General features: G+C 33.8%; 4 protein-coding genes, 1 long non-coding RNA gene and 1 other non-coding gene across 10 annotated transcripts; all 6 read left to right on the top strand.

Annotated features, from left to right (window-relative positions):
* Positions 1-16,086: 16,086 nt before the first annotated feature.
* LOC107029589 (kirola-like) lies at positions 16,087-17,856 on the top strand. The gene is made up of 2 exons (XM_015231023.2): positions 16,087-16,359; positions 17,360-17,856. Exons 1-2 carry the CDS (start codon positions 16,173-16,175, stop codon positions 17,623-17,625), a joined length of 453 nt encoding a protein of 150 aa, XP_015086509.1. The 5' UTR covers positions 16,087-16,172; the 3' UTR covers positions 17,626-17,856.
* Positions 17,857-18,664: 808 nt separating this feature from the next.
* On the top strand, positions 18,665-18,736 carry TRNAM-CAU. The gene has a single exon. It is a non-coding gene; the product is annotated as a tRNA-Met (tRNA).
* Positions 18,737-20,227: 1,491 nt separating this feature from the next.
* LOC107031083 (chlorophyll a-b binding protein CP29.1, chloroplastic) lies at positions 20,228-22,237 on the top strand. The gene is made up of 2 exons (XM_015232290.2): positions 20,228-20,771; positions 21,727-22,237. Exons 1-2 carry the CDS (start codon positions 20,280-20,282, stop codon positions 22,090-22,092), a joined length of 858 nt encoding a protein of 285 aa, XP_015087776.1. The 5' UTR covers positions 20,228-20,279; the 3' UTR covers positions 22,093-22,237.
* Positions 22,238-23,302: 1,065 nt separating this feature from the next.
* On the top strand, positions 23,303-24,362 carry LOC114078584. The gene is made up of 2 exons (XR_003580201.1): positions 23,303-23,594; positions 24,075-24,362. It is a non-coding gene; the product is annotated as an uncharacterized LOC114078584 (long non-coding RNA).
* Positions 24,363-27,812: 3,450 nt separating this feature from the next.
* On the top strand, positions 27,813-42,603 carry LOC107029470 (mitochondrial inner membrane protease subunit 2). 4 transcript variants are annotated; one of them, XM_027911875.1, is made up of 6 exons: positions 27,813-27,934; positions 38,880-39,082; positions 39,703-39,892; positions 39,979-40,051; positions 41,532-41,694; positions 42,329-42,603. In XM_027911875.1, exons 3-6 carry the CDS (start codon positions 39,727-39,729, stop codon positions 42,431-42,433), a joined length of 507 nt encoding a protein of 168 aa, XP_027767676.1. In that variant the 5' UTR covers positions 27,813-27,934; positions 38,880-39,082; positions 39,703-39,726; the 3' UTR covers positions 42,434-42,603. The 4 variants fall into 4 exon arrangements, with proteins under 4 accessions (XP_027767676.1, XP_027767675.1, XP_015086374.1 ...); XM_027911874.1 differs by lacking the exon at positions 27,813-27,934 and adding an exon at positions 35,653-35,793; XM_015230888.2 differs by lacking the exon at positions 27,813-27,934 and adding an exon at positions 38,108-38,308.
* A 7,727-nt stretch (positions 42,604-50,330) lies between these two features.
* On the top strand, positions 50,331-55,075 carry LOC107029558 (protein yippee-like). 2 transcript variants are annotated; one of them, XM_015230995.2, is made up of 6 exons: positions 50,331-50,394; positions 50,509-50,618; positions 53,959-54,002; positions 54,324-54,432; positions 54,521-54,576; positions 54,745-54,988. In XM_015230995.2, the coding sequence occupies exons 2-6, from the start codon at positions 50,523-50,525 to the stop codon at positions 54,827-54,829; spliced, it is 390 nt and encodes a 129-aa protein (XP_015086481.1). In that variant the 5' UTR covers positions 50,331-50,394; positions 50,509-50,522; the 3' UTR covers positions 54,830-54,988. The 2 variants fall into 2 exon arrangements, with proteins under 2 accessions (XP_015086481.1, XP_015086480.1); XM_015230994.2 differs by having other exon boundaries at positions 50,369-50,394; positions 50,500-50,618; positions 54,745-55,075.
* Positions 55,076-58,958: the final 3,883 nt, after the last annotated feature.

Below are 58,958 nucleotides of genomic sequence, written 5' to 3'. Positions count from 1 at the left end.
CTTAATGCTACTTGCCAGACCAAGGAGGTAGACAATAGGAAAAGAATTATCAACATAGATTTAGTGTATACAATCTAATAGGCTAGTATTGATTGGTACGAGGTAATAACTTAGTCAAATATCGAATACAATGCTTAATATGAGGTAAAGGTAAGGGTTAGTAAAGCAACACACGTAGCCGAACCAAGGTGCGGAGTGAAATTTTCTAGATTCTGGACCAAGAATTTAGAAATACATAACTTATCACTTTGCATGCAAGATACTTGGAAAGAATTGTTATAGTTAGAGTTATCAAGTTAGGAACCTGTGGGGAACACTAAAACTCTAGTTACTTTGATTAATTGATTAAACTCCAAGATTTGAATCTGTTAGTTGTTACTTTAACTTAGTAGTTATTTTCATTAATTTAGAAATAAAAACCCCCCTTTATTGTCTTTTGTTTTCTAAGGAAATAATTGACTGAACAATAGTAATAATAGATTAAAGTTAAGTCTGAACTATTTTCCTCGTGGGAACGATCCCAACCTTATTAGTTGGATTCTTTACTTGATACGACCGCTTTACTTCTTATTTGCGAAGTAAGTGTGAGCATATCAAATTTTGGCGCCGCTGAGGAAAGTACATTTTAGATTAACTTAAACTTATTACTAAAGTTTAGTCAATATTTTCTTAATTTTACTTTGTTTTATTGTTTTTGATTCTTGCAGATCTATCTTCCTTGTATGACAAATACACGGAGAGGAAGAGAACCTTTGTTTCCCTACGATCACGAATTAGAGCGTACACTATGCAACATGAATCAAAACTTGGGTATTAACGATGATGATCCAAACCAGAACATCCCAACTCCGGTTGATGCTCATGGTCAGTTATTACCCGATGATCCAGGTGAAAATCAACAAAGGGGACAGAATCCCGCTCCACGCCCTCAAGAATATTACAGAGGCTATGATAACATTGCAGACTCTGATGGGCCACTTGTCTTGCCCCCTCTACCACCAGGCCACACCTTTGTGGTAACTAGTAGTCTGATGCAAATGCTCACTGTCAGAGGTTTGTTTTCAGGGATACCTTCTGAGGACCCACATGCCCATATAGCTAAGGTAAGGGCAGTGTGTAAAAGTTGTGTAGGGAGGCCTGATTTGGATTTAGATGTAATAGGGATAAGAGTCTTTCCTCTCTCACTGACGGGAGAGGTTGCTATTTGGTTCACTGAGCTCCCTTATAACTCAATTTTCACTTGGAACCAACTAAGAGACGTTTTCTTAGCACGATACTACCCGGTCTCCAAGAAACTAAACCACAAAGACAGAGTGAACAACTTTGTGGCACTACCAGGAGAGTCAGTTAGTAGTTCTTGGGATAGATTCACCTCATTTTGGAGAAGCGTTCCCAATCACCGCATAGATGATGAGTCACTGAAAGAATATTTCTATCGGGGACAGGATGATAATAATAAAGCGGTATTGGATACTATAGCGGATGGTTCTTATGGGAAGTGCCCTTATGCTGAGATTGCTGAAAAGTTAGAGAAAATCTCCCGGAATAATAAAGCTTGGAGTACTAGGAAGTCAGAGGCTGGGAGAAATACCTTCGCAGTGCAATCCACTCATAACCCAGCCACAGATGAGATTCATGAAGAGATGGCTCAGATGAGAACTGAGCTTGGGTTGGTAATAAAACATATCACTGGGGTGCAGAAAAGATAAATGCAGTTAACTACTTATCTAAACCAGCACCAAATGATGAATGCTATTATGCGAAGGAGTCCTATGCGGTAAATGAGCAGACGGAGGGTTTCTCACCGAGTGCCCAAGGCTCAAATCAGGAGAATTGGCGCCAAGGTCAAGGAAACCAAGGCCGAATCTATGGTAACTATAACCGTGAGGGTCATTAAGTCAGAGATGGGAACTACAACCGTGACAACAACTTCAACAGGGGTAACTATGATAACAAAAATGATAGGAATGGGCTCTATGTCCCTCTTCAAAATCGTGAAGTTACTCCTAGGGATGGTGGAGATAGTATGGCGCGAGTTGAGGATATGTTGCACAAAATAATGAGGAGGTTCGATGTTAGTGATAAGCACATTAAAGAGTTAAGGAAGGATTTAGCGGGTATTGGGCATAAAGTCGATACACATGCAATATCGATTAAGCAGATTGAGTTGCAAATGGCCCAATTATCTGCGACTGTGAACACACGGCAACCGGGCACTCTTCCTAGCAACACTGTCCAAAATCTGGAAAATGATGCACACTGTATGGCAATCACTACTCGGGATGGTAAGCAAACCATTGACCCACATATGCCGTCTAATGAGGAAAAGGTGAGAAAGGATAATGATAAAGTGGTAGAGGTTAGTGAAGTAGAAGATAACACGAGAAAAGATGTTGAAGCGCCTACAAAGGTAACTCTCATGCCTAGACCACCCCCCCCCCTTTCCTCAAAGATTAGTGAAAAAGACCAAGGATGGTAAATATCGACGTTTTATAACAATGTTAAAGCAGCTTTTGATCAATGTCCCTTTGGTAGAAGCTCTAGAACAAATGCCCGGTTATGCCAAGTTTATGAAAGATCTGGTTACAAAGAAAAGATCGGTCACTTTCGAGGATGATGATAGAATGCAGCATTGTAGTGCTATTGCTACAAGATCTATAGTACAAAAGAAAGAAAATTCGGGTGCGTTCACTATTCCTTGTACAGTCGGGTCATTACATTTTGCAAAAGCATTATGTGATCTGGGGGCAAGCATAAATCTCATGCCCCTCTCGACTTACAAGAAGTTGGGTTTGGGTGATCCAAAGCCCACTGCGATGCGGCTACTAATGGCCGATCGAACAGTAAAAAGGCCCATAGGGATACTCCACGATGTGCTAGTAAAAGTGGAGTCGTTCATATTTCCAGCAGATTTTGTTATTCTTGATTAAGAAGTCGATTTTGAAGTGCCTATTATTCTTGGGAGGTCATTCCTTGCTACGGGTAGAGCCTTAGTTGATATGGAAAAGGGGCAGATGTAATTTTGGCTGAACAATGAAGAAGCGACCTTCAACATTTGTAGGTCCATGAGGCAGAGTGGTGAGCTCCAATCGGTATCTGCTATATCCTACAAAGAAAATATGAAGAAGCACCATGACCTAAAAATTGAAAAACGAGAGTTTATGGTTGGGGATTTGGTGTTTTTTAACCAATTCTAGGTTGCGTTTATTTTCGGGCAAGCTCAAGTCCAAATGGACTGGCCCTTACTTGATTACCCAACTATTCCCTCATGGAGCAGTTCAGTTAGAAACCAAGGAGGGAGTGCGGTTTAAGGTGAATGGAGAACAAATAAAACTCTATTTTGGGCATACTGAATCGGCAAATTAAGTGATCGAGGCATACCATCTTGATGAAGGCTGAGTAATCAAGTGTCCTCAGTCGTGCCGCGACGTAAAATCAGGCGCTGGTTGGGAGGCAACCCAATACTTATAGTTTTTCTTCTAGTAATGGTAGCATTTTCTACTAATGGGTTTTAAATTTGCATGCACATCACCAGGAAATTCTGCAGAAAATTACTCTGCAGCAGTCACTGACGGACCCATCGACGGCCCGTCACGCACACGACGGACCATCGCATGAATTCGTCGTGCCAGGTACATCTTTCATTTTTTTCAAAACTAGGGCACACGCGACAGAACCAATGACGGACCGTCGCATTTGCGACGGACCGTCGTCGGGGACTCGTCGCGTCATTAATGAGCGTACCCGACCCGACCCGGCTAGGTACTTTTAAAATTTTCAACCTATAAATNACTTCCCATTTCCTACCTCTCTTTCAACCGATCATTTCCCCAAATTCCCCAATTCCTAAAATCTACTCTCTACTAGTCGGAGTCTGCTGCTGTGATTCTGTTCTTGCTAACCAAGTGCCTCACTTGCTTGTCTTTCTCCTGTTCTCAGGTATGTGTCTCTGATTTCTACCCATTTACATTACATTTTTGTTTTTCAATTAGTATTAGCCTAGTTCTTATTGATGGTCTTCATTCTAAGATCCAATTTTGTCTGACCTAGGTTGAGAATCCTTAAATTGCCTTGTTAAAACTCTAGAAATAGGTGCTTTAGCATTGCTAGTTTACTAGGTATTTGGGTTAGAAACATATAGGTTAACACTAAGTATTCCATGTGAGTCACAGATGATGAATGTGGCATCCTCAGTTCTGTCACTGAATGACAGAACGAGACCCCGATGACGTACCGTCGTACCCACGACGGACTGTCATAGGGTCCGTTCTAACACCCCCAACACCCCACTGTCCAATTTTCTCCAAGTGTCCACCAACGGACACATGCGACGAACCGTCCGGTCCGTCCTGCACAACCGTTCTGGTTGTCAGAGACCCTATTTCTAAGGGTCTCCAACTTTTTCTAAGTGTCCTCTTACGGACATCTACGACGGACCGTCATACCCTCGACGGTCCGTCCTGCACAACCGTTCTGGTTGTCATAGACCCTATTCCTAAGAGTCTCCAACTTTTTCTAAGTGTCCTCTTATGTACATCTACGACGGACCGTCATATCCTCGACGGTCCGTCCTGCACAACCGTTCTGGTTGTCAGAGACCCTGTTCCTAAGGGTTTCCAACTTTTTCTAAGTATCCTCTTACGGACATCTACGACGGACCGTCATACCCTCGACGGTCCGTCCAGCATAACCGTCATGACGGTCAGAGACCCCTCTCCTAAGGGTCTCCATACTTTTTCTAAGTGTCCTCTTACGGACATCTACGATGGACCGTCATACCCTCGACGGTCCGTCCTGCACAAACCGTCATGATGGTCAGAGACCCCTTTCCTAAGGGTCTCCATACTTTTTCTAAGTGCCCCACGACGGACATCGACGATGGACCATCATTATCACAATGGTCCGTCCTGCTTATCCGTCATAACTGTCAGAGACTTTCCTACAGGGGTCTCCACATACACATAGTTTTAAGTAAGACATGACGGACCCCATGGCGGTCCGTCGTACTCACGACGAGTCGTCACCTGGTCCGTCGTTTTTCACTGTTACTATATAAATGTCATTACAGCTTTGCTCTTATATTTATTTTGTGTCGTTTTTGCTTGTCTTGTTTGCTTCTTCTAGTACTAATATTGATTCCTTACAGGTACTATCTCTAATGTCACCAAAACAAGACCGAGTTTACGCACGTGGGCGTTCAAAGTCTGTCGCCCCGTCTGCCCGCCTGGTCATCGGCTCTGATGATGAGCATGATCCCGAGTACGTTCCCCCAGGCACTGCCACTCCATCACGAGCTGCACGGGCAACCAGAGCTACGCCCAAAAAGGTGGCGTCCGGCGTAGTCACTGCCTCCCAGTCTGATGAGGAGCGCACACTGACCAGCACGCCTTCTGGGTCAGCTACTCATGAAGAATGAGCGTCTGGCTCCTTAGGAGTTTCGTGGTCGGAGGAAGCCTCCGGGTCCGCAGAAATCCCTGCACCCGTCACAGCTGCACAGTCTGCCTCGTCTGATGAGGCTAACAGTTCTGATTCCACTCCTGGCTCACCGACTCGTGCTCTCACCCCGGTTGCCGACCAGCCCAACCGGTGGTGTGTCGACGGGCAATATCAAGTGTATTCAGACGCCAAGTTCCTGAATGATAAAGGCGTCATGACACGGACCCTTACACTGGAGAGGCGGGTCCTTACTGGAAGTCTAGCCACCATGCCAGAGATCTACAATCTCTTCACCCGACACCGGCTAGAGTGGATAGCTCGTGCTTTGGGCCGCTACAGTGAGGAGATGGTCCGAGAGTTCTACGCCTCTTATGTGGCTACTCTCCGATCTCAGATAGATAGACGGGCTGCCCCCGCCAAACAGGCCCCACTTGAGCATGTACGAGTTCGAGGCATATAGGTTGATATCTCACTACCAGCCATCCGCCGGTATCTATACGGCGAGGATGTTGATGCCAATAGGACCCCTCTCACCGCCGAGTTTGACTACCGTGGCAAATTGTAAAAGATTGTCAATTCTTGCGTGAGCCATCATTGAGAGAGACCACCAAGAGGTGGATGGCCCTGCACTTGTCTATTGATGGAGAGGGTGTCGACTGGGTGACGGAGCCGAAAGGAGCCATCAAGAAGGCTAACTTGACCTTCACAGCTAAGTTCTTATGGTTGATTGTCCGCCACTACCTTTCCCCCACGGCTGCTGATAATATTGTCACATGGGATCGCGGAGTTCTGTTGGCAGCGATGATAGACGGGTTTGAGGTGGACTTCGCTTGGCTTCTACAGGCGGTCATGCACGAGAGGGCTTTTAAGGTCACAACTACTTACCCTTTTCTGTGCATGATATTTTCTTTATGCAAGTCCGCCGGTGTGCCCATCTGGCACATTGATCAGCAAAAGACTCTGCTGGGCACTGTTGATATCGGCCTCATCAGGGATGAGGCCAATGAGTTGGCTCCACGCAGAGGGCCCCGTCCAGAGTTGCCTCCACTTGGTGAAAATCTGGCTAATACGGTAGCACATGCTCGAACAGCTACGCAGGCTGCTTCCGAAACCACTGACACTACCCCGGTCGAGTCCATCCCGGGTAGTAGCACTGCCCCTAGCTCCTCTCGCTCAGCCCCTATCCCCGCTCTGGTCCCGCTTGCTAGGGTCCAAAAACTTGAGGCACAGATGGCTACACTTCTGCATCACATCCAGCCTTGGATGCAGAGGTCTATTGCTGAGGCAGAGGAGCACTTGGAGCGTAAAATGGTCCAGCACACAGAGCGGAAGATCGCTGAGGTTCATCAGCGCTTGGACGCTTTTGAGTTGCGAGTGCTAGCCTGGCCAGCCCCTCAGGTGGACGTGTCGACCCTTCAGGCTGCGGTTGAGAGTCTGCGAGTGAACATTGATATGATCCTAGAGGCTAGGGTGCCAGAGTCTGAGGCCCCTTCTGCAGAGCCTGTTGATGACACAATGATGGCGGCCTTATTCGCCACTTCTAAGATATCACCACCTCCCCTTCGAGAGCATGCCAAGAGGCGCAAGGGTCGAGAGGAAGATGAGGCTAGAGCACGGAAGAAGGAGCACCGTGAGATGGAGGCTGCGAGGAGAGCCTCGCTTGCTGATGAGGAGGCGCGTCGGATCAGGGCTGTAGAGTCAGCTGCTGGGGCATCTAGCTCCAGAAATGTGGAGACCGAGAGAGGCACTGCTGATAGTGATGTTGCTGATGAGGACACTACTGAGGATGTCCAGACTACAGAGGTAGTGGGTTCCGGACCGGACCCACCAGCTTGCTGATCGTCGGCACTTTGCGCCCCAAGTTTACTTCACCTACCACTCTCATATTTCAGTTTTTTATGCATTGGGGACAATTGCACTATCTTTTTGTTGGGGGTGGGGTAAATGGAAAGTGAGTGCTAGAGTGAAGTCTGAGTAGCCCAATTCACGATCCTCTTTTGGGGTTTTCTTGCCTGTGTTCTTTTTTCCCAAGAGACTAATTATTTTTATTGTTGAACCGGCATGTCTATATCTTGTGTACATAGTTTAACTCTGAGGCATGATGGCTAAAATGATATTCTGATGTAATGAAAATGATGCATGACTAGGCATAGTAATTGATAAATGTGTGGCTCTAAGCATGACATAGAGATACACCACTGTATGACCCTAAGTCAAATTCGAACTAGGTGTCTGATAATCTGGTAGAGTAATGAGATGTTAAGAGAGTGTGAGGAAGATTTGAATAGTCCACTATTTTTACTGAGCTAGAACTTGCCTGGTTAGTCCTGCTAAAAGTAAGCTGTAACAGACAATTAGGAAAGGATCATAGGCCCTTGTTCAATATAGCCAATTTTTACCCTGAATAAAAAAACCCGAATGAAGTTAATCCCTCTTTGATCCAAATGATTTGAGCTTAAACTAGACCTTTCTTTTTCATTCCAACTGATCTTTTCTGGGAATAATGTGTTGGCCCTGGTCCCTCCTTGGACATGTGCACCTCAGCTTATGTCAAAAGCATAAGTTGAGGGTGGCTAATGCAGTAAACAACCTTTTCGTGGCCCTGACCTAATTTTGGGTATAGTGTACTTTGACTCATGTCAAAATCATAAGCTGAGGGTGGCTCTTATGAGGAATGTTCTGGAAAGTGGGGTTGAAAGAACAAAGAGAGAGAAAGAANCCTAAGAGTTGTATGGCGAACTTAAAGCAGTGAAAATAAGGGCAGGCTTATGGCAATATGTATAAATGAGTTGTGAATTTGTTCTGAGAGTGAATGTTGAAAAGTAATCCTTATACTCAAACTGAAATCATTGTGTGAAAAATGAGGATGTTGTTTGAAGTGAGGACATTAGTTGCAATACCAATAATATTACCACCTCGGTGAGAAATTGAAGAGGGTAGGTGTCAGTGCGTGGTGAGTCTGTGTCATGCTCTGATCCTACATAATTCAAGCCTAATAGTGATAACATGCATAAATATGATGAGACTGATCGGGATTGATAGCCAAATGATTGTGAAAGCTAAAACATGGATACTATTGTACAAAGATTTTGTAGTGAGTCATAGTGCGTCGCTTGAGGACAAACAAAGAATTTAAGTTGAGGGTGTTGATATACCGTGGTTTCACGGTATATTTAATGTTTTTTCCGTAAGTTTAGTGTGTGTCCAAAAGACTTTTTGTATTGATTTTTATGTAAGTTTCTCTTTATTTGCAGGAAATCTGTCTAAAGATGAACACGGAAGTTTTTGAGCAAGAAATGCAGAAAAGTTACCACCTACGGAGCTTGTGACGGTCCATCGAGCTTGTGACGGTCCGTAGGTGGCATCGTGGTGAAGCTGCTGAAGGAAGATGGGAAAGTCTGATCAAGTGTGGGATTACCAAGTTCATGACGGACCGTCATAGCCACGACGGTTCGTCCTGCTGGTTCGTCGTGCTGATCAGAGAGTAGTCCCAGTACCCAAATTTCAAGAAGTCTAAGTGTTATAGAACGAAGACCCTCTATGGACCGTCGTGCTTGGAACGGTCCGTCATACCTGTTCGTCGAGGGTAATGAAGAAAGCAGCAGAAGAAGTTGTGAAGTATAGGATGACGGAGGCCATGACGGCCTGTCGTGACCACGGCGGCCCGTCACGAGGTCCGGCGACTCGGACGCGTTTTGACAGATTTTCAGCAATTAGAGTCCTTCTTTTATTAGGTTTTTGTTTTTATGAATAGTTGAAAAAACCTCGTTTTTGGGGTTAGACTCTTGGTTATTGTTAGCATATTTGTTAGGAGACTCTTGGATATTAGACTTTTGGTTTATTGAAGAATTAATTTCAGTAATTGTTACACTTTTTCTGTAATTAATTGTTGGTGTTTTTTTGTTGATTAATCAAGTGAACTTCTGGATTTTATTCTTTCTCATCAAAGTAAGTGCATGAATTCTTATATTAAATATATGAATAATGTGATTATGATTATGGGTAACTAAACTCCATAACTAGGGTTGTGGGAACCATGGGCGAATAATGAGGTAAAACCTAACTAAAATAACAATTCTAGAATAGTGTCTTGCATGTATTGATAATTCTTTCGCTTCGAAGTCTTTTTAATGGATGGCCAACGTTAGAACTCGCCTTAATGCTACTTGCCGGACCAAGGAGGTAGACAATAGGAAAAGAATTATCAACATAGATTTAGTGTATACTATCTAATAGGCTAGTATTAATTGTTACGAGGTAATAACTTAGTCAAATATCGAATACAATGCTTAATATGAGGTAAAGGTAAGGGTTAGTAAAGCAACACACGTAGCCGGACCAAGGTGCGGAGTGAAATTTTCTAGATTCTGGACCAAGAATTTAGAAATACATAACTTATCACTTTGCATGCAAGATACTTGGAAAGAATTGTTATAGTTAGAGTTATCAAGTTAGGAACCTGTGGGGAACACTTAAACCCTAGTTACTTTGATTAATTGATTAAACTCCAAGATTTGAATCTGTTAGTTGTTACTTTAACTTAGTTAGTTATTTTCATTAATTTAGAAATAAAAATCTCCCTTTATTGTCTTTTGTTTTCTAAGGAAATAATTGACTGAACAATAGTAATAATAGATTAAAGTTAAGTCTGAACTATTTTCCTCGTGGGAACGATCCCAACCTCATTAGTTGGATTCTTTACTTGATACGACCGCTTTACTTCTTATTTGCGAAGTAAGTTTGAGCGTATCACTTCATTAGGCCTTAACTTAATTTGATAAAAAGATTTCAACAACATATTTTGCCAAAGCCTTTCTAAATTCGTTAGCATTTTCAAAAATCATTCCAAGTTCAAAAATAGTAACACTACATTCATCATCATACCTAACCTTTTTGCTCTTTCTTTTTCATAGTAGATCAACATCTCTAACAGCTTCTGCATCTAGTATATCAGTGTTATCATCACTATCACATTCTAAGCCTTCAATATACTTTCATCCCCTTCCAATCTGCCAACATAACTATCCTTCTTATTTATTCCAATATCTTCGAAGTCTCTATCCACACCAGCCTCACCTATTGATACTTCTTCAGGTATTATTTTCCTTTTCCTAAGATTAGCATTTATTTTCTTCCTACGATTATAGATTCTTTTGTTTCTCCTTTTAGCCCTAATGGATCTCAATTTTTTATCAATATCTGAATCATTTTCATCTGGAATAGCATAAACATATGTGTCACTACTAGGTAGATTCGATTTAGCTTCATTGTGATTTGTATCACCTCCAGACAGTTACATATCAACTCCATTCAAATCTGAATCATTCTCCAATGTTCCCTTAGTATTTATACCCACAGATTCATTAACGGGTCAGACCATGGTAAAAGACCAGTTGAAGCTAGAAATTCTGTCAACTCATCGACTTCATAGACCGCATACACATGAAACTCATCACCATCAACCAAGTCTTTCATAAATTCTAACAATTGAGTATCAGAAGTAACTTGAACTAATTCATTGTTATATTCACACTAAAATCTCTTTACATTTGTTTACCTAAGGTCTTTAGTGTAGGAAAGAAACTCGACAAGACTAAAAGGATCTTTATCTATGCCAACATCAAATACATCTACTTCTCGTTAGTTAGTAAGTAGGTAGGTTTCCAACAACATACCCCATGATGAAAATAAGTTAAAATATAGTTGTACATATTCCGAAAAGAAGACCCCCAATAAAAAAAATATCCAAAAAGTCAGTTACTTTATCATCACTACTTAAGTCAAAACCTAGATTAAAGATGAAATTAAAGAAAACGGAATCAACAACAAAATACACCTTTTTCAAGAAAACAAAATACACTATTACCTTCAATTTCTCCAATGTCGCACAACCCAAAACCTCGTCAATACAATCTTAAATATAAAAAATGGCAACATAAATACAACAATGGTTATTACTTAGAACGAATTGAAGGAAAAACAAAGGAATACATGTGAAGTGAAAACAGATTTGCTTAGGATTTTCATCGGAGAAGAGAGAGAATCGTATGAAGGAGTTGAAAGATCAACATTCCCTTTTTTCAGTGTTTCTTTTAGTTTGCAAAAAAAAAAGACGTGTAAAGAGGTTTAAGAGTTGGCATCATATAATTGATCCACGTAGAAGGTTGTGCTGCACGTGCCTATGTCTAGCGAAGTTTGTGCAAAAAGTATTAAAGTGACACACGGGGATCCTATGTTAGGTTCTTTAATTGTAAATTGTTCAGTTGAGGTGTCTAATTGTGAAACATTGTGCCAAGTTTAAAGGGTTATCGATGAATTAGGCCAATAATAAAAACAATTTTTGTGAAAATGTTTTAGGAATTATATCGAGTATAGTTTTTCGATAAAAAGTGATATGATGAACCACTTAGCTCTCCCCTTACATATTCCCCGGAATATCTACTAATCTCTAATTTTATACTCTCTTCGTCCAATAATTGTTGTCCGCTATACTAAAGATAGTCGTCAAATAATACTTGTACGGCTTAGAAAATCAAGAGATAATTGATCTTTTATATCTATTTTACCCTTGCTATTAAATACTATTTATCATCAAACACATTTCTCAAAGCATTAAATTTAATAAAGTGAAAGGATGATTAGTAATAGTACTCCTATTATTTATTGTTTTCTAAGAAGTGCTTAAAACTCATAGTTGACAACCATTGTTGGACATAGGAATATAAATAGACGATTTTATTAATGACAAACTAGAACTCTCAGTTAGTAATATTTTTGTATTATTTTGTCTATTATCAATATGCAAATTCAGAAAATTGTATTGAACGCTCCATGCGATATGATTTTAAGATGCTAATATGTAATTTTTACAAAATCTTAATCATTTTAAGGATCCTCGAGAGATTAAGAGTCTTCACTATTAAAAGGGCTTAAACTAGCTAGGGTTGCATATCTATCAGTTCAATTTTTAAAATTTATCGATTTGGTTTATTTGTTATTGATTTAGAGATGCTAAACCGTTATCGAACCATTAAGATATTGGCTTATCGGTTATTGATTTATCGGTTTTTATCGTTATTGGTTCAACCGTTAAGATTTGACTCAAAAAAGAACCCATCGAAAATCACTTAGAAACAAGGTGATAAATCAAATGAACCATGCGCATGAGTTCACAAGTTACCTCTTGCTCAAAAACGAACATTTTTATATTGTAGAATAACCAAGTGTATAAATGTAGGAAACCAAACTATAAGTGACGGACTTTAAATAGAAAATAGTATAAATATAAATATTTAATTTACTATCGGTTATCTGTTAACCCGTTTAAAAAAAACCTCAAACCATTAACAAAATTGATAATCCAATAAAAATAATTAAAATCGTTATTTAACTGCTAAACCAATAACTCAATACTAATAAATTAATAACTTTTTTTCATTCGTGTTATCGATTTTGAACAACCCTAGTTTAAACATTTGATCTTTGAAATAAAAGGAATGTAACTCCAACGAAATAATTAGAAGTAAGTTGAAATGTAAAAAGGCAAATGAAATTAAAATTTAAATTGATGTGAAAAGAAGAATTGCTTATGTAAAAATATTTATAGAGGTTAAAACAACAAATTATAGCGGTAAATATATATGTAGGGGGAGACAATAAATTTCTTTGTAGATTTGTCCCATAGTTTTAAATGTCAAATAGAAGCTCCCTCAAAGCTAAAGATTGTTCGCGATATTTCTTGAGATTATTCATGTATTTTCGAAAAAAGAAAAATGAATTAAATAATTTCAAAGTAAATGTATTTAAAAAATATAACAAGGAGTAAATATAATCTGATACTGTAATTATAGAGATAAATATAATTCTTTTCTGTTTGAAAAATAAATAATTAATGTTAAGAAAAAATATAAAAATATATATATATTTTACTAATATGTTGAAAATGTCAAATAAATAAATGCATTATGCCACTACGCCAGGAAGTGCATGAAACATTAAATTCATGTCCCCTTGTTAGGGTCAAGGCAACAATCCCCTCCAACTACCTGCCTCATGCAGAGCGATTTGAATTCATAATATTTATTTTGATACTATATCATTAATAATTAAAATTAATTGTTTATCATCGTATCAAATATTATAACTGATAATAAATATATAATTTTATTTTTTTAATTAAGTCTATCAAATAATTATGATGCTCAATAATGATGTAAATTCGAACCATTCAACCCCTCATACATCTAATCATATACAAGATATAGATATGACCCAACACTTTCCCTTTAACAAATATATATAGAGAGAGAGAAAAAAAATACATATCCTATTTTTTTTCCTCTTGTAATTTTCGGAGGATAAAAAAACATCACCACTTATAAATGAGACCTAGCTTCACACAACTTTATAAATCGTATCTTTTCGCCATGTTCACTCATTATATTTAATGAACACTTGAAACATCACTATATTTTATTAAAATTGCATCTAAACTATTTACTTTTTTTTAGTTTCATATCTAAACTATTGAAAGTGTGAGTTTCATATCTAACTATCACTTTTTAGTTTGAAAAACATCTCAGTGGTATATGTAATGCACTCTCTTTTATATGAAAAAACTTTGACACATGATATTCCACATAGATAAAATATTTTATCTGGATAAAAATTAAATAATAAAAAAATAATATTAATTAAAAATTAAAGATTACTATCCAAATAAAAAATTAAATTATTTTCTTATCTCACTCCACTACCTCCTCCAAGTACCCCCCCCCTCCCCCGCAACAACCCCGTCCTTTTTTAAAAAAAAAATCATTTATAGAATATTTTAAAATTTTCATATTTCATATTCCATCCTCCCCCCTCCCTCCCCCTCCTCACGATAGAAATTGATATTATTTTATTTTAAAAAATCTATCTTATCCTATTTAATTTTTCGCTCCTAATTTTTATTTTTTTTACGTTTTTCTTATTTTGTGTTAGATATGCACGTGCATATATTTTTTGAAAAAGAATTCTACTAGTGTACCGAATATAACATAAACAACTAAAAAATATAAAAAGTCTTGTGGCTGCAAATAAGACTATTTTCGATATGTATATCTAAACACTAGAGAAAAAAATTGAGAGCAGAGGGTTAAGTGGGATGGGTAAAATTATATTTATAAAAAAATAAAATAATATATAAATTAGTATTTGAGGAGGGGGAGGAGATGAAGTAAAAAATGGAATACTTTTATAAAAGAAATTTAAACAAAATAAAAAAATTTAAAAGATGGTGTGGGGTAAGAAAAATATTTTATGTTTTATTTTATTAAGAAAATATTATTTTTTTATAATAGTTTTTTAATTTTTAATTTAACTAATACTAAGAATTTTTTTATATTTTGTCAAGGTTGAATGTTTTGTCAATATGGAATGTGATGTGGAAATTCTTTAAAATAAAAGAGAGAGTGTATTACACACCCATGATGAGAGTGGTATAAAAGAGAGATGTGTGTTTTTCAAACTAAAAAGTGATAGTTTAGGTATGAGACTCAAACTTTCAATATTTTAGGTATGAAACTAAAAAAAAAGGTATAATTTAGGTGTGTTTTTGACACTTATCTCTATTTTAAGTGAAAATTTTATTTTTAGCTAATGCATAAGCCTAGATCTTATTTTGCATTATAAACATTTCTTTTTAGAAAATTATATCATCTAGAAGTGGTTGAAACAGTGTAATTGCATAGTATATATATGACACCGATGTGACACATTTTTTTGGGGGGCTTGATTAAAAAAGAATATTACTATTTTATAGTAATTAGAAATAACTTAACTTTAAAAAAAAAAATTATCCTTAATGAAAAGAATCTCAACCACATAAATATTCAAAGATTATTTTAAATCACAAATTTTAAAAATATTTTAAAAAAATATATATACCATGTCAAATCAAATAAAATAAGACGGAGAGAAAATATTATGCTGCTAATGCATGAAAAATGAAATTTATGTCACTTTTCTTAAGAAATGTAGTTGTTGAAAAAGTTAAAAGTGGTTATTGAAAAAGTTAAAAGTAGTAAGGGACATGATTAGGATGTTTATACCATTTTTGATATTTAAAAAGGATTAAAAAATGTCAAATACATAAATAAATTTTTAAATTGTTCGATTTTTTTTCTCAGGTATTTTAATTACGTTATTTTTCTATTAAATTATTGAATCACCCATAATTTGTTCCGTTTAAACAAACATTGTTGTCTGATGTGGAACCAGATTTGTGAGGGGTGTTGATAGAGGATACATATGTTGTTTCAGAACTCATTAGTCCAATTGATAGTGAAAATGTTCGAGAATAATTGTATTTTACTTAAGTCATGTGAACACGTTAGAGAATAAATGGGACTAACACGGTTTGTTTTCATTCCTTCAATCAAAATCATTACAATTCAAACACAATTGAAGGCATTTACAACAGAAAAGCCGATCAAAATCAACCAACAGTATTTTAAAGGAACAAATTATAGTTGGTTCAATGATTAAATAGGAAAATGACGTAGTTGAGTTACGTGATGAAAAAACTCAACAAGTTTAAGAATCTATTTATGTATTTGGCCATTAAAAATTCTCCCCTTTCCCCCTCTAGTCTATATATATTGTTGAATAATCATTGTGAAAGACATCAACACTTCTCCTCCACAATTTTTCTCTAGTGTCACTACATCTTTTTATTTCATATCTTTAGTAAAATGGGTCTAAAGTCTGTGTTGTGTGCTAAGATAGAAATGAAGGCTAATAAGGATGTGTTTCATGATGCATTTACAAATAAACCACACCATGTCTCTACTATGTCCCCTTTGCATGTACAAGGTTGTGAGCTTCTTGAGGGTTCCTTTGGAACCGTTGGATCTAAAATTTGTTGGACATATACCCTTGGTAAGTTGAATATTTAAAATTTCTTAACAAAAATATTTTTCATCAAAAAGGGGTTGGAAATTTCTGCTAGGGACGAAGGGAGAATATTAGCAACCGATTCGAACAAATCTAGTACCTATTGATTAGATCATGTACTTGTGTTAGAATTTTCATTAAATATGTATGAATATTTAAGTGTGAATTCAATAACTAAGACAAGGTAGTGGGTTTTGTAACATACTCAAAACACATTTACTTCAAATCTTAGCCCGATCTTTGCTTTCCACATTTACTTCAAATCTTAGCCCGACCTTTGCTTTCCATTCATGAAATCATTTCCCTCTATCTTAGTGTCATATTTACTTACCTTGCTCCAATTAACAATTAATTATTATTATTATGCTAAATTAACAAAAAAATTTGACTAGAATTTGGCTAGAAAATTAAAAAAATCTATAATATTTTTTTAATTTTAAAATAAACTAATTTTTTTTTCATTTTTAAGTTAAAATATATTAAAGTAAAAATGATGAAAATGTTGAAAAGGTAATATAGTATTAAGTAAAATGTTATTTTGGCCATATTTTCTAGCCAAAAGGATTTTTCCTATTATTATTATTATTATTATTATTATTATTATTATTATTGAGTCATAAACCTTTCCTACAAGTAAGAGGACAAGCCAAATATGAAAAGAATTTGTATTTTCCTTTTAGTAAGAACAAAAATTTTCCAATTCCAACCCCCAACCCCTGCCCTTCCCACCCTCCCTCCCTCATATCCCATCCTCATAATTGTCTTAGATATACACAAATATTTTTAAAATAAATATATTTTACTTGCATACCATATACAAGAAAATAAATACAAACCACTGACTTTTCTAAAAATAAAACATTTTTCCTTTTGTACCAACATTGCAACTCTATTTGGTTACTCATTTCCAACTTCTTCTGTTCTGAAGAACTCTTGTGATTACACATGATGAAATGTGGGAATAACTCTTGTTTTTGTAAGACAGAAGGGGCAAAGAAGATCTCCAAGCAAATAATTGAAGCTGTAGATCATGAAAAAAAGGTGATCACATTCAAAGAATTTGAAGGAGATCTAGTGAATAAATATGATAATTTTAAGGCAACTCTTCATATCGAAACAAAAGACGAAATCGATTTAGTAAGTTGGACAATAGAGTATGAAAGGCCAAATGAAAATGTCCCTGAACTAGTAAATTTGCTGGACTTCATTATTGGTATGACCAAAGCTATTGATGATCATCATGTCAATTGATTAATTGATGGGATCTCATATATATTGCATGTGAGCTTTACATAAATACTCCATGCTATGTTTGTTATCTGAGAGTATGGTAAAAAAATAATAATTCATATGTTGGTTGTGTACTTTAATAATTATTTGGCTTTTATCTTTGGTGATTTTATGTTTGTTGTGTCTTTCTCATGTAACCTTTGTGTTGTGTAATAAGACATGGATATGAAGTTCATATTCGCCTCCTCCTAATTTGTGTAGCGGTATTTTATTTTATTTTTTTATGAAAAAGTATCAAATATATTCTTCTACTTTCAGAAATAGTCAACTTAGACATTTAAATCTGCCTTCATTTAGATATAAGAACATGTCTAAAGTTCATAATCAAATAATCCGACTTCACTTTTAAATAGTCAATTTTATTTTCATTATCATCTTCTCTTTGATTGTCTATTATGATTTGGATTTACATTTACTTGTCCACTATGTTGCCATATTATGCCTCAAAGACTCAAATTAGCCCCTAAGGCCTAGTTCGAGTGGTAAAATGTGGAGGATTTGTGGCTTAGCTTGTATGTTCAAACTTCACATCATGCAAAGTGAAGCTCTGTATTTAAATGGAGAAGTGTAAAGGAGCAGATCCATTATTCATCGAAATTCATTAGAAGGTTGTGATTGGTTCAAAAGACGGATTTATTATTGACGAATTCTCGATTAAAAAAAAGTCTCAAATTATTGATAGGTTGGGTTCCTAACGTTGAAACGGGACATCACGTTTTGATTTTACGTAAATAAGTTATTGAAAGAATATTTTTGAGAAAAAAAAAGTTGTAATAAGATTAGGGGAGCGAAATCATATTTGATTGAGCTTTTAGCTGAATGTGTAATTTACGTTTTCATGTTTTTTTGATATATTTCTTTTACATTATATAATAATTAGAAGTTCCATTCGTAATTATTACAAGAATAAAAATTAAATTAAATTGCAAATAGAGAATTAGTTGGAAGATTTAAAATGATAATAGCTATATAAATTATGATGGGATGTTACAGCAACAACATCAGAGTGGCGCAGCGGAAGCGTGGTGGGCCCATAACCCACAGGTCCCAGGATCGAAACCTGGCTCTGATATTCAGAAGCAAGCTTCCAAATTCCACTTATTTTTTTAAAAAAATGTTGTCACCAAATAAGCAAACATATTTTTTTGTTAACTGCACTTTTGATCAACTTAAATTATATTATTTAAATCACATTTTAAATTCAAAAGCTAGGTGAATAATATATCAAGTTGTGATTTTTAAAAATATATTAAAATGTTGGTCAAAGTTCACATAACTTAAAATTTACAAAGTAAATTTGAAAAGTGAGTACAAAACATGAGATATATATCTTTGTTTTTTATACAACCATGAGATCGGTGAGCTACCAAGATAAACAAGATAACCTGTGATGGAAGTCCAATCTAAAAGATCTTTATCCATTCAATATTTTAATATCGATTTTTTCTTATACGATATATGTATAACTACTAAAAATCAGGAATGTAGCTATTTTAAAACGATTAAATATAATATGATGCTTCATTGAAAAGCTAAACTCTCACCTTCTTCTAACCATTTTCTTCTAAATTTACACTTCCTATAAATAATTTGAGAATCTACTATAAATAACATATCTATTTATTAGATCTAATCCATCGACTTTGATTAATTAAAGTTCCTACTTGTAAAATCATCCTAGGTACTGGTCATTAGTTAATAAAACTTACCTTCTCTTTGTATAAATGAAAAATTGCCGCAAAGCTACAAAGGAATTAGGGAAGTACAAATAAGCAACAAGCCAATAAATCAAAAAACCAAAAATATTATATTATGTTCTTAGTTAAAAAATCATAGTATTAAGTAGGTAACTACATGACAAGAAACTCACTTTTTCTTTTCTTCTCCACATATGTGACAATTTAGAGACGAAATTAGAAATTACACTCGATAGATTTTAAATTTACCATCAAACTCATTATTCTCATAATCACTCAATTCACAATTAAAAAGTCTATACATATTTAATAATTTTGTAATATAAATACAAAGAGGGGTAGATATAGAGCGAACACAGGGTAATCACTTGATCTCCTCGATAACTATATATACTTGATAATTTTTTGGTTATATATATATATATATATATATATATATGAATTGTGAACCCTTTGAACATAATAGTGGTTTGCAAATTTAAAATTTAACTTGAAACTCTAAAATCAAATAACAAAATACATCATTTGTTAAAGTTATTGAATTCGTTCGAACCGGGTGATATCAGATGAAAATCAGAAGCCCACCAATCCTATCAGTTTTATTTCATTATTATATGCATGCTCCCAAAAAATACAAGATATTCTCACTCAACTCTAATCTCCAATGTTACATGTCAACCACAAGACTTCAAATCCTACGTGTCCTTCAAACACACCCCTGAAAATCAGCTATGATAAGAATTAGATAAGGCCTTGTGTATTTTCAACCGTTAGATCAATTCATCTTCTCATCCAACGCTCAAAATCCTCTCTTCCATATATCAAAAATCAGTACCTTCTGCACCAATATAACCAACTATAATCTCTCCATTTCCATCACATCCAATTCGCCGATCATAACCCTAATCTAGCTCCACCATGGCCACCGCCGCAGCTACATCCTCGTTCATCGGAACACGGCTACCGGAAATCCACTCCGGCTCCGGTAGAGTCCAAGCCCGATTCGGATTCGGACAGAAAAAAGCCGCACCGAAAAAGGCTGCGAAGAAGCAAATTCCGGATAGACCGTTGTGGTATCCAGGAGCTAAGGCACCGGAGTATCTAGACGGAAGCCTTGTAGGTGACTACGGATTCGATCCGTTCGGTTTGGGGAAACCGGCGGAGTATTTGCAATTTGATTTGGATTCGCTGGACCAGAATTTGGCGAAGAATTTAGCTGGTGACATTATTGGAACGAGAACTGAAGTTGCTGATGTGAAATCAACTCCGTTTCAGCCTTACAGTGAGGTTTTTGGACTACAGAGGTTCAGAGAATGTGAATTGATCCACGGAAGATGGGCTATGTTGGCTACTCTTGGTGCACTCACTGTTGAGTGGCTCACTGGTATTACATGGCAAGATGCCGGAAAGGTACTGTTTCAATTTATGTGATACTCGTAATTTTATCATATGCCTCTTAAATTAAATTCGCTATAAATTACTAGTACCTAATTCCATGTTAATGCACATATATACTTTAGTCATATTGCGTATCATTAATTCAAAATCTTGGATTAAGGGATGGTGTTACAAGTATGGTATGATTTTGATAAATTTAGTAGTTTTTGCTTTTAAATAGAGTATTTGTATTGAGTAGTTTCTTAAGTATAATTTAATTAATATTTCCAAATAAAAGTTAGAACACCTAATGTATGCATGTTTCGTGTTTTGTCGTTTCCTCGTGTCAATTTTGTTGTTTTACTTCCTTTTCATGTATACTTTTTATTTGTTCCTTATACTAGAAAAAAAAAACCATATTTTCCTCATTATTTGTCCATTTCAATTTTCAACAAATTATGAATTGTAGTCAAACTTAAATTTTTTATCGTAATGAAATAAAATATTTTTTTGACAAATATGTTTTAAAAGAGAATGTCTAGACCCTTCGGGGTGGCCCAGTAGTTTGAGCTTAGAACTTTCATGTTTGAGGTTTCAAGTTTAAAATTTCTTGCTAACGAAAATAAAAGTTTTGCCTTTTGGGTCGAGCTCGTCACACCAGGCTTGCCTAGTGCAGTTACCTCTCCTATGGGGTTTGCGAGCTATTGCATTGGAGTAGATTTTTTACCTGTGCGCGATGGACGGAGTAGTTTTGATTATTCTTTTCTCATTGTCTATGATTGCCTAGCTTGTTTTCAAATATTGTTAATTTATTACAATTCCATATTAATAGCTATTTGGAAAACATAACTAAACAATAAGGTGTATGGTTTAATAAGGTGAGAACATATGTATATATTTAGCTAGCTAAATTTGATTAAATATAAATATCGAGTGTGAATAAGTTTCTATAAAAGGAACATCTAATTTGTGAAACGATTTTGCATAGGTTGAGTTGGTTGAGGGATCATCCTACTTAGGGCAACCACTCCCGTTCTCCATTACAACATTGATCTGGATTGAGGTTCTTGTCATTGGATACATCGAATTTCAAAGGAACGCCGAGCTTGACCCAGAAAAAAGGCTTTACCCAGGTGGATCATTCTTCGATCCATTGGGCCTTGCTGCTGACCCGGAGAAAAAAGCCACCCTTCAACTCGCTGAGATCAAGCATGCCCGGCTCGCCATGGTTGCGTTCTTGGGCTTTGCTGTCCAAGCTGCTGCTACTGGAAAAGGCCCACTTAACAACTGGGCTACCCACTTGAGTGACCCGCTTCACACTACCATTTTCGACACCTTCGGATTCTTCTCTTAATTAAGCAACATGCATGAGGATGGTTTTTACGTATATTATATTAAATCTTCATCTTGTAAAAAATGTAACATTAATTTGACACTTCAAGGAGAAGCCTATATCAGACTTGTCGTTTTATTTTATCATTCAATATCTTTACTTCAAATATTCGATTTTGCATTATTGATATCGAAGATGCACATTTGGAGATTCGACAATCTCAATTTTCTTAAATGTAGCAGTATACCTAACTATGAGAACTGATATGGTAGATGTAACAAGTTGGTCAATAGAATCTGCACAAAAAAGGAAGGAACTGTAACAGTTTGTATGACTAGTTTTCTTGCGCAATACTTTACTTACTAATTATCGTTAATACTAGTATTCCCAATCATCAAGTATAAAAATTACGTCAATCATGAAAATGTTTGCTAGTTGCATTATCTTATCGAAATTCAAAGCAATATTTGTTTACAAAATTTAAAAAAGAAAAGTTTCAAATGTATATAATAAAGTAATTAGTTTCACAATAAATATAACTATGTTTTATTTACATAAAAAGAAGAATAGCCAAAAGTTATAAGAAATGCACACTAACTATACACTATTGCTAGGACGGGGTATAATATGGTTAAAATCGAAAAAAATTGACTGGACGATGTTTTAAAATTTTGATTTCAAGGTTATTTCGTTCGGTTTCAATTTCAAATTTCAATATTTCAGTTTTTCAATTATCAGTTAAAAGAATTGATTAATCGAAAAAACCAAAATTATATATACATTTTCTTTAGGGAAAATTACGTTATCACTCACAATTAACATTTTACATTAATTACGTGAGCTGACTACGATTTTGTATAATTAGCATGTTTGTATATGTTTATTCGTCAAAATATACAAATACATATGTATAATATACAATTATTTAACCTATATACATATAAACTCACCTCTCTCCCACTCTCTCGCTCGCCTCTCTCCTCCTTCTCCCAATCTCGTTTGCCATATATACAAATGCATATGTATAATATACAATTATATAAATATACAATTCACCTATCTCGCTCGCCTCTCTCCTACCTCTCCCTATCTCGCTCGCCTCTCTCCTCCCTTTTCCTCTCTTACTTGTCATATATACAAATTCATATGTATAATATACTTACATATACAATTCACCTTTCTCCCACTCTTTCCTCCCTCTCTTTCCCAGTCTCGCTCGCCTCTCTCTTTCATATGACATTTAGCTATGAATTGTAATTATCAAACTATATCTATAGAGTAATTAGACTATTTTTAAATGGGTATATGTGAAAGTTTCCCTCTTTACACCCTTAGTAGGTTGCTTCAGCCCATGCCCATAGCCCACAACCCATACTTAAATTAGGCCCAAATATTCAATCAGAAATCCCGAAACTGAAAATCAGAAATCCCTAACTCAGACACTAAATCCCATCTCTCAACTCTCATCTCCGCTCGCAGCGCTTCTCACTGGCCACTGCTCAGTGCACGCTCGCAACTCGAAGGTCAGTGCTCATCGCGTCCTAAGGAAATCTTTATTTTGATGGTAAATTAATAATGGAATCCAATAAACTTGTGGCAAACAACACGAGTAGGCAGTAGCAAAGCAGTGCAGCACTCTAGAAGTTGAAGCGCAAAATCTGTTAGCATTGTTAGAGATTTTTGAAGTGAAAGAACAAAAGAAATTGTTAGATACACATTAAGAGCAAAATCTGATGAAAACCCATGGCAAGAATATGAAAAACATGTATCGCGTCCTCTAGATGTTGTATTCTATAATTGAAGTGGTCTTTGATAAATTGTGCCAGCAGAATTCAATATTATAGTCCATGTGGACACCTCCTTATGTTGTTTCTGAGTTAGAGCAGATGCTAGTTTATAAATAAGTTAATGTTTTTATTGTTAATTGGAAATTAAATATAGTCTAATTTTCTTTAACCATCTTTTTGCACTATTGTTTGATTTGTGATTGGCCTTCATTTCAGCTCTTTATAAAGAGAATAACAGCCTTACCAGGTGACTTGGTCAGTACCCCCCTTATGATGCAGTAGTGATCCCTGAAGGACATTGTTGGGTTGAAGGTGACAATCAGGCGTGAAGCTTGGACTCAAGATCCTTTGGCCCTGTACGTTACATAATACTCCATATTCTCTTGCTAATGAAGATGAATTTAACATAGAAAGAATCCAATATACTTTGTAAAGTTTATTTCTCGAACTAAGATGATTTATTTTTGATCTCTCTATATGAATAATCCATCAATTTGTGGAGTATCTCTTTATGGAACTCTCTGTATGAATAATTCATCAATTTGTGGAGCATTCGAGATCTTGATATCTTTATGAAATTTTTGAGATGCTTTTAAAGAGAATTAAGTATCCGTTATATATGAATAATCCATGAATTTGTGGAATATTCGAGATCCTGATCTCTTTATGGAACTCTCTATATGAATAATCAATCAATTTGTAGAGTATTCGAGATCGTGATCTCTTTATAAAATTTTCGAGATGCATTTTTAAGAGAATTTACTAATTTGAGTTGAATACAATTTGTAGAGTTCCAACTCGATTGAACCGCATCTTTTAGAGTCGCAAAATTTTATTGTCTACATTCTTACAATTGTATTTCTAAGTACATCTAACATAATATCTCTTGATTTAATTTAGTTAATTGTGACAATTTCACCAATAACTAGTTGTCTAACAACAGTATATGACTTCATCAAAGATGTCAATATTTTTTATGAAACATAACACTCTCAATCCTTCTTATTATTGCTTGACTATTGGGATGTATATATATTATATATAAATGTCAAAGATTTTGATCAAATTAAAATATTTTTCAAGTAAGTTTGGATTTAAAAAATATTAATAATACAATTTTTTGATGTACGTTGATAAATACATTTTTTTCTTTTAATTTTACTTGTTTATCATTTCAAATATAGATATTTCAATTTTGCTTATCACTTTCAACATATCAAGAAAAAATAATTTTTTTCTTCATAATTTGCCCTTAGCATTAACCACTTAATTTCTAAATCATTTTTCAAGACCAATATTAAACATTAATTAGTAAGAATAGTACGATAAAATAATTAGACCAATTATTTTTGTATTAGTTAATGTTTCAAATCCAACTATAACAACTAAAATTAAGCATAAAAAGTATATTTTATAAATATGCCAAATTTTATATAAAAAAGAAGTAGTAATCATCCCACCACCATTTTAATAGGAATAAAATAATCTTATAATTATAACTAATATCTCAAATCAAATATGAATGGACTTTTTATTATAATCCTTTATGTAAATACACATACACAGAGTGCCGCACAGAAAGCCCTAGCTGATGTAAAAAGTCCCTTCATACCTCACTTGAAACCCTACTTGTGGTTTGTGTTGTTATTCTCCATACGCGGCCAGGGTTTTAGCAAAGCTCAGTAAAGGTTAGATCTAATGTATTTTGTTGAATTTTGTTTCATATTATATGATATTGATGCGAAAATCCGGTTATAGATTTGTGTTTTGATACAAATTTGTGAAAACGAGTATGTATTTCTCTAAGATTTGTTTATTGTATGTTGATGATATGAGATTGAATTTTGTTTTAGATCGATGAGAAAATCTGGTAATAGATTTGTGTTTTGTTACTGATATGTGAAAATTAGTATCTATTTCTCTTAGATATGTTCATCATGTTGATTATATGAGATTGAATTTTGTTTCAGATTGTATGATATTGATGCGAAAATCTGTAATAGATTTGTGTTTTGTTAGTAATATGTGAAAACTTGTATGTATTTCTCATAGATTTGTTCCATCATGTTGATGATATGAGATTTGAATATTTTTGTGACTTTCGGTTTAAGTTGAGGCTAAATCGTCATAGATTTTTTGTCTTTGTTTTATGTTGAAAATATATGATTTGTATGTTCATAGGATTTTCAGTTGAAGTTATAACATAGATATGGACGATGATCCTTTGTTCAAGTTTGGCAACAAAAATGAAAATCTAGTGTTGATTTTTTTAGTGGACGGTGGATTTTGGTTTTGGGCTGACCTAATTTTACTTTGTTTATTTTGGGCCTTGAGCTCATTATTGGCCCATTAGAAATGGAAATGATAATAATAATATTGGGAAACCACAAAATTAGTGGTGTTGAATGTTTGATTTAATGTTTAATTTTGGTCATTGTTATGTTATTTGGTTAATTTCACCTTCATTGTACAAATTATTTTAATGTCAAATTAAAATATTTTTCAATTAAGTTTGGAGTTAAAAAATATTTATAATACAATTTTTTGATGTACGTTGATAAATAAATTTTTTTTCTTTTAATTTTACTTGTTTATCGTTTCAAATATAGATATTTCAATTTTGCTTATTACTTTCAACATATCAAGAAAAAATAATTTTTTTCTTCATAATTTGCCCCAAGCATTAACCACTTAATCATTTTTCAAGACCAATATTAAACATTAATTAGTAAGAATAGTACGATAAAATAATTAGACCAATTATTTTTGAAGATGCACATTTGGAGATTCGACAATCTCAATTTTCTTAAATGTAGCAACATACCTAACTATGAGAACTGATATGGTAGATGTAACAAAGAGGAAGGAACTGTAACAGTTTGTATGACTAGTTTTCTTGCACAATACTTTACTTACTAATTATCGTTAATACTAGTGTTCCCAATCATCAAGTATAAAAATTACGTCAATCATGAAAATGTTCAAACATTTTTGGTAGTTGCATTATCTTATCGAAATTCAAAGCAATATTTGTTTACAAAATTTAAAAAAGAAAAGTTTCAAATGTATATAATAAAGTAATTAGTTTCCCAGTAAATGTAACTATGTTTTATTTACATAAAAAGAATAGCCAAAAGTTATAAGAAATGCACACTAACTATACACTATTGCTAGGACGGGGTATAATATGGTTAAAATCGAAAAAATTGACCGAACGATGTTTTAAAATTTTGATTTTGACGTTATTTCGTTCGCTTTCGATTTCATATTTCAATATTTCAGTTTTTCGATTTTCAGCTAAAAGAATCAATTAACCAAAAAAACCAAAATTATATATACATTTTCTTTAGGGAAAATTATGTTATCACTCACAACTAGCATTTTACATTAATTATGTGAGCTGACTACGAGTTTGTATAATTAGCATGTTTGTATATGTATTATTCGTCAAAATATACAAATACATATGTATAATATACAATTATTTAACCTATATACATATAAACTCACCTCTCTCCCACTCTCTGCCCTCTCTCGCTCGCCTCTCTCCTCCCTCTCCCAATCTCGTTTTCCATATATACAAACGCATATGTATAATATACAATTCACCTCTCTCGCTCGCTTCTCTCCTACCTCTCCCTATCTCGCTCGCCTCTCTCCTCCCTTTTCCTCTCTTGCTTGTCATATATACAAATTCATATGTATAATATACTTACATATACAATTCACCTTTCTCCCACTCTTTCCTCCCTCTCTTTCCCAGTCTCGCTCGTCTCTCTCTTTCATATGACATTTACCTATGAATTGTAATTATCAAATTATATCTATAGAGTAATTAGACTATTTTTAAATGGGTATACGTGAAAGTTTCCCTCTTTACACCCTTAGTAGGTTGCTTCAGCCCATGCCCATAGCCCACAACCCATACTCAAATAGGCCCAAATATTCAATCAGAAATCCCTTAAACTGAAAATCAGAAATCCTTAACTCAGACACTAAATCCCATCTCTCAACTCTCATCTCTGCTCGCAGCGCTTCTCACTGGCCGCTGCTCAGTGCGCGCTCGCAACTCGAAGGTTAGTGCTCATCGCGTCCTAAGAAAATCTTTATTTTGATGGTAAATTAATAATGGAATCCAATAAACTTGTGGCAAACAACACGAGTAGGCAGTAGCAGAGCAGTGCAGCACTCTAGAAGTTGAAGTGCAAAATCTGTAAGCATTGTTAGAGATTTTTGAAGTGAAAGAACAAAAGAAATTGTTAGATACACATTAAGAGCAAAATATGATGAAAACCCATGGCAAGAATATGAAAAACATGTATCGCGTCCTCTGTTGTTTTTTTAATCATTGAATGTAAGTATGCAACTATGTGATTATTTGTGTGATTTATGAACTGTAATGTACTGCTTCTTTCTGGAATTATGTTATTTATAGGCAACTCTGTTGACGTTTGTGTTAAATAAGTATTCATGAAGTAGTGTTGAGTCATGAGTCTACTGTCTTATCATATTTTATTTTTAGTTATTGTTAGTGTACATCTGTAGGCACACTTGTGGCTATTTTTCGGTGCATTTGTATGTAGAGGACATCAAAACATTTGATCCTAATAAGGCTTACGGTAAATTAGTGACTACCATCCATCCTTGATAAGTATAAATGAATTAACTTTCTTTAATTTTTGCCACTGTTAATTAAATTTGGTTAAACCGAACCAAACCGAATTTATTTCAATTTGGTTTGGTTTCACATTTTTGCCAAACCAAAAAAACGAACCAAAATTTACAAGACGAACTGACTGAAAGCCCAGCCCTAATCTCTGCACACCCTGTCTGTTTATTTTCTCTGCATTTTGTGTAGCGATTTTAGTTTAACTTCTTTGCTTCATTACTTCTTATTTGCCTTTTTTTCCGGCTTTCTCAAGTGTCCTCAATGGTGATGATTGATTTTTCGCAAGCTATTGTTATTGATTGTTGGAGTCTTTTTTGTCTTCCTTTTAAGGCGTTACTATCATCTTATATTGTAGTATGACGAGTGAATAAGAATCAGGAAAAACTGCTAGCATTATCTATTAAGGAGAACTTTTCGTATATGTGTGTGTATATATATATTCTTCAAATTCATTGGAGATATGCGTTGTTTCCAAGTACTATCATTCTCAACTAATTTAATTAGATACTAGTTGTACTTGAAGATATTTTGCTAAAGATATTGTATCTATTTAGTCGAATTCAAATTAGAAGCTATATATTTTTTATGGTCTCTATCAGTGCTATAGGTGCAAGGTCAAACTGCAAGATTGTGAAGTTAATCAGATTGATCGATGATAAATCGGAAATTTATGTCGGTTACAAGTATAATCATTATATGTTTCTTGAGTATTTCTCTAGATTCGTCGATAATTGTTGCAGTAAAAATAAATGAAGCAAATCAACAATCCTGGATTCATTTTCCTACTAACTTGACAAGACTAGGAAGGATATTGCAAAATTCAAATAGGGTAACACCTGAAGTTGTACTGATGGTGGTTGCAATATCTGGACATGAAGTGAAAGAAAGTTTAAATAATATGGATGTGTGATCTGAGTAGTAGTAGTAGTAGTACCAATGCCACGAATAGTAGAGTGGTCATCATAACTAGATGGACAACGGGATGGTGGACATAGAAAATGTGTGGTAATTGATGAAGTAGTTTCTTGAGCCATAGGTTTTTGAGATATTTTTCTGATGTAACAATATTTTTTATGAAACATAACACTCTCAATCCTTATTATTATCGCTTGACTATTGGGATGTATATTATTATATATTAATGTCAAAGATTTTGATCAAAGTAAAATATTTTTCAAGTAAGTTTGGAGTTAAAAAATATTTATAATACAATTTTTGATGTACGTTGATAAATAATTTTTTTTCTTTTAATTTTACTTGTTTATCGTTTCAAATATAGATATTTCAATTTTACTTATCACTTTCAACATATCAAGAAAAAATAATTATTTTCTTCATAATTTGCCCTTAGCATTAACCACTTAATTTCTAAATCATTTTTCAAGACCAATATTAAACATTAATTAATAAGAATAGTACGATAAAATAGTTAGACCAATTATTTTTTATTAGTTAATGTTTCAAATCCAACTATAACAACTAAAATTAAGCATAAAAAGTATATTTTTGTTGTAAAATCAAGATTATAAGAAGAAGACAAGAGAAATAGATGTAGGAGAAGACTTTCTTTTATTCAAGTACATATAAGTTTCATATGTATATATTATAATAGTGAATGAACAACCCTATTTATAGAGTGAGAAATCATTCCAAAGGTCACCATATTAAGTATCATAATAAATAGATACATACTTATCCAAAAAGGTTCATGTAACCTAGTGAATATGAATGGTTGTTCATGTACTAACTTTATGGACTATCCACTTATTTAATGGATTTATAACACTCCCCCTTGGATGTCCATAGATATTGTGCCTCGTTAAAACCTTACTAAAAAAAACCCTGTGGGAAAAAATTCTAGTGAAGGAAAAAGAGTACACATATCTTTTGATACGCATTATTTGCTGCCTCATTAAAAACCTTTCTAGGAAAACCCAATGGGACAAAACCTAGATTAAGGAAAAAAGAGTACAGTGCGTATTTTACTCCCCCTGATAAAAACCACGATTCAGATGGTAGTTTTCGCATTCCAATTTTGTGAACCATCTTCTCAAGAGTTGAGGCCGGTAAAGATTTAGTAAATAAATCTGCTGGATTATCACTCGAACGAATTTGTCGCACATCAATATCACCATTCTTCTGGAGATCATGTGTGAAGAATAATTTTGGTGAAATGTGTTTCGTTCTATCTCCTTTTATAAAGCCTCCTTTTAATTGAGCTATGCATGCAGCATTGTCTTCAAAGAGTATTGTGGGTATCTTGACGTCACACTTCAAACCACATCTTTCTTTGATAGAATGTATTACTGATCTTAACCATACACATTCTCTACTTGCTTCATGAATGGCTATTATCTCAGCATGATTTGAAGAAGTAGCGACAATAGACTGCTTCATAGATCGCCATGATATAGCAGTACCTCCATATGTGAACAGATAGCCTGTTTGTGATCGAGCTTTATGTGGGTCAGATAAATAACCTGCATCTGCATGACCAACAAGATCTGCACTATCTTTGTTAGTATAAAACAGACCCATATCACTAGTTCCCCTTAGATATCGCAATATATGTTTAACTCCTTTCCAATGTCTTCGTGTAGGGGAAGAACTATATCTTGCTAACAAATTAACAGAAAATGCTATGTCAGGTCTCGTAGCATTAGCAAGATACATAAGTGCCCCAATTGCACTAAGATAAGGTACTTCTGGACCAAGAGGTTCCTCATTCTCTTCTTGAGGTCGGAATGGATCCTTACTCACTTCAAGTGATCGGACAACCATTGGAGTACTTAATGGATGTGCTTTGTCCATGTAAAATCGTTTCAAGATTTTCTCAGTATAGGCAGATTGATGGATGAAGACCCCGTCTACTAAATATTCTATTTGTAGTCCAAGACAAATTTTTGTCTTTCCAAGGTCTTTCATCTCAAATTCTTCCTTTAGATATTCAATTGCCTTTTGAACCTCTTCTGGAGTTCCAATGAGATTAATGTCATCAACATAAACAGCAAGAATAACAAATCCCAATGTTGTTTTCTTAATAAATATACAAGGACAAATGACATCGTTTATATAACCTTGTTTTATCAAGTACTCACTGAGGCGATTATACCACATGCGCCCTGATTGTTTTAAGCCATATAATGACTTTTGTAATCTGATTGAATATATTTCCCGAGATTTTGAACTACATGCTTCAGGCATTTTAAGTCCTTCTGGAACTTTCATATAAATTTCATTATCAAGTGAACCGTAAAGGTAAGCTGTAACCACATCCATTAGACGAATTTCAAGATTTTCATGTACAGCTAAACCGATGAGATATCGAAAAGTTATTGCATCCATAACAGGTGAATATGTTTCTTCATAGTCGACACCAGGTCGTTGAGAGAATCCTTGTGCAACAAGGCGTGCCTTGTATCTTACAATCTCATTTCTCTCATTTCTTTTTCGTACAAAGACCCATTTATAGCCAATTGGTTTAACATCACTAGGCGTTTGGACTACTGGTCCAAAAACCTCACGCTTAGCAAGTGAATTCAATTCTGATTCAATTGCTTCTTTCCATTTTGGCCAATCATGTCTTTGTCGACATTCTTCGACGGATAGAGGTTCAAGATCCTCATTTCCTTGCATAATGTTAAGTGCAACATCATATGCGAAAACATTATCCACTATGATTTTTGATCGATCTAAACTTATCCCATCACCTGTAGAAGAACTTATTGAGAGTTCTTCATTTACTTGAGTCTCGGGTTCACTGATTTCTTCAGGAATATCAGGATTAATCAGATCTTGAATTTCTTCGTGAAATTCTTTTGTAGTGTCATTTTTTGTACTTCTTTTTCTAGGATTCTTATCTTTTGAACCCAATGGTCTACCACGCTTCAGGCGTATTTGTGATTCAGAAGCTATGACACTTGTAGATGGTCCTTTTGGGACGTCGATTCGGATAGGCACATTTACTGCAGGAATATGTGACTTTGTTATCCTTTTTGAATCAGTAAATGCGTCTGGCATTTGATTTGCTATGTTTTGCAAATGGATGATCTTCTGGACCTCTTGTTCACACACAGGGGAGCGTGGATCAAAATGAGATAATGACGAAACTTTCCATGCAATTTCACTTTTAAGTTTATTTTTCTCTCCCCCTAATTGCGGAAAATTTGTTTCATCAAATCGACAATCTGCAAATCTTGCAGTGAATAAATCTCCCGTCAATGGCTCAAGGTAGCGAATTATTGAGGGTGAATCAAACCCAACATATATGCCTAACCTTCTTTGAGGGCCCATCTTGGTGCGCTGAGGTGGTGCTACAGGCACATATACAGCACATCCAAAAATTCGAAGATGAGCAATATTTGGTTCATGACCAAATACCAATTGTAATGGGGAGTATTTATTATAATGAGTCGGTCTGAGACGAACAAGTGATGCTGCATGTAAGATAGCATGACCCCAAACAGTAGTAGGCAACTCACTTTTCATAAGTAGAGGTCTTGCTATCAATTGTAAGCGCTTAATAAATGACTCAGCAAGGCCATTTTGAGTATGAACATGAGCTACAGGATGTTCAACTTTTATCCCTACCGATACGCAATAAGCATCAAAAGCTTGGGATGTGAATTCGCCAGCATTATCAAGACGAATTGTCTTAATGGGATAATCTGGAAATTGCGCTCTTAATCGTATCATTTGTGCCAATAATTTTGCAAACGCCAGGTTGCGAGATGATAAGAGGCACACATGAGACCATCTTGAAGATGCGTCTATTAGGACCATAAAATATCTAAACGACCCACTAGATGGGTGAATAGGTCCACAAATATCCCCATGTATTCGTTCCAAAAATTGAGGGGATTCAATGTTAACCTTCATTGGTGATGGCCTAGTAATCAATTTGCCTTGGCAGCAAGCAGCACATGAAAACTCATCATTTGTAAGAATCTTCAGGTTCTTTAATGGATGACCATTTGAGTTTTCAATGATTCGTCTCATCATTATTGATCCAGGATGACCTATTCGGTCATGCCAAAGCACAAAAGTCTTTAAGTCAGTAAACTTCTGGTTTACGATAGAGTGTGCTTCAATCGTACTTATTTTTGCATAATACAGGCCAGAAGATAAAGTTGATAATTTCTCCAATACATATTTCTGGTTTGAGACAATCTTGGTAATACCAAGGTATTCAACATTCATTTCATTTATTGTCTCAACATGATATCCATTTCGGCGAATATCTTTAAAACTTAACAGGTTTCTTGGGGATTTAGAAGAGAACAAAGCATCTTCTATGACAAGTTTTGTCCCCTTAGGCAGAAATATAGTAGCTCTTCCGGAGCCTTCTATTAAGTTTGAATTACCAGAAATTGTAGTAACATTTGCTTTTCTTCTAAGCAAGTAGGAGAAGTATTTCTCATCTTTGAATATGGCGTGCGTTGTTCCACTATCAATTATACAAATATCTTCATGATTGATCATTGAGGTATCCATATATTCTTCAAGATAAAAGATATAAAAGAAATAAACATTATAATATTATTACTAAACAAAAACAATACACAACCTTTTAGTTATTTACAAATCTAGGAAAACATATTCATACTAGTTCATATAAACGACGAAAATGAAATATATTTATATTATCACAGACCCATCACCTATCAGGTGATCTATCTTTCCTTCGGGGTTCTCAAAGAAATCCGCTACATCTAGATGCATGGGTTCAACAGTATCTTCCGTGATAAAGTTGGCTTCTGCGTTATTTTTCACCTCCTTCAGGGAAGCTTGATATAACTCAACCAGGTGCCTTGGCGTACGACAGGTACGTGACCAATGTCCTTTTCCTCCACATCGATAACATTTGTTGTCTGAATTTTTCTTCTGCACTACGTCATGTTTTTCATTCTTCTTTTTACACTGCTGGTGTTGAATGTTATTATTTAGTGCAAGACGATCACCATGATTGAGATTTCTTCCTCGACCACGACCACGGCCACGACTGGGGCCACGACCTTTTTCACGCTTAGATTGGTGAAAATTTGCCGTATTTACTTCAGGAAATGGCATAGAACCAGTAGGTCGACTTTCATGGTTTTTCATCAGTAAATCATTATGTTGTTCAGCAACAAGGAGATGTGAGATTAATTCGGAATACTTTTTAAATCCCATTTCTCGGTATTGCTGCTGCAGAAGCATACTCGAGGCAGGGAAAGTGGAAAACGTTTTTTCCAGCATATCATGGTCAGTGATATTTTCTCCACATAATTTTAATTGTGAGATAATTTTAAACATAGAAGAGTTATACTCACTGATAGATTTAAAATCTTGAAGTCTCAAGTGGATCCAATCATAACGTGCCTGTGGAAGGACAACCAACTTCAGGTGGTCATATCTATCTTTTAAATTGTTCCACAACACCAGAGGATCCTTAACAGTGAGATATTCCATTTTCAAACCCTCATCAAGGTGATGACGGAGAAATATCATCGCCTTAGCACGGTTTTGATTCGATGCTTGATTATTTTCTTGGATGGTGTCTGCTAGACCCATCGCATTAAGATGAATTTCTGCATCGAGTGCCCATGATAGATAGCTTTTTCCCGATATGTCTAGAGCAAGAAATTCAAGTTTAGAAAGATTAGACATTATTTAAAAATAAAGGAAATTCTTACCTCCGAGGCTTTGAAAGTCTTTACTTGAACTGGTAGAGACTCGTGCTGATAACGTGTTGTAAAATCAAGATTATAAGAAGAAGACAAGAGAAATAGATGTAGGAGAAGACTTTCTTTTATTCAAGTATATATAAGTTTCATATGTATATATTACAATAGTGAATGAACAACCCTATTTATAGAGTGAGAAATCATTCCAAAGGTCACCATATTAAGTATCATAATAAATAGATACATACTTATCCAAAAAGGTTCATGTAACCTAGTGAATATGAATGGTTGTTCATGTACTAACTTTATGGACTATCCACTTATTTAATGGATTTATAACAATTTTATAAATATGCCAAATTTTATATATATATAAAAAAAGTAGTAATCATCCCACCACCATTTTAATAGGAATAAAATAATCTTATAATTTTAACTAATATCTCAAATCAAATATGAATGGACTTATTTACACATACACAGAGTGCCGCACAGGCCCTAGCTGATGTAAAAAGTCCCTTCATCCTCACTTGAAACCCTACTTGTGGTTTGTGTTGTTATTCTCCATACGCGGCCAGGGTTTTAGCAAAGCTCAGTAAAGGTTAGATCTAATGTATTTTGTTGAATTTTGTTTCATATTATATGATATTGATGCGAAAATCCGGTTATAGATTTGTGTTTTGATACAAATTTGTGAAAACGAGTATGTATTTCTCTAAGATTTGTTTATTGTATGTTGATGATATGAGATTGAATTTTGTTTTAGATCGATGAGAAAATCTGGTAATAGATTTGTGTTTTGTTACTGATATGTGAAAATTAGTATCTATTTCTCTTAGATATGTTCATCATGTTGATTATATGAGATTGAATTTTGTTTCAGATTGTATGATATTGATGCGAAAATCTGTAATAGATTTGTGTTTTGTTAGTAATATGTGAAAACTTGTATGTATTTCTCATAGATTTGTTCCATCATGTTGATGATATGAGATTTGAATATTTTTGTGACTTTCGGTTTAAGTTGAGGCTAAATCGTCATAGATTTTTTGTCTTTGTTTTATGTTGAAAATATATGATTTGTATGTTCATAGGATTTTCAGTTGAAGTTATAACATAGATATGGACGATGATCCTTTGTTCAAGTTTGGCAACAAAAATGAAAATCTAGTGTTGATTTTTTTAGTGGACGGTGGATTTTGGTTTTGGGCTGACCTAATTTTACTTTGTTTATTTTGGGCCTTGAGCTCATTATTGGCCCATTAGAAATGGAAATGATAATAATAATATTGGGAAACCACAAAATTAGTGGTGTTGAATGTTTGATTTAATGTTTAATTTTGGTCATTGTTATGTTATTTGGTTAATTTCACCTTCATTGTACAAATTATTTTAATGTCAAATTAAAATATTTTTCAATTAAGTTTGGAGTTAAAAAATATTTATAATACAATTTTTTGATGTACGTTGATAAATAAATTTTTTTTCTTTTAATTTTACTTGTTTATCGTTTCAAATATAGATATTTCAATTTTGCTTATTACTTTCAACATATCAAGAAAAAATAATTTTTTTCTTCATAATTTGCCCCAAGCATTAACCACTTAATCATTTTCAAGACCAATATTAAACATTAATTAGTAAGAATAGTACGATAAAATAATTAGACCAATTATTTTTGAAGATGCACATTTGGAGATTCGACAATCTCAATTTTCTTAAATGTAGCAACATACCTAACTATGAGAACTGATATGGTAGATGTAACAAAGAGGAAGGAACTGTAACAGTTTGTATGACTAGTTTTCTTGCACAATACTTTACTTACTAATTATCGTTAATACTAGTGTTCCCAATCATCAAGTATAAAAATTACGTCAATCATGAAAATGTTCAAACATTTTTGGTAGTTGCATTATCTTATCGAAATTCAAAGCAATATTTGTTTACAAAATTTAAAAAAGAAAAGTTTCAAATGTATATAATAAAGTAATTAGTTTCCCAGTAAATGTAACTATGTTTTATTTACATAAAAAGAATAGCCAAAAGTTATAAGAAATGCACACTAACTATACACTATTGCTAGGACGGGGTATAATATGGTTAAAATCGAAAAAATTGACCGAACGATGTTTTAAAATTTTGATTTCAAGATTATTTCGTTCGCTTTCGATTTCATATTTCAATATTTCAGTTTTTCGATTTTCAGCTAAAAGAATCAATTAACCAAAAAAACCAAAATTATATATACATTTTCTTTAGGGAAAATTATGTTATCACTCACAACTAGCATTTTACATTAATTATGTGAGCTGACTACGAGTTTGTATAATTAGCATGTTTGTATATGTATTATTCGTCAAAATATACAAATACATATGTATAATATACAATTATTTAACCTATATACATATAAAACTCATCTCTCTCCCACTCTCTTCCCTCTCTCGCTCGCCTCTCTCCTCCCTCTCCCAATCTCGTTTTCCATATATACAAACGCATATGTATAATATACAATTATATAAATATACAATTCACCTCTCTCGCTCGCCTCTCTCCTACCTCTCCCAATCTCGCTCGCCTCTCTCCTTCCTTTTCAACTCTTGCTTGTCATATATACAAAATACATATGTATAATATACTTACATACACAATTCACCTTTCTCCCACTCTTTCCTCCCTCTCTTTTCCAGTCTCGCTCGCCTCTCTCTTTCATATGACATATAACTATAAATTGTAATTATCAAACTATATCTATAGACTATTTTTAAATGGGTATATGTGAAAGTTTCCCTCTTTACACCCTTAGTAGGTTGCTTCAGCCCATGCCCATAGCCCACAACCCATACTCAAATTAGGCCCAAATTTCAATCAGAAATCCCTAAACTGAAAATCAAAAATCCCTAACTCAGACACTAAATCCCATTTCTCTATGTCAGTCGTCAGTCCTCACTCGACTTGGAATAATAAGTTACAACTTACACAGCAGCCCGGCAGCCGGTTGTCTCTCAACTCTCATCTCTGTGCGCAGCGCTTCTCACTGGCCACTGCTCAGTGCGCGCTGGCAACTCGAAGATCAGTGCTCATCGCGTCCTAAGGAAATCTTTGTTTTGATGGTAAATTAATAATGGAATCCAATAAACTTGTGGTAAACAACACGAGTAGGCAGTAGCAGAGTAGTGGAGCACTCTAGAAGTTGAAGCGCAAAAAATCTGTAAGCATTGTTAGAGATTTTTGAAGTGAAAGAACAAAAGAAATTGTTAGATACACATTAAGAGCAAAATCTGATGAAAACCCATGGCAAGAATATGAAAAACATGTATCGCGTCCTCTATATGTGTATAAAAAATTCTTTGTCCAATATATGTATAAAAATTTCATGCTTTCTGCTGGTTCATTGTCAAATGTGTGAGACTGTCCGAAGTGCAAGGACTAATTTGGAATTTGATTTAGCTGATCATTCTCCGCTTCAAATTGTTGGGCTCATGCTAGCCGCATCTAGTATAAGTATATAACTAATAAAAAGGTCGATTAAGTATAAGAATTACAGGCCTGGACTAATATTCACGGAGAAGAATTATTTTCCCTAATAGTATCTTAAGGTAGAAATAAATATAGTACTAAAAAGTAACTGTTTGAATTATTTATCTTTTAACTTTTTTTTTTTCTCTTTATACTTTAATGTAGAGATTGTGTTAGTTGATATGCTTGTTGACACAAGCCCAGCAAACCAATCCACTGGCTTTGGCAGGCCCATTTAGAGTCCATAATAGGCCCAGATCGGTCTATCCTTCTACCGTCATTCTTCATCAGTGATAGCCATCATCGGCTGCCGGAGCTTTCGTCGATTTTTGTTTCTTTCTCTCTTCTCCAGCGTCTCTATATCATCTGTATGTCTCACACTTCCCCTCAATTTAGTTAATTCATGCAACATTGAAGTTATTATGATATGTTTGCAATAATTTTTCTAGAAAGACACAACTTAAATAGAGCAGGGAGCATAAAGATGAGTTATATAGCTGACGCTCAATTATTTTGATTGTATTTGTTATTCAGCAGGCGTCTATTAGAGGATTGGGTAGGAGCTAGTTGTAAAAGTTATTACCTTTCAGGAAGAAATAATAATAAGAAAAGCTTCTGTTAATAGCTGTGGATTTAACCTTTTTCTAGAAAAAATATTGATGGGTTTGCTCAATTCCTAGTGATTAATTAGCGCTAGATTCATGCTAAGATACATCACACATGGTGCCAGATAATATATGCTCCTTTCTGTTGGACCAAAATTACATTGCAGTTGCTACATTGCTGTTCTTGTGGGGTGGGATAACATGGGCCTAAACAGACTGAATGGATATAGGGGTTCATCCTGACTAGTTTGGGATTGATGAGAAGTTGATTGAAGTCTTTCACACTGTTAAGCACTGCATATTTTGAAATAGGATTGATTACATGCTTACTTTGGAAAGACATCTTTGCTGATTTTTTAAAATATCTTCTTGGGTTTGAACAGAGTGGCAGATGATTTAGGCGGAATATGGGAACTGTGAATTTCATTTGGAATTTAACTAAGAATTATTTCACCTTTGGGCTCATAGGCCTTACCATCTCTGATCGTTATGCTAGTATTGTTCCTGTTGGTGGCATTTCAATGTCTCCTACATTTAATCCACATGATGACAGTTCCATGAGATCCTTGACTCGTAACTACTCTTTTTTATCTCTTTTATGTTCTTAAAGTTTCGTGCTGCTGCATGGATGAAACTATCAGCTAGTCATTATGGTGCAGGTGACTTTGTTGTAGTGGAGAAGCTTTGCCTAGAAAAATACAAGTTTTCCCTCGGCGATGTGGTTGTCTTCAGGTAACTCTTGACAAGCTACCCCAAGCTTGTTTTTTTGTTGACTCAAGTAACCGCTTGACTGGTCTACATCTTATTTAAAGATTTTGTTGATTCACTCTATGTTGCTGCTCGAACTCTCCAAAAGAGTCAATGAGTGCGGTTCGGATCCTCCAAAAGTAGTGCATTTTTAGAGGATCCGACACGGGTGTGGCAGCTGTTTTAGAGAGTCCCCACAAGATATCATTTACTAACCTGGTTGGAGTATGACTTAAGTTACTTGTGGATGTTATCATAGGTGGTTAGTCAAGTTTAATTGTTAAGACTTTCGGACCTTACAAATATGTTTGTACTGTTTGGGATGAGAAATATACTTGGTCCACACTTCTCATTTTGGAAGGTTTGATACTGCATCTGACCATGGAATAGATATTCTTGGTTCCAATGTTGTACATCAAAATTCCCGACTTTTGTCTTTAGATATCGTATTTGCTGATTTGGATACCTTACTTTTAATGATAAGTCCCATTGTGACAGAGAATAGGGTTTCATACTTTATGTTTTACTCTCTTGACATAGCTGGTGTTACTAGCTCATAGATTTTCAATGACATCTTGTTCATAGATTTCAATGGCATCTCCTGCTACTAAAAAACTTCTCTGAATTGAGTATATGTTCTTCCATCCATAGTTAGTATGACTAAAGCAAATCCAAGGCTTTGAAAAGTTACTAGTGGAAAAGCATACATATATATATTATGATTTTATGGAGAATTTCTCTTGAAGATAAATCGAAAGAAAGATCAAAAGCTCTGTTGTTTTTAATACCTTCTTGGTGGAATATTCATTTTTTGTTCTTTTTTCTTTGATAACCGTTGTGTCCGGGCCAGGTTGCGTGCACCTCAACTAATACTCGTTTTTCATTCTTGAAAGAGTAAAGTGCATTAGAAACTCGACTTTGTAATACCTTAAGGGCCTCTAACACATATTGTTCTTCTTTGAATGTCATGCTCTTGGTGTCATTGGAAAAAAAATAATATATCAATCAAGATGTCCTGCTTCCACTCAGTTGTTGAGCACTGGTAACTTGTGCTGGATTTCAGATCCTGTTTGACCTGGAAAACTATCTTTTTGTCAGTAATCAGCTTTTGTTCGATATTTTGGCCCTTCCCATCCTTATACGGCCCTCTCGAAGTCCTCTCTAAGCAGCGACTTGTGAGATATTTGTTTTTCAACCAGTGGTAAAGCCTAAGTATCAGGTCATCTGATATTATACTTCTTAGATGTTGTATTCTATAATTCAAGTGGTCTTTGATAAATTGTGCCAGCAAAATTCAATATTATAGTCCATGTGGACACCTCCTTATTTTGTTTCTGAGTTTAGAGCAGATGCCAGTTTATAAATAAGTTAATGTTTTTATTGTTAATTGGAAATTAAATATATTATAATTTTCTTTAACCATCTTTTGCACTATTGTTTGATTTGTGATTGTCCTTCATTTCAGCTCTCCAACTAATCATAAAGAGAAAAATATAAAGAGAATAACAGCCTTACCAGGTGACTTGGTCAGTACTCCCCCTTATGATGCAGTAGTGATCCCTGAAGGACATTGTTGGGTTGAAGGTGACAATCAGGCGTGGAGCTTGGACTCAAGATCCTTTGGCCCTGTACGTTACATAATACTCCATATTCTCTTGCTAATGAAGAGGAATTTAACATCGAAAGAATCCAATATACTTTGTAAAGTTAATACAAGGTTACGTTAAGACGCTTTAGCTAATGTAGTTGACATACAAGATCAATAGAATTGGCAATCATATTGGGATAAATTGCTAAATGCTGCATTATTTGACCCTGCCTCCTACTCACTTGTGAAGGGGTGAATTTAACTTTTGGACATCCTAGTATGAAGTGTTAAACTTCCCGTTTGTGTGAAGAGTTGGTGATTTATATCTATGTTCATTCTACTTTTGATGAATCGCTTAGTACGTGTGTCTTAAGATTATGTGTCCAGCGAACATACAGCTTCTTGGATGAAAACTTAGGATCCCTACCTTTGCATATGAATAAATTGATCTTTTGGACTTGTTTTGTCCAAAAGTTACTTGCTCATTCCATATCCTAAAGTAAAACATAGATTATACCCTGTCAATGCTATATCTTATGTGGTGCGTAAGAAAGGAGAGAACGAATGGAGTTCTGAGAGTGAGAATGTTAGTGTGAGCTTATCTGTGTTTGTAATAAGCTTTCGTCTAGCTCAGTTGATTAGTTTGATTGACTTGAAAAAACTTTCTTTTTCAGATCCCTCTTGGTTTGGTTCGCGGAAGGGTTACCCATGTTGTGTGGCCTCCTCACCGGGTTGGTAAAGTTGATCGAATGACACCAAAGAGCCTAACACCTTTCTAATTGTATTTTGAGTATATCATAGATTTCAATTTGATTGATTTCAATTGTATTATAGCCTGCATAATCATTGTTCTTTATACAGAATCAAATGTTTCAACTTTCGACTATCACATTATTGTATTGTTGTTTGCAGCTCCTTTTGGGCATGACTTTGCACTGTTACCTTGTTATTTGCTATATTCTCGACACTGTCTCCTTTGTACATGGATTTGTTTGCACTTGTACAGAGGGTCTTTCGGAAACAGCCTATTATTTCTAGAGAATTATTTGATTTATCTAATTAAACAGCCACAATTGAAAAAATCAAATGAGAAAGTAAACAAGAAACAGTGCAAAAGAGATGAAAAACTGCTGCACTTTTTGTATTTTTGCTACTTCAATTTGAACTAATAAAACTGCTTATAAATAGGCTTATCCTAAAATATTAGAATCTAGTCCATAATCACTAATTAACCTCACCAGCCAAAATTAGAAAGGGTTTATCCTAATAACTGATGAAGATCTTGTTAAAGTAAAATTTATATTGTGAAATTATTTTTAACATCAGTTTATATAAGTTAAAGTATTTAAGTATGGAGAATGTAAATACATTTCACTTTTAGATTATTATTTTTCTTGAGAACCTACCACTAAATTGGGTTTTGATTTAGACGATATTTGAGTAGTGAAATTGTATCCACTATCCACCATGAAAGAATAATGAAATTTTTGAGTGGATTGGACAGGTGGATTAAAAGAGTTTAAATGAATTAGTAAATATAATTATCAGAAACGAAAAATGTCATGTAAGCTCCACATAAATTAAGGTGGAAAATGAAGATTTTATTGCGGTAAAGATAAATATACTGAAAGATATGAAATTTAACTCCGTAGGGATACATATCATTTTGTCTTGGAGTACGATGATGAATATGATCCTAAAATTGAATGAAAAGAACAAATATGTAGAAAAATATAACAAAAGATATATATAACTTATTTGTGAAAATATAAGGACAAATATGACTATTATTAGTAGTTTATAAGGATAATTTATGCTACATTTAAAGCATGGAGGCCTTAATAATTTTATTTGAACTTTTTGTCTTTTATTAAAAGACTCCGCTTTAGATAAAATCATACTTTCATGCTTTTTTAAAATTATTATTTTACAATATATTTCTTATTATATTTGATATCGACTATAATATAAATCCTAGGTATCCTAAAAGAATGGATAGTTTTAGCTCTACTATGGGGTCATTAATTTCATCTAAGCAGTGTCAACTAAGATTCTAACTATATTAATTATTGGGTCAATGATTTCATTATGTAGTGGAATTTTAATTGGTAACGCTTAGGCAGAGAAATTAGTCTTGCTTTGTTGAAAAATATAACAGATAGAGAAATTATGGTATCAAAATAATAATACAAGAATTAGGATAAATATTATAACAATAATAGATATATATATATATATATGTATATATATATATATATGACCGGTTTTTTGACCAGATCCCCCTAAAAACCGTACGTGCGGGTCTCCCCACATGCGGCTCACGCCATTCGAGGTGGCCCAGCNAAAGCTTGAAGATAAGTTTTGTACTCAATTAATTTCTCAGTCCCTCTAGTCGGGTGGGCGCCGGCCGGTTTTTCGACCAGATCCCCCTAAAAACCGTACGTGCGGGTCTCCCCGCATGCGGCTCACGCCATTCGAGGTGGCCCCGCCCAGCATTCATTCGCAAATCCTGTAGTGAAATTGAGACTGCTCAACCTCGGAAGCTAATTCGCGTGTAGGCAGCGCTGTCTGTCGTACCGTTGACTCTATCTATTCATGGAATTTTCTTTATTTCATTTTCTATTTTATACAGGCTCGCTCCCTCTTTTTCCAAGAATTCATCCACTTCCCCTTACTCCATAGGGCCTTCTCTAATAGGGAAAAGCCTTCCATTTCCGTCAAATGACCCGGCCTCCCCTGGCTCTTCCACCGTCCGGGCTCCCTTTCCTCCCTATGGTATGCTCCCCCGGCGCAGGCCTACCACGCTTCGCGCCTGCGGCGGTTTCGCCAGACGGTCTTTGCCAGTAGTGCCATCCTCCCCGCTGGCTGTATGGGCGGGTTGTCCCTCGCTGCTGCGTTCTTTTAAGCTNATATATATATATATATATATATATATATATATATAATAGACACTGTCCTAAGAAACTATTTCAACAATGTGAAATATTTTCCCACGATTAAAATAAGTCTTCTCTAAGTAATTAGAGGATACATGAATCACACAAATAATAAACACTATTCCCTCTACCTCTAATTATTTGTCCATTTTCTTTTTTAATTGTTCCTAATTACTTATCCATTTTGACAAATCAAAAAAGGACAAAACATTTCTACCTAGTATACCCTCAATTAATTAATTTGGAAAAAGATAGAACTTGTTGAAAATTTTTAATTTTTCTTTTCATTTATAATTAATAGAGGTAAAATTATAAATTCGCTATATTAATAATCATTTTCTGAATAGGTATATCAACTTAAAAATAAATAAGTAATTAGGGACATCAAGTCAAAGAGAATGTTTGAAAATTGGCTTAGTCTTACTGCTTCACTTAGTTACATTTCCTCAAAGACTTCATCAACTTACATGTATGAAAGTTTAGGCCTTGAAACTTGGAGAAGAGAAAAACATTACTTGGAGACAAAGGAAATTTATATTTGGAGGCAAAGGAAATTAATACTTGGTGATTAAGTTTATGATGTATGCACATTAGTCATCAACTTAATGACATACATACTTATGTCATAAATTAAAATAACTTAAATTAATTTAAAATATTCAATATACATAACTTGTCATATCATTAAAAATTTGAGCGATTAGTTTTAAGGATAGTATAACTTACATAAATAACTATTTTTAGTGTTATTAGATTGAAATAGCTATAGTATCAAATTTAAAAATAATAGCTACACTTTGTGTTATAAAATGGCTATATCCATATATATGTTGTGTTTTTAATACAATAATATATTTTAATTAATTTTTCATTAAATAAGATAAATTAGTTAATGTAACTGATAAGGTTTTTTTTCAGCCCTTAAACCCACTAATTTGGCACTTTAAGTATATAACTGACCACTACGTTTTAGGATTCTTATCTATTTAAAAATAAAAATTATGTTTGCTCTTTCTTCTTCAATTGACGAATAAGAAAAATACAATTCAATGGTTACCATCACTGTTTTGACCCGACATTTCAGAAAATGGAGTAAAGATTGCTATGTTGAATATAGCATTGACAGGATAGCGTTGAAGGAATATGCTTCGTATTCTAATTTATGACTGTATGTATATTAATGAAAGCTTATTTTTTTGTGAAAAAAATAATATTTCTCGTATTCAATTGATTATGTATTCATTCATTTAAGTGTTTGATGTATGTATACTTTCGTATAGAATGTATAAATGAAATAAAATTCGGAAAAGGGCCTAAAATACCCTCAAAGTATTCAAAATGGTACAAAATTACCCTCCATCCACCTATTGGCTCCAAAATACCCTTTCCACCCACCTATTGGGTCCAAAATACCCTTGTCATCCACCTTTTGGTTCAAAATTGACCACTTATTTAACGGTTTTATATTTAAACTATTTAAATATTTTTTAAAATACGTGGTGCTCAATTATTTGTTATAATTAAACTTATTAGTATAATTTATATATCTATCCATTACCCACCCATTACTAATTAAATTCCTCTTAATAAACCCGTCACATTATTAATGCAAGCTACTGCCAATTGAGTGTTTTTAAAAATTATAGAAGTAAATTATCATACATTCAAGTGGCTAAATAAAAATCACCGATAAACTTAAAAGTCTAACTATGTTTATCTTAATTATTCTTAAGTCTCAATTATGTGATGATACTTCATAGGTAACTTTTTTTCAAAATAATATATTAAAGGTTTTAAAACAAATCATAAATATTTATAAAATTATATTTAAAAAAAGTGCGTGAATTAATTCGGGATGTATTACTTGTTTACCTTTAATCATAAATTTCTAATTCAATTTTGAAAGAAAGTGTCCTCCTAAATAAGCGGCTCAACCTAAATTAAATTGGGGTTTCGATTCGGACTCGAATAATTTTGGATGTCATTTTCAGGAATCTATAATTTCATTGTGTTTATGACGATTTTGATATTATAATTGGATCATTAATTGAGTGAGGTTTAGTTAGTAATGAGTGGGTAGTGGGTTGGTTTATAAATTATACTAATAAATTAAAATTATAATCAATAGTTGAACGCCAAGTATTTTAAAAAATATTTAAAGAGTTTAATTTTAAAACAATTAAAAAAGTGATCAATTTTGAACCCAAAGGTCGATGACAAGGGTATTTTGGAGCCAATAGGTGGATGAAAAGGGCATTTTGGAGCCAATAGGTGGATGGAGGGTAATTTTGTACCATTTTCAATACTTCAAGGGTATTTTAGGCCCTTTTCCGAATAAAATTTTGACTCTAGGTTATCCCATCAAGTGATTACATTTATTTCATAAGTGATGAAGGAAAGACCTATATCATATGTTTGGAAAAGAAGACTTGCAGTTGCAACAGGTTTCAAGTTGACGGAATATCGTGGGCACATGCGTTAGAAGGGTGTTGAACAAAAAAAACATTCTTCCACATGAATATTGTTCAGTCTACAAGCCAGAAATAATATTCTAAACATATAAAGTGCATGTATATCCTCTTTCAAAGTGAATGAAATATATATACCTGAACACATTGTTACTAAAGTTGTGTTGCCACAAAAATATAAGCGACCTCCGGGAAGGCCAAAGAAGCAACGGGAGAAGTCATTTAGTCAATTAAGTTAAAGAAAGAGTACGAGTTCTTGTGGTACATGTGGACAACGTGGTCATAATAGGCAGTTCATGTCAAACTCCAACACGGAATACATAGGACCTGATACATCCCACTATTGAAGTCTTCTTTTACTTAATTATCATTATGCCGAATAAATGAATAAAAATTTCTTATTTGCCTTTTAAAATATATGTTTTTCTGTTTTCTTGCTTAATTATAAATTAACTTGAATGTTATCTACTCAATTTGATATTATTAATATGTATTGACACACTCAAACTAGTAATAATATGTGAATATAGTTATACTTGATAATATATTGATGAATACATATATAAAACATGTACTTTGATTAATATAACACACAACCTACAAAAATATGTAAACGCTTACATATTACTTTGGTGTATAATATAGATCACTTTAAAAACATATAATAGTGTAATTATTATCAACATTTATCATATATTTATCATTATTAAAAATGTAAGTATTCAAATTTCTTTAAGTAATAATTGACAATAAATAAATATAGTAATACTTTCGTATATTTTGACATAAAAAGGACTCTAGCATACATTCATACTATTGAATATGTTGATAAAAAAATACATACAGCTAAACAGATTAATTATCAAAAGTAGATATCCAAGTGTTTATACATATATGCATCCATCTCTTCCTACCATTATATGCAATATTTTTTTCAATAAAAAATTTAACAAAGTAGCTATCAAAACAGTAAAGCAACATGATCATATATAAATAGAAGAGTTGATAAATTTTTACAAAAAAATTAATAATATTAGTTTTAACCATAAGATAAAAGTTCAAAACTAACTAGGTCAAGAAACTAATCAATCCTAACAAGTTGACTATTATCGATTTTTGTGGGTGCCTGATTATTGTGGTGCCTCATTCTTGCTAACAACCCCTTCTTTCATCCTCTTCGTTGCATATTCCCATAATAGTGTGTCGTATCTGATGTAGTGTAATTTAGAATCAAGGTATTGAGCTGGAATACCTTTACCCTCACTTAGGTACTCTGCAAATGCTAGCAAATATATCCCACAATCCCTGATAGGAATACATTACTTGGTAAATAGGATATTTTTTTTTTTTAAAGTATATTAAGAGAACGACAACATTTGCACCAGTCATCTTCAGAAAACAAAGTGACAACATAACTCTAAATACACTAGAAGGTATTCAAAAATGTAAAGATATTCAGATATAGTAGAAGGTATTCAAAGTGTAACGGTATGTCACGCTGTAAATATTCTGTGGTTATTCATATGCCACGTTATATTCATTTTGAAGTTACATCCGCCACTGTCCACATAAACTTACTTGTTTAACTTACACTACATTCATATGACTACACCTTACTACAGTCGTCTTCAGAAAATAGAATGACAACATAACTCTGAATATACTAGAAGGTATTTAGTGGTTATACATATGCCACATTAAATTAATTTTGAAAGTATATCCTCCACATAAACTTACTTGTTCAACTTACACTACATTCATATGACTACATCTTACTACAGTCATCTTCAGAAAACAAAATGACAACATAACTCTAAATACACTAGAAGGTATTCAAAAATGTAAAGGTATTCAAAAACAATAGAAGTTATTCAAAGTGTAATTGTATGCCACACTATAAATATTCAATGGTTATATGTGTGCCACAATATATTAATTTGGAAGGTATATCCTTTACATTCTAATTTGGAAAGTGTAAAGGTATTCAAATACAATAGAAGGTATTGATTCCGACATAGCAATATTGAATACAACCTCCAACTTCAACCTTATTACCTTTAAGAGAAATGAAGGCAAAAAAAATAATATGTCATAACGTAAAATTTTATAAAACCTTCAAAGAAAAAAAAAGGAAAAAAAATGGGGATTAGAAGATACTTGTTAAAACTCAACAATAATTAATCACCGAAAATTAAGCAAATTCATTGATTGTGAGGATTTGATAGACAAAAAATCTGTGATTTTATGGACCATACTAAAAGATGAAATTGATTTAGGAATAACAGAATTGATTTGGAGATAAAGAATTTGAATTAGAGATAATGAAAGAAGGCTGAAATAGTGAAAATAGATAAGAGAAAGCGTGAAAAGTGGGAAATAAAAATTTTTATGGGTGTGAATTGTATTTTGCTATTTTATTAATTAAATACATCCATAAAATATAAATAAAATATAGTGTAGCTATATTATTTTAATATAATATGTAGTTTGAAATTTTTTGTAGTTTTAAGGATATTTATAATATCTTGAGATAACTGTAGGAATTTTTTTCATCCCAAAAAGTAACAGAAGGTACCAATAATTTATTTCGAATAGTTCAAAAGTAATTAAAATTCTATCTTTCATATTTATTTTTCTGTTTGATTTATGAAAAAACCTCGTATGAGCATAATATTAAGGAGGCTAGAATTGTTAATTTGTTGGTTTTTTCTTTTTGGTAAAATATTATTTTTTCTGTTAATGTTGCATAAGCAGTCCTTTTGTTTTTAAAAATTACATGCAAAGGACTATAAAATATGATCAATGTGCATGTATTTGTTTGTTTATGAATTTGTTTGTATATGATTAAGTGTATTTATTTGCACTCTTCACATTCATATTTTCCGCCATTATTTAGTATAATCGATTTAAAGTCATAGTATTGATTGATGTAAGAGAATGTGTACACTAAATTAGTTACTCATTTTATTTTTTAATTATCAATTTTCGAAAATTAATCTAATTTTTAAAGCTAAATTATATTATATAAATTTGATATTTTAAAATTAAATATTTAAAAATTATATTAAAAATAATATAACTTTCAAATTCTTTTATGATATACAATATTATTTGACTTTAAAAAAAAAATTAAACCGAAAGAATAATAATTACCCCTTAGGTCTCGATTTAATATGAAACGACGAGGGGCCAGATAATAAATTGCACAGAAAAAAAAAGAAAAAGAGTTTAATTCCTATTGGGTTTTATGAATTTATTTTTTTTGGCAGATATAAATATATGCATAACACTTGGCTTAATTCTTCTGGTCGATTACTTTCTTCTCTGCTGCAAAAGGTAATACTATAAATTTTATTTGTTTTTCTGCAATGGGTTACTCTTATTTTGATCAATTTTTGGGTTTTTCTTGATTTTGCTAACACTAACTTTGTTTTTTTTAAGGGGTTTTAGTTTGATCGAAGAAGATGGGTAGACTTTTTGTTATCACTCTTGAAGGAAACTTCTACAGTTGCAAGTACTGTAAAACTCATTTGGTTCTTGCTGATCACATTATTTCTAAGGTACCGCTTTTTATCTTTTTTATTCATGTACGATATAACTACTTTGATTTGCGGCACTCGTGAACTTAGTTTTATTTGGTATGCTGTTGTTGTTGTTGTTGTTTATGTTATATGTAACATGATATGATAGGCTTCAGTAGTGGAGTTAGGCATCAAGTCTAAATACCTAAATTAGTTGGGATCGACTATTTGAATCCTATAATTTTGTTGTTTTTTTAAATTGATTTGATTATAATTCAATTCGTGATGATCATAAGTAGAAAGAACATATTTTTTGGTCATTGATAAATATTTTGTTGGGCTGTAGTAATATACTTTGTGCATAGGTGGAGTTTTTCATTTTTGCAACATTTGGTTGGTTTATATGTGATAGTTGAATAGTTACTTTTCAGCTAGAAGGAATTGTCCTCTTTATTCGGGTTTTAGACTAAGTAATATGTTGTACAAGGCCTAATGTAGCTGCATGAAACTTGGTTGCGAATGGAGAAAGAAGTTAATTCTTTAAATTAGTATGTCTTCCCCCCTTGGAACTCTCAGTATCTAAACAGGTCACAGGGTGTGGACTGGGGAAAAATGGTAGCTAAACATGGTTAAGATTGATGAGTAGCAGGTGCTCTTGTTCGTTTAACCTGTGGATTATATGGTGGCAGAGGGTGTGAAACAGACGTCATTTAGGACTTAGTTCATGAACTTCTGAGATATTTAGGTGTCTTAGAGTGCGGGGAGCAGTTATAATTGTTGCACTCATTCATGTCCTTATAGTAGCATTCATTTTTTCGGGAGTGCTTGAATACTTCTTTAGTTCACCTGTCTGCTGTATCTACCTGCTCCCACTGTTATTGCATCCTAGTGCCTTGAGCTCTAACTAGCTGGTTGAGGATGGTGCAAGATTGGACTAATTCCTTCTCAAGGTTATGTTCCGTCTGGAAAAGTTTATTTGCTTTCTAGTGAAAGGAATGTCATAAATTTTTAACTATGCAGTGATGTTTCTTGCCTGCAGGTTCATTAACTCTTTTATTCCCTGTCTTCTGAAATATCCTCCAGTCTAGTTTTGAAAGGGAGTATTCCGTCTAAGTACCTTTACAGGTGGTTCATTAAATTGTTGTCTCAATTTGCTCGCTAGTGGCAAAATATCTATAGTATACATATACAAGGGTCTTAATTTTTGTCTTTTGGCATAGGTGTCAGCTTTGTGGAGAAATGATCATCCGTCTTTCTGGTTTCTCCACCATCCATTTGGTGTTTGAAATTGTGTACTTTGTGCCTCCTGATCTTTTATTATGTGTTTTTACCAAATCCCTTATCGTACTAACGTTTCTGTACCTTATCTCAACTTAGTGTGGGTATTAATTGTCTTAATCCTAGTAAGTTATCCCTGCTGTCCAAATTATCTCAACTTTGTGTGGATATTAATTGTCTTAATCCTAGTAGGTTATCCCTGCTGTTCAAATTTACATGGTATTTCTTTTGTTATGTCCAAATTGTTTGAGACCATCTAATAATATTATTCTACAGTCTACACAACTTTGCAATTGTTGTTGAAAGGTTACAATTTTCATCATTCAAATTCATTTACCTGCTCTAACATTAAAGTTTGAGTGATGTTTTCTCTACCAAGCTGATATCTTTCTCTACTATACTGCGAAGTCCAATTAATAACTTCAATTCTATGCCCACACAAGTATTATACATCCATATTAGATGGATTGGATGCATTTTACTTTTGAATTCCAAAAATTTGTAATGTGCATGCTATTTGTATACCTTTCTTTCACTTTGAGTTGATATATGGAAATAAATTATATTCAGCTGGATTTCTTTTATTTAGAACAAGCATTATGGAAGATGCAAACTATCTAAGAGGAAGCTGGGTAACCAATATGAAGTCTGTTTTGTGCTGTCAAATTTGAACTGAAGTCTTGTTATAATGTTTTCTCTGGAGTTTGAAACTAAAGCTTTCAATGATTGAAATTCTGGCTCTGAGTTTAGTTAGTCTGTTGGGATATCTCGGGCTTGATAATATCCGGAATGGACATGATTAATGAGGCCTGCTGAAGATTTGTTGTCTCCTACATTAGGTTGTCTGACATAAGTTTGCTGTAGATTATTGCTTCCTATAAATAACTAATTTTTCTGTCAGACTATAAATTGACAGTTAATATCTTACTGTGTTTTTTTGTCTAGAAAACTAAGGCATAGTTTGTACTATGGGGGTTGTGATCTGGACTTTTCAGTTTGTTACTAATTGTTAGAGAATATTTTTTATAGTACTGCTATATGATTCTTTCCTTGTTCTGTATCCTTAAAAAAATTGGTTTGAATAGGATGTAGGGTGCTTGTTGTAGTATGTCCAACATATCTAAGATCATGGCGCAACTTCAGATTACCTGGTACATGACCTTAGATTGGAGGGTGTGGAGGTTGCATATTAGGGTAGAAGGTTAGTAGGCAGTGGAGTGTTGTCTTGCCTTTCGAGGGTTTAGGCTTGTTGGTGTTTGTCGCAGTACTAGCCGTATTCTAGCAGTTTTTGCTTTTGATATCTACCGCCATCGGTTGTTTTTTATTTTTTTGGTAATCATACTATTTTATTGTTGTTATTATTCCTTTCTTGTAGGCTATGCATTGTGTTCCTTATTAGTTGCTAAGTTTTCTTCTTCTTTTAACTTGTACTTTTACTGCACTTGAGCCGGGGGTCTTTTAGAAACAGCCTCTCTACCTCCACGAGGTAGTGGTAAGGTGCGCGTTTACTCTAGTCTCCCCATATTCCACTCATGGGATTTCACTACATATGTTGTTGTATTCTTGCTATTAGAAACTTCTTCAGATGTACCATAGTAGCCTGCCAATGCAAATCTCTGACTGATGTGTACAAGATGTAATGACTAAATAAAGGATCAATCTGGAAATCTGTTGTTAAAAGTTAAATCTTTACTACACTATACATGATGAATGAAATATGACCTTATGCAGTATATCTGTCAAGACTGAATATCCTTCATTACACTTACCAACCTCTTTCTCTTTTTCTTTTTCTCTGTATTATAAGTAGAGCAATCTGCTATTTCATATAAAAGCATTACCACTCAGCCTGAGAGGAGTTGACTATATGCGTGGTGAGCCAAGGTTGGTTAATTGCTTCTTGTTGTTACATATTAGGTTACATAGTGAATTTTATGATCTATAATTGTTGTGAGTGGTACTATTGCTGGATTCTGGTATATGTTGTCTTCATGCTACTATTCGGAAACTGGCTGGATTGTATTGTAATTCTTTCTGGCGTGTATTATCTGTTTACAACCTCAGGCATGTATCCTAATTCGCCCTTTCACTCTTTATCCAGGCATTTCAGTGCAAGCATGGGAGGGCTTACCTCTTTGATAAAGTGTAAGTGTTCAATATAAACTACTATTTCAGATGGATTTTCTCAACTCTATTAATGCTATTGCAGGGGGGCCCTTGAAGGTTGAGATTAAATATGGGAAACTAAATTCCTATAAATTTGTATAAATACTTCTTTCTGCTGGGATTTTGCTTGAATGTTTGAAGTATTAGAATGTTTCTATCCTCTCTCTAATAGAAAGCCAAACTCATATCTAGAATTATGTATTGCGGAATTGCAGAAAACGTGCCTAGTCACTGTATCCTATAACATGCTTTCCACTTGCAAGAGTGTTATTATGTTCTACTCCTTTACTGGCATTGCAGTGTGAATGTTACTCTTGGAGAGAAAGAAGAGCGGATGATGATAACTGGGATGCACACTGTTGTTGACATATTCTGTGTGGGATGTGGCTCTATTGTGGGGTGGAAATATGTAAGTCTCCTATTCACTATGTGCAATAGTCTTGGACTTTTTATGTATCCTATGATATGTTATACCAATATCAACTGAATAATTTCAGGAAGCTGCGCAAGAGAGAGACCAAAAGTACAAGGAAGGGAAGTTCATCCTTGAGAGGTATTTTAGTGTTTCTTTCATCTTACATTTGGTGTCTGATCGTTTGAACGCACACAATACTGAGTCGTGAACACAACCTGACCATCCAAATACTTGTTAACAACTTTCTTTCCAGCTTTCAACCAAATATTGTTCAAATTACCTAATTGTGTTTTTTTTTTGTTCTAGGTTTAAGATCTTGGGTCCAGATGGAAGCAACTATTCAATACTTGAAGATGCTCAACTGGGAGGAAGTGATACAGATGAACCTTGAGTAACCATTCATTGTCATTTAGAATCAAAGATCTATTACAACTGTACATCCTCTCAACTTCCAATTTGTAATTGCTTTTAGTACAGATGCAAGTAGCTTATATATAGACAAGTTTTGCAGGATCATTTTCGAATTACTTTTAGTCTCTATGGTCTCAAATTGCTCTTGTAGTCTTTGACTACCATTGATATTTGGCCAATACTGTTCATTATATGATGTATCTTATATTTTCCCCTAATTCCTCAACGAAATGTATCTCCTACTTCTATTTAGCTGTCTACTACTCGCTTTCAAGATCTTTTACCAATACAATGGCTCTTGACCAATTTAGTAAAACTTTTACTAAATTTACCTTAGACTTAAATCCCCATTATAAGATTTGTCCTAGACTAATCAGTACAGTGCATAAGTGAAAATCCTTGTCAATATCGTGACCTACATCTACATGAGGCATATTCATACACGTAACATCATTTAAACACACCTTTTTGATAGCTTAATAACGATATCAGGAACTCTCTAAATCCTCTACAGCATCATACAAAGATACGCTAGATCTCCAGCATTCTAACATGATTCCTAAGACCATCAAGGATTCTAAAACATCAATAAGATATTTACTATCCAATTCTGGACTACCCCATCATTTAAATACACTACCCCAAAGTCCAGGAATCAAACATGTGATAAATATAACACAATAAATAAATTTACTTCATTCAGAAAATCATTATATAACAAAATTACATCACGAAGGAGTACATATCTTCAATTTTTTTCATGGAATTTGCAATACAAACTATTAATGTATCCGGCGTGGTACTTGTACCAACCGTTAGTATGTAATGGTATGGTACCCGAACCAATCACATATGGACATCCCTGTACTAGCTAGGCATAATTGTGTCAATATACAAGACGTGATATCTAAGTCTACCAGTGAATATCATGTATTAAGTATGGTATCATAGTTAATAGTTAGTCACACTAACACAATCACAATCACAATAATATATAGTAAACCACAAGTAACAAATATCCTCGATTATCAACAATATACCTTGACAGAATCTCCGATAAAAAGGCCTAGCCTAGTTAGGTACCAATCAATTATTAAAGAACTCTCATACAAACTTTTGGCTTTGTGGGGATAAATCCTAACATGTGTAGGTTAAAAAAAAAATCATTTTGGCTTTGTGGGGGTAAAATCTAACATGTGTAGATAAAAAAAAAATATTCATGGGTTTTAAGTTAAGACTAACAACATTTTATAAGAGAATTGAAATGGAAAAAGGACAATAGAATTATCTTAAAATATTTAAACAATGTTGCTAGAGCTCATATTAGGCTAAAATAGAAGAAGAAAAATTAAATCTCCAACCCTTGGACACAGATACATTTGCTTTCAAAGACTTAAGGTTAGGTTTAACTTGTCATTTTCATCATCAACATTAAGTTCCCGTTGGATAGGAACATCCAATTGATCTATCAAAGGTCTTGTAACCACAGAAGAATTTTGTGTAATTCTTAAATTTGAAACTTGACCATCGTTTCTTCTTGTTGATTGTTCATCATGTTTGCACACATTGGCCAACGTTGTTATTTCTCATTGGATAATGATGATTCAGTGGTACTCGAAATATCTGACTCTCATCATTTGTCGATATTTCTCTTATTTGTTGAGATAATAGTCTCATTTTGTACCAATGTTGTTGTAGCTCCATTGGATGAGATTGAAAATGATTCATAAAGTCTTGATTAGAGGGAATCATTTGGTTACATAAAGGGCATGGAAACAAAATAAAGTGTGAACTCGACATTCTTAAGAAGGAAATAAAATCTATGTCAAATACGTAAATTTTAGCCCCCAAAAAAAAGAGTCTAATGAAAAATTCAATTTAAAAATCTCACTTGTTCAGCAAAAAATAGAAGATACCGAATTATACACATCAACACTATAAATTTTACATATTTATAGACACCAAACTCATTTATCTTAAAACTCACATATTCTATATATGGTAAAAGTGTAAACATAAAAATTATTATTGAGGTTTAAAGTGACAAATTGGAAAATTAAATTGATGATAATTTATGTTATTTCTATTTTTGCTATTCAAATATTTTTATTCCCTTTTTTGGAATTCACATTTCATGCTTATATTATATTGGAATATAAAGATCTTTTTCGTTGTTATTGACAAGTGCACATAAAAATTGAGTAATTTTAAAAAAAAAATCATCTTTTTTAAGAAAATAAATAAATTCATTGACCATCAAAATTAACAGAAATAATTTGACAGTCAACGAATGCGTGAATTATTCTTCGAGAAAACTGATTATTAGTTTTTAATTTTGTTTTACAAGATGTTCCCTCCGTTTTTATTTATATCTGATCATATTTAGAGTTTGTCTCTTTAAGGCATTAGGTAAATGTACCATTATATTCCTTATTTAGTGTTCTATTGTAGTCAAGTTTTCAATAAATAAACATATATTAATTTATTTTGATTAATTAAATTGGTCTGTAAACATGAGTATTATCATTTAGTTTTCTTATGTTAGACAAATTCATACTTTCAAAGCTAAAAAATTAATGTTTCATTATTTTAAAAAGGAAAACTTTCACATATAGCCACTAAAAAGTAGCCTAATTATTCTCCACAGCTATAGTTTGATAATTACAATTCGTAGCTACATGTTATATGGAGGAGAGAGGCGAGAGACTAGGAGAGACGAGAGAGGAGAGAGGTGAGAGAGAGAGAGAGAGCAAAAAGTGGGAGAAATGTGAATTGTATATGTATAGTGGTTAGATAATTGTATATTATACGTATGTATTTGTATATATGGCAAGCGAGATCGGGAGAGAGAGGATAGAGGAGAGAGAGATTGGAAAAGGGAGGAGAGAGGTGAGCGACAGAGGGCAGAGAGTGAGAGAGACGTGAACTGTATATGTATATTGGTTAGATAATTGTATATTATACATATGCATTTGTATAAAAAGCAAACGAGACTTGGAAGAGAGGAGAGAGGCTAGCGAGATTGGAAAAGGGAGGAGAGAGACGAGCGAGAGAAGGCAGAGAGTGAGAGAGGTGAATTGTATATGTATATTGATTAGATAATTGTATATTATACATATGTATTTGTATATTCTGTGAATTATATACAAATGTGGTTAATTATACAACTCAAAAGTCCATATAATTAATTTATAATGCTAGTCGTGAGTTGTAATCAGGGGCGGAGCCACCTTGGTACAAAGGGGTTCATCTGTACCCCTTCGATGAAAAATTAAACTATTTATATATGGTTAAAATAATATTTTTATGTATATATAGTAGATGTCGAACCCTCTTTGGCTGCTCCGTGTGTCTATTCTACGAATTTTGAAGCCTCTTATTGAAAATCTTAACCCCACCACTGATTGAAATTATAACAAACTATAGATATGATGAATAACTAAGTAGTATAAATTTGTTCCATTTTAAAAAAGTCGTAGACATTCCTAACTGTTCGTTCACATTGGCCTTTTCTTTAGATATGCTATAAATATATAATCTTGTTATGTGTGATAACTAAGAAAAAGTACATATATATGTATTTATATCTATTTTAATAATATATGATCTTAACTTATCAATGGATTTTTTGTCTCAAAATGTTTTTTCATGAAAATTGCAAATACGGATAAAATTTATCCACACCAAATATTTATATCAAGCTAATGCAATTTTTATTATTACATAATTTAATAAAATAGAATATATACTATGAGTGTGTTTGGTATGAAGGAAAACATTTTCTGGAAAATGTTTTCCAATTTTCTTATGTTTGGTTGGGGCAAAAGTTTTGGAAAATGTTTTCCAAATCAACTCATTTTCCTCAAAATTAAGGAAAATGACTTCCCTTCAAAAATTAAGGAAAACATTTTCCAAAACTCTCATCCAATTTCAAATTACATTTTTTTGGGGAAAAACATCAATTTAAAAAAAAAGTATTTTCAATTTCAAATTTTTATTTTTTCACCCGATCTCTGACCACCCTCCCCCAACACCACCCACTCCCCAAAAAATTAATTTTGCTTTTTAAAAATATTTTCAACTTTTTAAATTTTTATTTTTAAGCTCCT

The sequence above is a fragment of the Solanum pennellii genome, chromosome 9 (assembly GCF_001406875.1).
Source record: "Solanum pennellii chromosome 9, SPENNV200".
NCBI lineage: Eukaryota > Viridiplantae > Streptophyta > Magnoliopsida > Solanales > Solanaceae > Solanum > Solanum pennellii.
This window is presented reverse-complemented; position numbering and strand designations above follow the sequence as displayed.

Bases quoted from the DNA above. Each gene is read 5' to 3' on its own strand.
- LOC107029589 (XM_015231023.2), top strand. From the start codon at position 16,173: ATGGGTCTAAAGTCTGTGTTGTGTGCTAAGATAGAAATGAAGGCTAAT. The intron at 16,360-17,359 runs GTAAGTTGAATA...TTTGTAAGACAG, and splicing joins TTGTTGGACATATACCCTTG to AAGGGGCAAAGAAGATCTCC.
- LOC107031083 (XM_015232290.2), top strand. From the start codon at position 20,280: ATGGCCACCGCCGCAGCTACATCCTCGTTCATCGGAACACGGCTACCG. The intron at 20,772-21,726 runs GTACTGTTTCAA...GATTTTGCATAG, and splicing joins CATGGCAAGATGCCGGAAAG to GTTGAGTTGGTTGAGGGATC.
- LOC107029470 (XM_027911875.1), top strand. From the start codon at position 39,727: ATGGGAACTGTGAATTTCATTTGGAATTTAACTAAGAATTATTTCACC. The intron at 39,893-39,978 runs GTAACTACTCTT...ATTATGGTGCAG, and splicing joins TTCCATGAGATCCTTGACTC to GTGACTTTGTTGTAGTGGAG. The intron at 40,052-41,531 runs GTAACTCTTGAC...CCTTCATTTCAG, and splicing joins GGCGATGTGGTTGTCTTCAG to CTCTCCAACTAATCATAAAG.
- LOC107029558 (XM_015230994.2), top strand. From the start codon at position 50,523: ATGGGTAGACTTTTTGTTATCACTCTTGAAGGAAACTTCTACAGTTGC. The intron at 54,003-54,323 runs GTAAGTGTTCAA...CTGGCATTGCAG, and splicing joins GCTTACCTCTTTGATAAAGT to TGTGAATGTTACTCTTGGAG. The intron at 54,433-54,520 runs GTAAGTCTCCTA...GAATAATTTCAG, and splicing joins CTATTGTGGGGTGGAAATAT to GAAGCTGCGCAAGAGAGAGA.